Raw genomic sequence first — 72089 nt, 5'->3', positions numbered from 1 at the left:
TTGCTTTTGTTTGGTTTGATGTCAATCAATGTTAGATTATTAACATGACTGAATGACTGGCTGCCTGCCTGTGTTTAATATGGCTAGATGGCCTGGCTGTATGCCTATTTTGCTTAGCCTAAGTCAGGGTCGGATTTTATGTTTATTCGTTTGTTTGATTGTTTGCACCGATTTGAGAAAGACACTGTGTGTGTGAGTGATGTGCGTGTTTTCCTATTGGCGCTTAAATGTCGCTACATTGTTAGCATAACAAGGACTTAAATAATGTGCAACATACAAGACTAACGACAACATTAAACAGCAGTTTGGATTAATGTTGACTAAATAAAGAAAACAAGGAAGAGTTAAAAGCAAGACAAGAAATATAAAAACAAATAGGACAGAGAGTAGAGAAAATGTAGTAGGAAGAAGAGTTGAAAGGACAATAAACACAAGGTATTGGTTACAGTGTCTTTGGCTTCTTTTCGCATTTCTATAATTTAAGACCTTGAATTTTGGATATATTTCGTTTTCGTGTATCATTTTGTGTAAATTAAAATGAATAGAACCTAGTCATTCTTTTAGGCAGACAGACATCATGTGGAGTATTTTCTTTAAGTTGTTTTTTGTTTTTTCCAACAGCATGTGCCAAACAAGGAGTTACATTGGAGAATATATTTACTTCTTTGCAATCCGCCATTCAGGACATTGTGAAAAAAAGTAGAAAATAAATAAATATTTTAACATGGGTCTTGTAATTTCCTTTCATTTAAAATGTTTCTTTTTTTCCTGGTTCATTGATATTTTTGCTGTTGTTAGGTTTTTTTGTTGTTGTGTTGGCTCCTTGGTTTATTATTTATGTTTATTTGCCAGACAAAATATAAATATAGAGTCCCAAACACGCGCTCAACAATCCGACAGACATATTTTCATACATATTATAACACTCTCAACATGTTTAGTACATGTTAAGGTGAATACCCTACATGATGAGGATTAGGTGAAGGGAGGAATATTGATTTTATCGTGACGTGGATATAATTCTCGTAGAACTCCAGAATAGCACATTTTACTATAGATAGAAAAGATCCATTGTTTGTTTTTCTATCAATACGAGAACGCGCGAAATCGGTTACACATCCTTAAAGTTGCAAGAAATAGCAAAAGTTCCTTGTATTGACGATCTTAAGTATCATTTGATTGTTAAGAGTTCCTAAGGACTTAACGTTTGCAATCAGCAAAAAAAGTCTAATCCTATGTCTCTTCTCAGTTCTTAGCTTCTTTAACATAAGCTTTGAAACATCTAAACTTCGATATTCATAATGTCTTAAAACCATCCTAAAGTTTTACTTATCCACATTTGGATTGAACCCAATATCCTCATTGTTTAAATGTAGTTAGTTTTATGTTGGATTTAAATGTTATTTAGAGGTGAACAAAGTTAACGGTTTCATGGGAATTTCTACAACAAGATATAGTAAAGGTTTGAAACATCAACTTCCAAAACTTTTCTTATTCTCCGGAACATATTTATCTTTGTATCGCTAACCCCTAGCTTTTCGCTTTCTCGAGATCAACACAAATAGAATCGGACATGACGAGAGCTTTCGAGATTCTATGTTGGCGAACAACATTCTTGCGTGTGAACTCATGGGAGTTTCCTTGACAGGAATCTTATGCATTTGAAATAATTATATTTGAATCGCTATCCCCTAAAGCCGACTAAATTTTGCTTTCTCAAGATCAACATTTTTGCATATAAACTCGACAGGAGTTTCCTCGACAGAAAGTTAATACATTTGATATTGAAGATCATTTTTATCACATTAGTTGGGTAGTTGAACCTCAACTTTATCACCTTCTCCTATGAACCTAAAGGCCGGATCGCTTTCCCCTTCCCCGCCGTCTCGAAGTCGACAGATTTTAATATAAGAATAAGGAGAGAATGCTCATTGAGTTGTTGATGTTTTGCAAAGTGAACAAAGTTAGCGGTTTTAATTGGAATTTCTACAACAGGAAATAGTAAAGGTTTGAAACATCAACTTCTGAAACTTCTCCGATTCTCCGGAACATCTTTATCTTTGAATCGCTTACCCCTAAAGACGGCTTAATATCGCTTCCTCAAGATCAACTAAAAAAACCGGACATGACGAGAGCTTTCTATTAAAAATTTAATGTTGGCGAACAACATTTTTGCATTTAATATTCCTCGACAGGAATCTTATGCATTTGTTATTAAAGCTCATTTCAAACTTTTCGGGAGTTGGGGACCTCATCTTCAACCGCTACTCCTATGAACTTGCGAGATCAGAGCGCCTTTATATTAATATCTCCCCAACGTCTCGAATTTGCTCGTCGATGTTTTCCAAGCTTCAAGTAATCAATCGTCTTGGAAAATTTTAAGAACAAGCCAACTTTTTGATGTGGACTATCCCTGGTCGTTGTTCATAGAACTCCGAGTCGTTCTGGTCAAAGGTTCCCCATTTCCATATTCAACTTGATTGCAACCTCTCGATTAGAAGTTTTGCCTTCGATATGAAAAACCTTTAGAAATTAGGCGCACGATTAGTTGAGTAGTTCACAGAGCTGGTAAACTTTATCTTCATCCGCTTTTCCTATAAAGCAGGAGGCTGAAACGTTTTTACATATATATTCCGAACAAACTTATCTCGAAGTCGGCGATGTTCGAGATATGAAAAACATTTGGAAATAAGTCGCAGGTTTTGTTGGGTAGTTCTCATAGAGTTAGTAAACCCCATCTTCATCCGATTTTCTCATGAAACTGGACGCGAAAACACTTTTACTTATATGTATATCCCGTACAGACCCATCGCAAAGTCGGCAATATCCGAGATTTTGCGCGATTAGGTTATTTAATCTTATATATTTGATGTGAAAGACCTTTGGAAACTCGTCATAGTTAGAGTTAGATACTTCACAGAGCTGATAAGTAGACATTAGAGGTGGTCAAAGTAGACGTTGGAGTTGTTCAAAGTTCTTCAGTTTATTGAGTTTTGCAGTCTTAAATGCTAAAGGTTCTCTAATCTTATGTATTTGATATGCAAGAGCTTTGAAAACTGACCATAGAGAGAGGGAGTTGAGTAGTTTACAGAGCTAAGCTTGAGATGTTGGTGTTATGCAACCTTCAATATCCAATCGTCAACAAATTATTTCTTGCCATTTCTCAGTAGATATCAGTTCACGACTTGCACCTATCCTTCTTCTGATAATCTGAGCGATGAACCTTTGGTTCTCGAACAATAAGTGGAGAGAAACTTTGTATCGCCAAGAACGTCCTACAGTCCAGTTTCTTGCTTCTTTCATTAGATGTTTATGTTCTGGTATAATTTAAACATCTAATCTTAACGATGAACTTGCTAAAGAAGCATTTCAGGAGCCTCGATGTATCTTGACACAATCTAAAATGTTCCTGTTAACACTACATGAGGAGACAATCAGATCTTTTCATAAACAATATAAATTCCAATAAAAGTGGAGACATATTGGGTTGAAGATTTGAGAAGATTTCACAAAACTCCGATATTGATTGGAAAGAGAAGCCTTCTTAGCAAAGAAGGCAAACTTGAGGGGTCTTTGGAGATATCAGTTCACGACTTGTACTAATAATCTGAGCGATGAACCTTTGGTTCTCGAGCAATATGTGGAGAGAAACTTTGTATCGCCAAGAACGTCCTCCATTAGAGGTTTGTGTTTTGGTACAATTTAAACAACTAATCTTAACGATGAACTTGCTAAGAAAGCATTTCAGGAGCCTCGATGTATCTTGACATAGTCTAAACTGTTCCTGTTAATACTACATGAGGAGAGAATCAGATCTTTTCATAAACAATATAAATTCCTATAAAAGTGGAGACACATTGGCTGATTTCATAAGATTTCACAAAACTCCGATATTGACCGGAAAGAGAAGCAAAGAAGACAAACTTGAGGGGTCTAAATAAAACTCAAAAGTTGTAAAACATTTGTCGCTCGATAATGTGGATTTATTAGGTCCTTTAAACTTTTTTTGAAACTACCGAGAAAGGGTAGATCCTTAGAGTACCCAGCAGTCATTAACTGCCTTAAACCGGAAGGAAAAATGTAAAATAACCTCTGCAAAACTTTCTTATAATTTACAATACTTTTAAAAGTGATTAAATTTGTTTACTCAGAGCCTTGTTTGCCTCGTCCTATGTGGAAAATGTTTTGTTTTAACTTATTTTTAAATATAAATACAATATTTTTATTTTGCATGTGCAACTTAACATGTTTATGCATGAGCAAACATGCATATTACATGTGCCATGTGTCTGGGAGTTTCTTTTTTTTCATTTTATATGTGTGTGCAATGTCTGAGCTGAGCATTGATGCCAGGTTAGAGAGGATGATGAGTGTTGGTGGTATTGGAATAACTCCTTAACGAAATAGAAACATAAACACAAAAAAAAATAAAAACAAAAAGTGTTTGCAAGTAAATACAAAATATACTTTTGGCTCAAGAGCCTGCTGAACTTGATAAATGTTTAAAGTGTAAAAGAATGTATTCCTATGTAAAGGAGTGTGCATATCGGTGTGTTGTAAAAAGTATTTTACAATATATTGCAAAACGGTAGCTGTGGTAAATGTTAAAACACATTGTAGAAAACACCTCAAGAAGTTTAGGAAAATGAACGGCCGACCTTATACTTCCTTTTAGACTTCTCCACTTTGCCACACCTTTTAGCCTTTAGATGTTTTCGCTTGTCTGTCCTTTCGTCGTCCGTCCGTCCGCCTGTCTGCCTGTTTGCTTGCTTACGAGTTCAGAACTTTGACATGCAATTATGTTTACTTCGTCTTAAATATGTTGTTTTCTACTTTGTTGTGTTGATTGTTTTTTCTTCTTCTTCACATTCGATTATTGTTGCATGCCACATGTAACGGTTCTTTTTTATTCACACAACAAATAGAATAAGTCAAAATAAAAACGTATCATATCAGACATGTTTATAACGACTTGGTTTGTTGCTGATATCTTTGTTTAAATGTCATTACTGCTGCCTTGCCACTTGCTGCTATCTTTAAGACGTATCTACGTCATTGACTGCTACTAACTTTAGTAATGCTTCATTTTAATGTTTTATCCTAGACTTGTTTTGTGCAACATTACTATCTGTTTCCCTTAAGTTTTGTCTTGGGAGGATTTTTTTATATGTTTGGCCATAACTGTTAAGCTTCTTGTTCAGTTTTAGGGTTTGTTAAGTTGGTAAAAGTAAGGAATCCGTATTAGGACTAAGGATCATAAGGCTTTGAAGTTCTTAATTGATCTTATTTTAAACCGTCCTTAAGTTATTGATTTCAAAGAAGTCTGACTTTGAAGATCTTAGTCCGTTTTCGATCATTTAACAGACATCGATAGAATGTTGTGACTTTTACAGCTATTAAACTTGTACTTTCCGCAACAGGAATGAGTTAAGGTTAACAACTTCCAATCCATCCTATTATCCCACTACTGGTGTGGGACTATTCTTGTAAGTGATCAAATGGTGTCATAACGTTGACAAACTATGAGGTCTTGTGATCACAAACAAGGCCCTCCTGAGTTGTCATCACAAATACAAATTTCACAGATCAAAGTCCGACACTTATTAGAATAGTCTGATTAAAGCCTTTTATGATCATTTTATCTAGAAAGAATGAGGTCATACTCATACTTCTGGGTATTATCAACAGCAGATGATCACCATGATCTTTATGCTGATGTTGTTTTTTCAAGTATAATTTTGTTATAGTAACCGCTGAGTCGAATATCTTCGATCGTGTAATATTCTGATAGGTACTCTGAAGATCGATTAGCCGATTCTTTACGAAGTTTATTCTTTTTTGCTATTTAGGGCGGGTTTTTCTGAAAGTCCGCCAAAATTTTTTCCGAGTTTAATCTAACGGCCTAGTTAAGCCTAGTTTAACTGAGTACTAAGAAACACGGCCCTAAATCTTTCAAATTTCTTCTTTGTGGAAAAAACTTCACTATTGTAAAAAGCTCGAGAAAAACATCCCAAAGTTGTTGATCTTTTATCGAGTGTGAACAAGATCATTTGAAGATCAAAATCGCGATTTGAACATCCACATTTCGTTTTTATTGATAAACACTCCTATCTGTTTTAAGTTTCGGTGGTAACTTTGATAAAGCTTACACAAAGCTTCCGATCTTTGATTGAGTGTTATGCTGATCGTTTAAAGATTACAGTGACAGGGGAATGCTTTAATTTCCTAGAGGATTTGTTATGGAAAGCAAAAGGGTTGTATTGTTGTGTTGTCGATCTTTGATCGAGTGTTGCACAGATCGTTTAAATATTAAAGTGAGAGGGAAATGCTTTAAGTTTTTAGAAGATTTGTTATAGAAAGTTCTGTTTTTTTTTCTCAATCGCTAAGGCACTACAAGTATTACTTTTACCACTGATCTGCTTTAAGCAACATGATCATTTGAAACTAAATAGAAGTTTATCTTTCACCATGATGCTTTATCTAACCCATTCTTTTTGGAGTGACAAACTTTAAGTACGAAATTGTAAAAATTTCACTTTAATAGAAGTGTATATTTAAAACCCATTAGTAGGGAAGTGCAGGAGCTAGACTCCCTAGAAATGTTACCATGTTTTCTGTTCACTTCATTAGCTTTTGTTGTCTGTGTTTTTTTTTTTTTTTTGTCAGAAGAAAGCACAGTTTTTTGTTGTTGTTAAAATATATTTTCTTCAATATTTTTTATCTGACTTTTTTTATTTAGACATTTTTATGCACTAATTAAAAATGTCTGAAGTGGGTTTTTGTGTGTGTGTTTGTGTGGAGGTAGTAGTAAAAGTTTTTAAAATAAACAAGTAAGAGTTCTATATTCGACTGTGCCGAATCTTATATACCCTTCACCATGATGTGTTAAAAAACAGTCAGTATGAATTTCAAAAAATTTAATTACAAAGTGGTAAGGTACCAAAAAAAATCCCCTTTTATGGGTTCTCACTTAATCCAGACTCTACATACTTAATTTCACGTTTCTAGTTTCAATGTTATAGAAATTTCAAAAAATACCTTATTAAGAACTTAATCCAGGCTCTACATAATTAATTTCATGTTTCTAGTTTCAATATTATAGAAATTTCAAAAAGTACTTTTTGTAGAACGAAAAAGTACTAAAAGTCCCCTTTTATGTGTTCTCACCTAATCCAGACTATACAAACTTAATTTCTTTTTTCTAGGTTCAATATTGTAGAAAATTCAAAAAATACCTTTTGTAGAACGAAAAAGTACCAAAAAGTCCCCTTTTATAGGTTCTGACCTAGTCAAGGCCCTAGATGCTAAATTTCATGTTTCTATGTTTAATATTATAGAAAATTCAAAAAATTCTCACCTAATTCAGACTCTACATACTTAATTTCATATTTCTAGGTTCAGTATTAGAAAAAACTCCAAAAGTACCTTTTGAAAGCAAAAAAGTACCAAAAAGTTCACTTTTATGGTTTCTAACTTAAGCCAGGCTCCACATACATACTTAATTTCATATTTCTAGCCAATAACAACACATTAGCGCTGCTCTCGCTCTGCTACTCTTGCTCTGCTGCTCACGCTCTGCCTTGTTTTTATAAACAAGAGTACAATAACAAAATTTACCGTATGATTGTGTATTTTGTTGTTGTTTTTTGCAATTTCTAAAAAAATAAACTTTTGATGAAATTTTCAGAGGTTGTCTAGGATTTTTGCTCATATCTCCGTTAATTATGAACCGATTTTGCTGAATTTAAATAGCAATCTTCCCGAAAGCATGTCTAACAGAATTATTGAAGATTCGGATCTCGCCGATATCTAGGGTCCTCTAAAAACTGATTTCAACAAACATACAGACAGACGGACATGGCTTAATCGACTCCGCTATCTATAAGGATCCAGAATATATAAATTATATTGTAGATAATTACAAACGGAATGACAAACTTCTATATACCCTTCTCACGAAGGTGAAGGGTATAAAACATATTGACAAACTCTATTCAAAACATGCTCGTTCGTGCTTAGAGGGTGGTGGTAATGATGATGTTGATGATAGAAAGGTGTCTCTTAGATTTTGCCGGTTTTTTTTGCGGCTGTTGTTTTTTGTTGGTTTGTTGTTATATTATGCGAAATGTTATTTATATAATTTAATGCTATTTAGCTTATTTAAAGACCTAAACAAAACATAACAACTAATTTAATGAGAATATGACCTCCAGCTGTTGGTGATAAACAAAGGAAGAAAGATGATATAGAAGGAAGCTTAAGAGATTTTAAACAATTTTATTTATGAGTTTAAATTGGATAAAACTTAAGAGGATAGTAATTTTTGATAAAAATGAGATTTAAATTTTTAGTTAATTAAGTGCCTTATTATGATTGAAAATTGTATTATGATAATGAAATTCATAAAAAAGTTTTTTTTAATATTTTTTACATTTCAAACAAAAGAAGTGTACATGTGCAAAAAAAAAAACAACAAAAAAAGACAAAAAATAAATGACAAACAATAAAATCTGTCATGCATTACTCAGTCAACCAAGTCAGTCAGACATTTGTACTCAACTCAATCGTAAACATTGTATGCAAAACCAACCACTCAGTCACTCATTTATTCGACATTTGTTAAGGAGAATAAATTGCAGAATAAAATGCATAAAATGCGGGCATATTGTTGTTATTTTTGCAGTGATATTCAGTATAAACTGCAGACAAGTCAAAGAATAATAACAACCATAAACTGAAAAGCTACACTGCAAGAAATTTTAACTGAAAAAAAAAACTCGAAATTTACAGAAAAATCTTTAAAAAACATGAGATTTTTTTCACTAAAAGTTAAATTATTTGATTAAATTTTTTTGAAATTATTCGAATATATCGAATAATATAGACTGATTTATAAGAAAAAACTTTGGAAAATATCTTTAAATATCCATAAGGATTTAGTCGATTAATCGCATAATTTTATTCGAATAATTTTAATCAATTTTTGAGGAAAAATTTAAAATTTTATGATTTGTTATAAAATTTAATAAAATTAAAATTTATTTTTACTAAATTATTCGAATACTGTTAATCGTTTGATTAATCGATTAATTTTAAGCGATTAATCGCAAAAATAACTTTACAAAATATAGCGTTAGATAATTAAAATGTATAAAAAAGTTAGTTTTATGATTTTTTTCTAAAGTTTTGTTCAATTATTCGTAAGAATTTTAATTTTGAAAATTTTCCTGAAATTATTCGAATATATCGAATAAATTAAACTCATTTATAAGAATGATCTTTTTAAAATATCTTTAATTATTCGTTAGGATTTAGACGATTAGTCGAATAATTTTATTCGATTATTCGAATAATTTTATTCGATTATTTGTTGAAAAATTTAAATTCTTGTAACATTTTCTTATAAAATCTTGTAAATGAAAAAAAATTTTGTACCAAATCATTCGAATACTATCAGATTAATCGAATAATTTTAAACGATTAATCGCAAAAAAATATACAGCAAGATCTTTAAAATGTATGATGAATCTAATTTTAAGATTTTTTTTTAAAGTTTCGTTTAAATTATTCGATTATTCGGATAATTTTTACCAATTACTCGTAAGAAATTTAATTTTGAAAATTTTTTCTCAAATTATTCGAATATATCGAATAAATTAAACTGATTTATCTAAATAATCTTGGTAAAATATCTTTAATTATTCGTTAGGATTTAGACGATTAATCGAATAATTTTATTCGATTATTCGAATAATTTTATTCCATTATTTGTTGAAAAATTTAAATTCTTGTAAAATTTTCTTATAAAATCTTGTGAAATAAAAAAATCGGCACCAAATTATTCGAATACTATCCAATTAATCGAATAATTTTAAGCGATTAATCGCAAAAAATATACAAAATATATAGCGAGATCTTTAAAATGTGTGATGAATCTAATTTTAGGGATTTTTCTTAAAGTTTCGTTTTAATTATTCGATTATATTTAATCGATTATTCGGATAATTTTTATCAATTATTGGTAAGAAATTTAATTTAAAAAATTTTTCTGTAATTATTCGAATATATCGAATAAATTAAACTGATTTATAAGAATGATCTTTGTAAAATATCTTTAATTATTCGTTAGGATTTAGTCGATTAATCGCACAACTTTATTCGATTATTCGGATAATTTTACTCGATTATTTGTTGAAAAATTTAAATTCTTGTAAAATTTTCTTATAAAATCTTGTGAAATAAAATAATCGGCACCAAATTATTCGAATACTATCCGATTAATCGAATAATTTTAAGCGATTAATCGCAAAAAATATACAAAATATATATCGAGATCTTTAAAATGTGTGATGAATCTAATTTTAGGGATTTTTTTTTAAAGTTTCGTTTAAATTATTCGATTATATTTAATCGTTTATTCCGATAATTTTTATCAATTATTCGTAAGAAATTTAATTTTAAAAATTTTTCTGTAATTATTCGAATATATCGAATAAATTAAACTGATTTATCTAAATAATCTTGATAAAATATCTTTAATTATTCGTTAGGATTTAGTCGATTAATCGCATAATTTTATTCGATTATTCGAATAATTTTAATCGATTATTCGATGAAGAATTTAAAGTAATATAATATTTTCTTATAAAATCTTGTGAAATAAAACAATTTGGCACCAAATTATTCGATTAATCGAATAATTTTAAACGATTAATCGCAAAAAGAATTTTACAAAAAATATTGCTAGATCTTTAAAATGTATGATGAATCTAATTTTAAAGATTTTTTAAAGTTTCGTTTAAATTATTCGATTATATTTAATCGATTAATCGGATCATTTTTTTATCAATTATTCGTAAGAAATTTAATTTTGAAAAAATTTCTGAAATTATTCGAATATATCGAATAATATAAACTAATTTATAAAAAAAGATCTTTATCTTTAATTATTCGTTAGGATTTAGTCGATTAATCGAATAATTTTATTCGATATTTATACAAAATATACTACAACCAGTTAAAAATCCCCCACTAACACTACACTCTCCCACATAAATACGAAGGTTTTTTTATAAAACGTATCATTACAACAACTTTGTTTTTATAAAGTTTTTGTTGTTGTTTTTGTTGTTGTTTGCAACACAATGATGCTGGTCAGTATTTTGTTATTTTTATATTTTTTTATGGTTTGTTTTTATTTAAAATTTTATATTTTTATACTAAATAAAAAAAGAGGAAAAAATAGAATCACAATAAAAGAAAAATGTCATGCATAGTTTAAGTATGTTTTTTTGTTGTTGTTATTTTTTTCTTTATTGTTGATATACACACATGTTGATTTGTGTATAGAAGGTGTGTACGTGTGTGTATGTGCAAATTTAATTGTAGTTTTTGTATTGTAATTATTTTCAAATGAATTTTTAATTGAATTTGTTGTTTATATAATTGCGAAAAATAAAAATTAGCATGAACTTCCTTTTTGGCGAGTAAAAATACAAAAAAAAAGTATTTAGTTCATTTTGTGCTGTTGTTGTTTTTTTTTTCATTTAAACAATTAAATTAATCGATTAATAGCAAACGATTAATCGTAATCAGGTACACACAAGAAATATTAAAAATAACGTGTTTTCGAATGTTTTACATTTTAAAGGAAAATTTAAAAAAAAGTATTCGTATAATTTTAATCGATTAATCGGTTATTTTTAAACGATTATTCGTTTAACAATATATGTTTATAACTTTCATTACACTTTTATTTTAATCATATTAAAAAATTATTTTAATAATGAGAAATTTTTTACAAAATTATTCGAATATTTTTAACGATTAATTTAGTAATTTTTAACGATTATTCGCAAAAAATATATAAAAAATTTTCTATTTTTAGTTAAAATAAAAAACTCTATTTAAAATGAAAATTTAAAAAAAAAATTATTCGTATAATTTTAATCTATTAATCGGTTACTTTTTAAACGATTATTCGTAAAACAATATATAAACAAAACTTTATTTAAATTTTGTTGCTAAAAATATTGTTAAAATTTTTTTTTAATATTAAGAAAACTTTTACTAAATTATTCGTATACATTAATCGATTAATCACGAAATATTTACGAAATTATTCGAATAAATTTAATTGATTATTTTCTAAAATCACGAAAAAAAGTTAGTTTTTTCTAAAAATCTAAAAAATATTTTTTTAACTAAGCAAAAAATTAACTAAATTATTCGTATACATTAATCGATTAATTATGTAATATGTACGAAATTATTCGAATAAATTTATTGGATTATTCGATAAAAAAAACTATTTTATTTCTTAAAATATTTAATAAATAATATAAAATTAAGTAAAAAATTTTACTAAATTATTCGAATATTTTAATCGATTACTTAAACAATTTTTAACGATTATTTGTTTAAAAAATAGAAAATTTTATATTTTTAGATAAAATCAAAAAACTCTATTTAATTATGAAAAAAATTAAATAAATATATATTCGAATAAATTTATTCGATTAATCGGTTATTTTAAAACGATTATTCGTTAAGCAATATTCATAAATTATAAGATTAAAAATATTTAATTTATGAAAAAAATCGTTACTAAATTATTCGTATACATTAATCGATTAATCGTGAAATATTTATTAAATTATTCGAATAAATTTAATCGATTATTCGCAAAAATCACAAAAAGAATATTTTTCATCAAAAACTTAACAATAGTATTTAATTAAGCAACAATTTTACTAAAATATTCGCATATTTTAATCGATTAATTAAGTAAAATTTATGAAATTATTCGAATAAATTTAATCGATTATTCGTTAAAAAAGAAACAAAAAAACTATTTTACTTCTTAAAATTTAAAGAATAATATTAATTTAAGCAAAAATTTTACACAAACAACCGTTTGATAAATTAGAACATTTTTACTAAATTAATCGAATAATTTAATCGATTAATTAAGTAATTTTCCTAATTATTGGTAAAAAGTTATAAAAAACATAAATTTTTCACTTAACATCCTAAAAATCTATTGAATTTGAAAATTTTAAAAAATTATTCGATTTTTTTAATCGGTTATTTTTAATCGATTAATTTCAATTGATTAATTTTTTAAACAAATATTGTTAAAAAAATCTGAAAAATAAAAAACATCAACAATTTAATATAGTAAAAAATTTTATAAAATTATTCGAATATTTTTAATCGATTAATCGTGTATTTTTAACAATTATTCGAAAAAAAAGAAGAAGAAATGTTTTTTTTTTCAAAATTCATAGAAAATTTTGTAAATCTTATAAAAATTTTTACAAAATTAATCGTGTTAATTTAGTCGATTAATCGATTAATATTTTTTCGATTAATCGAATAAATTTTAATAAAAAAACATTTTAATCGATTAATCGTGTATTTTTAACGATTATTCGAAAAAGAAAGAATTTGTTTTTCTTTTCAAAATTATGAAATTGTTTACAAAATTATTCGTGTTTTTTGGTCAATTAATCGGCTAAATTTATTCGATTAATCGGATAAATTTATTCGATTAATCGAATAAATTTTTATAAAAAATAATAACTTTTTTATGCATTAAATCAAATTGATTTCGTAATAACATTTTAAAGAACGTAATCGAATAATTTTAATCGATTAATCGGATAATTTCAAGCGATTGATTGCAAAAAAATTTAAAAAAATAACAAAAAATATAAAAAATTAAAATAAAACAAACATCAGCAATTTAGTGAAAATTTTACAAAATTATTCGAATAATTTTAATCGATTAATTGTGTATTTTTAACGATTATTCGAAAAAGAGAAGAATAAATATTTTCTTTTTCAAGTTTATTCAGAATTATTTTTAATATTATGAAATTTTTTCCAACTTATTCGTGTTTATTTTGCCAATTAATCGGCTAAATTTATTCGATTTATCGGTTAAATTTATTCGATTAGTCGAATAAATTTTGATAAAAATAACATAATAACTTTCTTATGCATTAAATCAAATTGATTTTGTAATAACATTTTAAAGAACGTAATCGAATAATTTTAATCGATTAATTGGATAATTTTAAACGGTTAATCGCAAAAAATTAAAAAAAAATAAATAAAAAATTAACAAAAATAACAAAAAATATAAATTAAAAAAACATATAATAAACCTTAAAAAAAACAACCGTACAAAAATTTTTAATCGATTAATCGTATAATTTTAACGATTATTCGCATATTATATCTAATTAACTTTTTTCAAAATTAAAAAAATATAAATTAACAAACTACTTATTTTGTTTAATTTATTCGAATATTTTTATTCGATTAATCGAATAAATTTTAAGCAATTACTCGCCAAAAACATAAAGTTCTAATTATACAAACACAAATAATAAATTCTATAGATGGAAATTGTAATGATACTATTCGTATAATTTAAATCGATTAATTAGAATTTTATTCGTTTATTGTATAATTTGCTTTTGTTGTAATTTGATAAATATTTAATTTGTTTAAAAATGTTTTATAATTAGTTTAATTAATGGCATTTAAAATAAATTCATTTGAAAACTTACAAAAATTTTAATTTCTTCTAAAATTCAAAACTTTTTAAATCAAATTTCTTTGTTGTAATTAATTTATTTTTAAAATTTCCCAAAAAAAAAAAAAACAAATGGAATTTATTGTAAAAGAAATTTAATTTAAATGCAAAAATCCCTAAATTAAATCATTAATTACAAAAGACAATAAATTGAATATATTAAATAATTTAAAAAGAGCACAACAAAATGCATTAAAAAATAGAAAAAATCATATTAAAAAACAAAGTAAACAACTCAAAAACAAAAATAAAAAACAATTTTACAACAAAAACAATTAACAATAAAATGATTATAATTTTATTATGTATTTTTATATATTTTTTTTTTTATAAAAGTTCAATGGCTAGAAAATGTATTGTTTGTCTATATTAACATAAATTTTCATAAAAAAAAATAAAATCATAATAAAAACAGAAAAATACAAACAACAACACTTTGCAAAAAAAAAACAACAACAAACGCCTGTGGAGGAGGTATAGAAAAAACACAGGAGAAAACAAAAATTGCAGTTTAAAAAGAAGAAATCCCAATAATTTAATTCTAAAAACAAATACATACACATTTTTATTTGTTTTCATTTAAAATAACAAATTATATTGTTCATTACATATTATAACAATTTTTATTTGTTAATTAAAAAAAAATGTATTTTAAAATTAAAATTTTAAATTGAAGCTTGAAAAAGAATAAAAAAATATAATCTGCAGTCTAGTATATAGTAAATTCTATAGTCTAATCTATAGTCTAATCTACAGTATAGTCTATAGTCTAGACTATAGTCTAGTCTATAGTCTAGTCTATAGTCTAGTCTACAGTCTAGTCTATAGTCTAGTCTATAGTATAGTCTATAGTCTAGTCTATAGTCTAGTCTATAGTCTAGTCTATAGTCTAGTCTATAGTCTAGTCTATAGTCTAGTCTATAGTCTAGTCTATAGTCTAGTCTATAGTCTAGTCTATAGTCTAGTCTATAGTCTAGTCTATAGTCTAGTCTATAGTCTAGTCTATAGTCTAGTCTATAGTCTAGTCTATAGTCTAGTCTATAGTCTAGGCTATAGTCTAGTCTATAGTCTAGTCTATAGTCTATAGTCTAGTCTATAGTCTAGTCTATAGTCTAGTCTATAGTCTAGTCTATAGTCTAGTCTATAGTCTAGTCTATAGTCTAGTCTATAGTCTAGTCTATAGTCTAGTCTATAGTCTAGTCTATAGTCTAGTCTATAGTCTAGTCTATAGTCTAGTCTATAGTCTAGTCTATAGTCTAGTCTATAGTCTAGTCTATAGTCTAGTCTATAGTCTAGTCTATAGTCTAGTCTATAGTCTAGTCTATAGTCTAGTCTATAATCTAGTCTAGTCTATACTCTAGTCTATAGTCTAGTCTATAGTCTAGTCTATAGTCTAGTCTAAAGTCTAGTCTATAGTCTAGTCTAAAGTCTAGTCTATAGTCTAGTCTATAGTCTAGTCTATAGTCTAGTCTATAGTCTAGTCTATAGTCTAGTCTATAGTCTAGACACTAGTCTAGTCTATAGTGTAGTTTATAGTCTAGTATATAGTCTAGTCTATAGTCTTGACTATAGTCTAGTTTATAGTTTAGCCTATAGTCTAATCTATAGTCTAGTTTATAGTTTAGCCTATAGTCTAATCTATAGTCTAGTCTATAGTATAATATTTAGTCTAGTCTGTAGTAAAGTTTATAGTCTAGTCTATAGTCTAGTCTTTAGTCTAGTCTATAGTGTAGTCTTTGGTCTACAGTCTATTCTTTAGTCTAGTCTATAGTCTAGTCTAAAGTATAGTCTATAGTCGAAAATTACTTTAGTACTTTCAAATCTTAAATGTACTATTTTTAGTACAATTTCACGTATCAATTTTCCATGATTGTTTTGTTCTCATTTTGTATTTAGTGTTGTTGTGTTTTCATTGCTTTTGTTGATTTTTTTGCACATTTTTTTCTCATTTCCAAAACAAAAACAAAACAATCACACAATTATAAGGTAGTGTTGACAAGCAACACCTTTTCGAAAATAATAAGCGATTTTAAAGCTTTTATATACGAGTTTAGTTGAAAAACTGTTTTTTTGTTTTGTAAAAAACGTGTTTGATTGTAATTTTTAATGTTTTAAACTATGAATAATATTGGGCTGAGTACGAACTTTTCATCATAATAGATATTTGTGCTTAAATAGAAACTTTAAGTTAGTGGCATTTCGACATGAAATTAAACAAAAAAGGATTGCTTATGCATCCAAGGATATGCATTAAATGATATCGTACAAACTACTAGTGTTAACTTATGTTTTTCTTTTCTTATCGATTATTCTTAGGAATTATAGAATAAGTAATCAAATAGCATTTCGTATATTAAAAACACACACATAAAGATAAATATTTACTTGTCCACGTCCTATACTATACACTAGCACTTAAATAAGCGTTTTTTTGCATATCTTAAATAGTTAGCAACATTGTGGTCAAAAAACATTCGATATACGAAAACAAGTCACCAAAACAAAATAAATCAAATGTACATATTTGATGACGCACTTGCAAAAAAAAGTGCAAAATTAAGCACGTATTGCAAATGTTGTTATTTTTTTAATAAAAATATTTCATATTTTAATTAAAATTTATAATTTTAAAAATATTTTGCAAAATTTTAGAGAAATTTAAATATTAAGGCAAAAATAAAATATATCTACTAACTGTTAAATAAATTAATATTTTTGCACATGACATAAATCATAAATGAAGAAACTTTAAAAACAACAACAACAAACTTACCCAAATTACTTCTCTCACTCTGCTGCTTGTTGTTTTGCCACAATGTATTTATTTTTATTTTCACACTTTGCAAAATACATTCAGTCAGCAACAAACAATTGAAAAGTCAAAATAAAATGAAGAAAAAAAAACGGCACGTAGACCTCACTTGCAGTCACAGCAACAACATGGAAAGAAACACAGCAACAACAACACACACTTAAACACATTCACTAGTAAATATGTAGTTTTTTTTTACGTGCGCGCATGAATAATTCACAATTTGTTTTTGTTTTTCTTGTTTTTTTTTTGTTTTTTTTTGCAAACAATTTATATTTGTTTTACACAATTTTTGAAATTGAGGTTTTTAAAAGATTTAAAAAAAGTTTCTTTTTTATATGAATTTTGTTTATAACAATTATTTTTGTTTTTCAAAAGAAACCTTGAATAAGCATAGAAAATTTTAAACAATTCAATTTAATTTCATTATTTTTTTGCCACAAAATCATTGAACACTTTAGTATAGAAGGGTTTTCAAAAACATCTGTTTGACCAAAAAGCACTTTTCTTTTAAATCACTTTAATTTTATAACTTTTTTTTAATGTCACACCAATAACTAAACAAATTTTCTTTTAATTAACATAGGGAGACGAACAGCAGGCCGTTTGATTTTCTTTTTATTAACAAACAAAACTTAAAAAACGCATTAAAACACTGACACTCATTCTTTCATTCACACGTCACTACTTAATCTGCACTGTTTCCATTCAACAACAACGACGACTACTAAAGCAAGTTACTGCCTGCCTGGCTGGTTGAAAAGCAAAAACAAATACACAACACCAACAACAATTATTTAGCTTTCAGTTATGTATGTATATATGCAATTGTGTGATTTTGTTATTATTTTCCTATGAACAAAAACAACATCATCGTCATCATCCTCATTATGATGTTGCTTGTTTTCAATATACAGTTTTATTTTGCTTTTGTAATTTTTTTTTGTTGAAGCTCCACGTCTTAATGTTGTTGTTATATTTTTAACACATGATTGTAATAAAAACAACAATAACATAAAAACCAGTATACCAAAACAATACAACGTGCAAGAGAGTTCTTTTTTTACTCAATAATAAGAAAAAGAGAGAATTTTGCAGAAATATTGTCAATTTTGATAAGGGGAATGCGAGCAGACCTGGGAAACTGATTTGAAATCAGTAATATGTGTAATTGTAAATGAAACTAAAGTCTAGATTGAATATAGGTATATTAGCAGACAGATTATCAGCTAGATCATAGAACAGATTATAGACTAGACTACAAACAATACCATTGAGTAGACTATAGACTATACTATAAAATACACTATAGACCACACTTTAGACTAAAGTTTATAAACTAGACTAGACTATAGACTAGGCTATAGACTAGGCTATAGACTAGACTATAGACTAGACTATAGACTATAGACTAGACTATAGACAAGACTATAGACTAGACTATAGACTAGACTATAGGCTAGACCATAGACTAGACTATAGACTAGACTATAGAGCAGACTATAGACTAGACTATAGACTAGACTATAGACTAGACTATAGACTAGAATATAGACTAGACTATAGACTAAACAAGAGACTAGACTATAGACTAGACTATAGACTAGACTATAGACTATAGACTAGACTATAGACAAGACTATAGACTAGACTATAGACTAGACTATAGACTAGACTATAGACTAGACTATAGACTAGACTATAGACTAGACTATAGACTAGACTATAGACTAGACTATAGACTAGACTATAGACTAGACTGTAGACTAGACTATAGACTAGACTATAGACTAGACTATAGACTAGACTATAGACTAGACTATAGACTAGACTATAGACTATAGACTAGACTATAGACTAGACTGAAGACTAGACTGTGGACTAGACTATAGACTAGACTATAGACTAGACTATAGACTAGACTGTAGACTAGACTATAGACTAGACTATAGACTAGACTATAGACTAGACTGTAGACTAGACTATAGACTAGACTATAGACTAGACTAGACTATAGACTAGACTGTAGACTAGACTATAGACTAGACTATAGACTATACTATAGACTAGACTATAGACTATACTATAGACTAGACTATAGACTAGACTATAGACTAGACTATAGACTAGACTATAGACTAGACTATAGACTAGACTATAGACTAGACTATAGACTAGACTATAGACTAGACTATAGACTAGACTATAGACTAGACTATAGACTAGACTATAGACTAGACTATAGACTAGACTATAGACTAGACTATAGACTAGACTATAGACTAGACTATAGACTAGACTATAGACTAGACTATAGACTAGACTATAGACTAGACTATAGACTAGACTATAGACTAGACTATAGACTAGACTATAGACTAGACTATAGACTAGACTATAGACTAGACTATAGACTAGACTATAGACTAGACTACAGACTAGACTATAGACTAGACTATAGACTAGACTACAGACTAGACTATAGACTAGACTATAAACTAGACTATAGACTAGACTATAGACTAGACTATAGACTAGACTATAGACTAGACTATAGACTAGACTATAGACTAGACTATAGACTAGACTATAGACTAGACTATAGACTAGACTATAGACTAGACTATAGACTAGACTATAGACTAGACTATAGACTAGACTATAGACTAGACTATAGACTAGACTATAGACTAGACTATATTCTAGACTATAAACTAGAATATAGACTAGACTATAGACTAAACTATTGACAAGACTATAGACTAGACTATTGACAAGACTATAGACTAGACTATTGACTAGGCTATAAATTATACTATAGGCTAGACTATAGACTAGACTATAGACTAGACTATAGGCTAGACTATGGACTAGACTATAGACTAGACTATAGACTAGACTATAGACTAGACTATAGACTAGACTATAGACTAGACTATAGACTAGACTATAGACTAGACTATAGACTAGACTATAGACTAGACTATAGACTAGACTATAGACTAGACTATAGACTAGATTATAGACTAGACTATAGACTCGACTATAGACTAGACTATAGACTAGACTATAGACTAGAATATAGACTAGACTATAGACTAGACTATAGACTAGAATATAGACTAGACTATAGACTAGACTATAGATTAGACTATAGACTAGACTATAGACAAGACTATAGACAAGACTATAGACAAGACTATAGACAAGACTATAGACTAGACTATTGACAAGACTATAGACTAGACTATTGACAAGACTATAGACTAGACTATTGACTAGGCTATAAATTGTACTATAGATTAGACTATAGATTGGACTATAGACTAGACTATAGACTAGACTACAGACTAGACTATAGACTAGGCTATAGACTAGACTATAGACTAGCCTATAGACTATAGACTAGACTATAATATAGACTAGATTAGACTAGACTGGACTAGACTATTCTAAAGCCTAGATTATAGACTATACTATATACTAGACTATATACTAGACTATAAACAAGACAATAGACTTTACAATAGACTAAACTATAGACTTGACTATACTATAGACTATACTAGACTAAACTAGACTTGACTTGACTAGACTATAGATCATAAACTATACTAGATTTGTAAAAGTACTTAAATACTAAATATTCCAAGCCTGAAAGAGAGCATAACTAAAATGCTCTTAATAAAATGCAATTTGTTTCGGAATTGTAGAAGGAATTGCACTTTAAAGAAGCATAAAGAAGGAAGACAAAATAGTAAGAACATAGAAAATATATTGAGGTACAATAATAACATTTTCTGCTTAGAGGTGAGGACGGGGTCTAAAAATACCAACTAAAACTAAATTTTGTGGTCAATAAGTCTATGGTTTTTATTTTTTTATAGTTATTGCTCACCAAGTTTTAAATGTTTTTTTTTTTAGTTTTTAACTTAGTGTCTGACTAATATATAGTAAAAAAAAGTGTTGCCAAATAAACAAAAATACTTTTCCAATTGGGGTAAAGTGAGAAATTTATTCAAATTTATTTTTATGATGTGTTTTCCTTGCTTGAAATTTAAAAAATATATATATTTCAAAGAAAAACTTTAATAAATTTAAAAGCTTATAATTTTTTTGAAATTCTCTACCTTTATAAAAAATAACATTTCCTTATATTGCTGTGTTGTATAAAATTTAAAATATTAATATATGTTTTCATTTTTTAATTTCTCGTGAATTTTTTATATTTATTATTTTTATTATAAAATTCTAATGTATATAAATTTTTCAAAAAAATAATATTCTTAGAAGAATTTTATAAAAAATATTTCAAATATTATATTTTTTGTTTATTTTTACTTTGCAAATAAAATTAAAATGCATTTTTACTATAAAATAAATATGAAGTGCTATTTTGTACCCAAATACATATCTTTTCAAGTACGTTTGCATAAAAAACAATTTTTTTAGCAGAGATAAGAATCGTGTTATCTTAAAGTTATTGCACGATAATTATTGATAACTAATTATTCAACGAAAAACAATTGCTGTTGTATATTATATACAAAAATAAAATTACTATTTTGAAAAAAAAACATTGTACCTTTTTATTTAGAAAAAAAAAATTATATATATACAAAAAATTACTCATACGTACATGGTATGTATATACTTAATGTACTCCATCAAACACAGGCTCTCCAAAAATGTAAATTCTAATCTATGGTCGAGTCTATAGAGTAATCTATAATTCACTAGTCTATCGTTTAGTAGATCGTCTAGTCTATAGTCTAGTATATAATCTAGTATATTGTCTAGTATTAAGTCTATTATATAGTCTAATTTAAAATCTAGTCTACAGTCTATTAAAAAGTTTATTATATAGCCTGGCATACAGTCTAATATGCAGTCTAATCTATAGTCTAGCCTATATTATAGTATATAGTTTACTCTATGGTATAGAATTAAGTCTAGTTTATGGTCTACTCTATAGTCTAGATAACTATATAATCTAGTCTGTAGTCTAGTTAGCTCCACAGTCTAGTCTATAGTATTATCTATAGTCTAATCTATAGTCTTCTCTATAGTATAGTCTACAGTATAGTTTATAGTCTTGTCTATAGTCTAGTCTATAGTCTAGTCTATAGTCTAGTCTATAGTCTAGTCTATTGTCTAGTCTATAGTCTAGTCTATAGTCTAGTCTATAGTCTAGTCTATAGTTTAGTCTATAGTCTAGTCTATAGTCTAGTCTATAGTCTAGTCTATAGTCTAGTCTATAGTCTAGTCTATAGTCTAGTCTATATTCTAGTCTATATTCTAGTCTATAGTCTAGTCTATAGTCTAGTCTATAGTCTAGTCTATAGTCTGGTCTATAGTCTAGTCTATAGTCTAGTCTATAGTCTAGTCTATAGTCTAGTCTGTAGTCTAGTCTGTAGTCTAGTCTGTAGTCTAGTCTATAGTCTAGTCTATAGTCTAGTCTATAGTCTAGTCTAGTCTATAGTCTAGTCTAGTCTATAGTCTAGTCTATAGTCTAGTCTATAGTCTAGTCTACAGTCTAGTCTATAGTCTAGTCTATAGTCTAGTCTAGTCTAGTCTAGTCTAGTCTAGTCTATAGTCTAGTCTAGTCTAGTCTATAGTCTAGTCTATAGTCTAGTCTATAGTCTAGTCTTTAGTCTAGTCTATAGTCTAGTCTATAGTCTAGTCTATAGTCTAGTCTATAGTCTAGTCTATAGTCTAGTCTATAGTCTAGTCTATAGTCTAGTCTATAGTCTAGTCTATAGTCTAGTCTATAGTCTAGTCTATAGTCTAGTCTATAGTCTAGTCTATAGTCTAGTCTATAGTCTAGTCTATAGTCTAGTCTATAGTCTAGTCTATAGTCTATAGTCTAGTCTATAGTCTAGTCTATAGTCTAGTATATAGTCTAGTCTATAGTCTAGTCTATAGTCTAGTCTATAGTCTAGTATATAGTCTAGTCTATAGTCTAGTCTATAGTCTAGTCTATAGTCTAGTCTATAGTCTAGTCTATAGTCTAGTTTATAGTCTAGTCTATAGTCTAGTCTATAGTCTAGTCTATAGTCTAGTCTATAGTCTAGCCTATAGTCTAGTCTATAGTCCAGTCTATAGTCTAGTCTATAGTCTAGTCTATAGTCTAGTCTATAGTCTAGTCTATAGTCCTGTCTATAGTCTAGTCTATAGTCTAGTCTATAGTCTAGTCTATAGTCTAGTCTATAGTCTAGTCTATAGTCTAGTCTATAGTCTAGTCTATAGTCTAGCCTATAGTCTAGTATATAGTCTAGTTTATAGTCTAGTCTATAGTCTAGTCTATAGTCTAGTCTATAGTCTAGTCTATAGTCTAGTATATAGTCTAGTCTATAGTCCAGTCTATAGTCTAGTCTATAGTCTAGTATATAGTCTAGTCTATAGTCTAGTCTATAGTCTAGTCTATAGTCTAGTCTATAGTCTAGTCTATAGTTTTGTCTATAGTCTAGTCTATAGTCTAGTCTATAGTTTAGTCTATAGTCTAGTCTATAGTCTAGTCTAGTCTATATTCTATGGCATAGTCTACTGTCGAGTCTATTGTGTATTCTATATTGGAGTCTATGGTCTAGTCTATAGTTGAGTCTATAGTCTAGTCTATAGTCTAGACTATAGTCTAGTCCATAGTCTAGTCCATAGTCTAGTCCATAGTCTAGTCCGTAGTCTATAGTCTCGTCATAGTCTAGTGTAGTCAAGTCTAGTCTATAGTGCAGTTAAGTCTATAATCTACCTTTGCCTAGTCTTGTCTATTCTGGTCTAATCTGGTTTTGTCTGGTCTAGTCTTGTCTAGACTACAATTATTCGTAAGAGCTTTGTTTTGGACGATAGGGGATAGACAAATGAATTATTTAAAATAAATATTAAAATATTAAATATGGATCACACAATTGTTTTTACGTTTTGCAATTTATTTTTAAAAATACGAATAATTTTAAAATTTTAAAATAGAATTTAAAACAATAAACCTGTTTAAAAATATGTAAATATAAATAAATTGCAGTAACTGAATAAAGTAATCACACATAAACGAAAATAATAAAAATAAGGAAAAATTTTTAATAAAAAATAAATGTTAAAAATAATTATTTATTTATTACTTCTCAATACGAAATAGAGTAAAAATACAAATTTAAATACAAATCAAAAGAAGTTGGGATTATTTCATTATTATTACTCTCGGCGACATGTAAACGTCATTTAATTAGATATTTTAATTTTAACAGTTATTGATAAATTGTTCATTATTGTACTCTTAGCTTACAGTTTGTATTTCTTTTTCTCTTTCTATTAGTTTATGTTCTCTCTTTGTGTTTTTTTTGTATAATAAAAGTTTGTTAATTTTGTATTTGCAGCCGTGTTTTTATTACAAACTCACGTGTCACTTTTTGTATAAATAGAGTGAAACAATCTAAAAACCACCAATCAGCATATGAAACCTGGATCACGTGCACTTTGGAGACAAACAAATTAACAATCACTCACTCACTACAAGTGAAAACAACGAAAAAAAATGCTAACAAACAGAGTCAAATGTTCTCGTCTAATAACAATAGAAAATCAAATAAATGTCTAGTGGAAGAGTAAAGTTTTCTAACGTTCTTTTGTCTCTCCTTAATTGTTATCATTTTCCAAGTGATAAATACACATATAAACTCTTACGCTCTCTTAATCACTTATATACTTTTATGAGTGTTTATGAGTAAAATTTTATTTCAATTAAATCACCGCCTAGGTCTCCCGTTTTCCAAAAATTTGTAATATCTTTAATCATAGAATTATGACCCATTAATAGAAATCAATTCACAAAGGAAATCTTTCTTTCCTTTCATGTCATTGCTTGAAATTGAAAAGCCTTAACTCTACCAACTTTAAAACGAAAAAGTTGGACCTATCAGAAAAACGATCTACCACAGAAAAGTATGATCATTGATCATTATAGCAATTAACGAAATTTTATTTCTCTCAGTTAAGTAATCAAATAGACTATGATCTTTGATATGAAATTAATGAACTCTCTCTCTCCCTCTCTTGGTATGCCAAAAAACTACCTGGTCCAGACACCGCAAATGTCTGTCTGTTGTAAATCCTTATGAAAAATCCGCTAGTGTAATGGTTACTTCTCTTTAGAGGCTCGATAAAAGTTAGAGAAATGAAGTTGAGCCAGCCATATCGTTAGTGCAACATCTTAGAAGTGCAACATTTTGATTGAGCTATTCTGAAAACAACCAAAGTTTCAGATCGTTCCCTTAGATGGAACCAGTCATATCAGAATAAATAACCCTGTATTCAACTATAAGTCAGGATGGAGTCTCTTTCATTCATTATCTTTTAATTTTCTTGCCTTTTCCGTATAGGTCATGATTAGGTTTATAAAAAGTTCAGACATTTCCACCTTTTTTATTGAAGTTATCAAAAGCTGAAATGTTCTTTATTTTTCTGTGTTGCACGAAGATTTAAACTAGAACCTGAGCTATTGAAGTAGTTTATGATCGTTTTTGCAACATCATAGGAGTGCAACATTTTGATTGAGCTATTCTGAAAACAACCAAAGTTTCAGATCATTCCCTTAGATCAAACCAATCATATTAAAATAAAGGTTCTTCCAAAAGCAATCAACAATGACTTTGGTTACCCCTGTATTCAACTATAAGTCAGGATGGAGTCTCTTTCTTTCATTATCTTTTCATTTTCTTGCCTTTTCCGTATAGGTCATGATTGGGTTTATAAAAAGTTCTGACATTCCCACCTATTTTACTGAAGTTATCAAAAGCTTCATATCTATCGATGTGGATGGTGCTGAACCGTGTTTCACGAAGATTTAAACAATAACCTGAGCTATTGATTTGTAAGATCCAACAGACCCAAAGAAGAAATGCATTTTAATCTCAAAAAGCTGCGCTCAAAACCAACATTTTATAATCCAAACGATTGGATATAAAGCAACATTAAAGCATCCAGAGAGCTCAAAATCTGACAAAAATAACGAAGTGGCTCTTGAAATTCCAAACAATCAGAATTTAAATCAAACGATTAAGAAGATCATCTGAATGAAAGTGTATTGGTGCAATAAGCTTACATACCGAAGAACTCAGATTCATATAGATTTACATACTTCAGTTGTGCTTGTTTCGAGTTTACTCTTAAGATTTGATTAAACTAATCTGGAATCAAATCTTTGCATGGCTAATGGATGATTAACCAACCATGATCTATTTATTAGTTAAAGAACTTCTTTGGGATCAATAAGAATTCAAACATTCATTGAGATCAATCAATTGAGACCGATTTTAAGTTAAGAAAGTCAACTGTATCTCCAATGTATAGGAGAACCTACAAGAATATTTTTTTTGTCAAGATCAATTACGATCGTTTTCGTATTTAAACTTTATCCATCGAAAGGCAACTAACTCTTCGAATTCCGAAAGACTGGCTACGTGAACGACAAGTCAACAGTAGCACTTAAACATAACTTTAAATCGATTGATAATGTCTTAATCAGATAGTTCATTTAACAATTACTCTACTCTTCATTATTTTCTGTAAGTTATTTTGAATGGATCGAGACTTAAGACATGATCGAGATAAAACTCAACAAATTCGAAAGCTTAAGTTTAATATCTATTAAGTATAATAATGTTTTTCTAAACGCTTAGTCCGATTTGAATGATATAGCATATGTGTAAAGAGAAAGATTTACCGAGTCCACGTTTTAAATTTAAAACTCTTGGGTCAATAAGAGATTTGGGCTTTGAATTGAATTTAGATCGAGACTTAAGACACCATGCAGATAAAATTATCAAATTCCAAAGCTCAAGGTTAATGTCTATTAAGTATAAGGATGTTTTCCTAAACGCTTAGTCAGAATGATACAGCACATGCGTAAAGAGAAAGTTTTACAGAGTTTACGTTTTAAATTTAAAACTCTTGGATCAATCGGAGAAACCGTTAGATATCCTATTTCTTTATAAGTTGGCGATGTCATAAGACCTTTATGTAAGCAGCGTAACACTTGTTAACTGAGTAGGCTCTGACTGAGTTTAAGGTAGCATCCAAATAAAACTCAACTAATGCCATAGCTCTAGGTTAGGAAGCTCTAGAATAAGGAAGTTTAACCGAGTTCACGTTTAAAATTTAAAACTTTTGGGACAGTCAGAGACGTCGTTGGAGATCTTTTGTCTTTGTTAGTGGGCGATGCCATAAAACCTTTATGCAGCCTAACACTTGTTAAATGAGTGGACCTTTGAAGGTTATAGAACAACACCTTTATTTTTGAAGCTTTATAGGTCTTGATTCCATAATGAAGTACTATTCAAAATTGTAAACATTAGAAATACTTTCTCCCAAGCACTCTTCTTCTCGGAAATTGTTTCTTTATTAAATAATCATTATTTATTTACTCTATCTTTTTCTCTCTCTCTCTCTCTTTCTTGTCATGAAACACATCTCTATACTCTATATATTTCTTATTAGGGTTCTATAAATCGACTTTCGAATAATCGAACAATCGACTTTTTATCAAAAAAAAGTCGAAGACGACTATTTTGTTCCAAAAAAGTCGATAACTCGACTATCGTCTATAAAAAAAAGTCGACTTTTTAAATAAAAGTCGAAAAGTTGAAAAAAGTCGGAAAAAGTCGAAAAGTCGACTTTTCGTTTCAACTATAGAACCCTATTTCTTATATCTCTGACATAAATAAAAATGTAATTCTTATTTTTGTTTTTAGTCCTTACTTTTGACATTTTGCTAAATTGTTTTTTTTTTTTCTATATTTTGTTTTTATTTATTAATATAAACAAACTAAATTGTTGTTGTTTTATTATGTTCTAACTTAAGCAAACATTTTTTATTTATATTCTTGAGCTCTTTTAATATCTATATCATAACAATTTAATAAAAGCAACAACAACAACTACATTAATATAAATATATTTGAAAACATTAAAATGTTTCTGACAACATTTTGGCTAGCAAGCAGCAGCAGCAACAGCAGCGGCAGCAGCAACAACAAACATCATCAAATTATTGTTTGCAAATCTTGACATTGAAAAAGTGTATATTTGACATTGAAATTTTTTATTTTTCTACTTTTAGTTAATTTTTGTTGTTGTTGTTATTATTATTATTGTATTTTTTGGTATATTTCTCAGTCTATTAATTAATTAAATGTTTGTAGTTGTTGTTGCTAGCTATGTAGCTGCCTTCTACTTACTGGTTGTGCTATTTCTTTGTTTATACTTTTTGCGTGAATTTTTTATTTTTTTTTTTTTTTCAATACTAAAAAAGTGATAAGAATTGAACAAAATTTATATGTGTATTTTATTAAACAACAACAATTAATGTATAATAAACAATAAAGTCTATTATTAATAAAAAATATATACAATATTATTGTTGAAATGCATCATGCAGCAGCAGCATTAAAGCAAAGTGCATGTGGAGAATGGAATATATATTTATGTGTGTGTGTGTTTACGGTGGTGAAAATTGACAACATGGCCGATTAACCACTAAAGTGGGTAAGAGTAGAGAGGAAAATGATAAATGCTGTGATATTTTTCTATGGTTGGTTGTATGTCAAAGTAATCCGACGTTCAACTCTTCAAAAGAGAGAATTGAATTTTTACGAGAATAATGTAAAGGACATCCTCCACTACTCTGTGGACTCGGAATACAATACGGAATATTGTAATCTTTGGGAGCAAAATCAATAGACAACAACCAATTTGTCTGATAAGTTATACAGTTGGTCTTCAAATCAACTAAGAAGATCAGCATTCTTTGTGAAAATATAGGGAAAATCCGACTTTCCAACAATATTGAAGACGACGTTTCAAATTCCTTATAATCTCCTACATAAAAAGATCATCATACTAAGCAGACAAAGAATACATTCAATGCTCTACACTTTCCAACATTAAAAGCATACCGAATAAAGTGAAATCCCAATGTGCTTAATTGAATATCGAATTATCTCCTCAAGAGAAAACCTACATTCCCAAAGTGGTTCCCCCCGGGGGCATGTTTCCATGGTGAAACCTTCACCTTGGTGTTATTGCAATCCCGGGGAACAGATATGTTACCAACACTTCCAGTCAGCCGGGACTATAAATTTGTGTTTACAGTCTACTTCCTGGCTTAGTCCTTGCATAGATTGAAAAGAGGTTAAACCAGAGCACAGCATAATCTGGTACTGCGGGTGGCCAGTTGCCCTCAGGACTATGTACTGGCTTGTCAGTTGGTTGAGGTTCCTTCGGGATCCACGTAGTGGCTGTGGTCAAAACCCAAATTCGCGGGAAGAGTGAGTTGCGGTCAAAAGACTGATGTAAGTGCTGTTGCCGAAACAACAGATACCCAACAGACGAGTGTCTGTGAGACTAAGCGTTGGAAATGAGTTAGTAGTAATTATATAAGGTACGGGATGAATGTGGGGTACGACGGGCCTCATCCACTCGTTTAAGTGTCGTATATACATAGGCCATCCCATCCGCGTGGTTGTAAAAGGAAGTGACATCTCGGAAGTTAAGCAAGTACTCGAGCAAAGTGCTTGTACATGGACCGGCTTTATCCATGTACAAAAATTGCAACCTGGATGTAAGATACACAAAGGGGCAGTGGTGAGTTGTTTACTTTTATCTCACCCAGTTTACTTTATTAGACAGTCAGCAGAACTGCAGGGAAATAAATATCATTTATATCTTTAGATTTCCTCAGACCACTGTGGTAATTATCATCATCACCAACACTAGCTACTACCAATGTAGTAGTACACTTTGTTGTTGTTGTTTTTATTTAGCAATTTTGTTTTTATTCTTCTTACTTTGTTTTCTTTAATAACATTTTGTTTTAACATTAAGTAGAAGTCCTCTTCATATTATTTCGTTTAAAAACGCGAAAACTACAAGTACGCTTAAAGTACTAATTTTCATTCACTTGTACTTGTTCGTTGCCACAGTTTGGAATTTTATATTCGTTTAGTAAAACGTATGTAAGTATGTATGTGGTTCTGTTTATATAATAATAATTGACCATAGACGACTGATTTTGTAAGTGCAATTATAGATTCTTCGATTTGATTGCTTTTTTAGTTTTATCGATTATATTGGAATAACGATATAAGTGGATTTAATATTTCTAGGTAAGTGACTAACTATTAAATCACAACTCAAAGCAATTTATTAAATAACCGATTGTGATAATATGAACAGGGACTAACTTATTTTGTTTTCAGTGGATAAAAGAGACATAATAGGATTTATTTGTCTATCTAAGCGGTATATTCTATTAAAAAAGGCCTTAGTTGGGTCTATTGAATATACTATAGCGTAGTTTATAGTGTAGACTATAGTCTAGTCGCTTGTTTAGACTATAGTCTAGTCGCTTGTTTAGTCTATAGTCTAGTCGCTTGTTTAGTCTATAGTCTAGTCTATAGTCTAGTCTATAGTCTAGTCTATAGTCTAGTCTATAGTCTAGTCTATAGTCTAGTCTATAGTCTAGTCTATAGTTTAGTCTATAGTCTAGTCTATAGTCTAGTCTATAGTCTAGTCTATAGTCTAGTCTATAGTCTAGTCTATAGTCTAGTCTATAGTCTATTCTATAGTCTAGTCTATAGTCTAGTCTATAGTCTAGTCTATAGTCTAGTCTATAGTCTAGTCTATAGTCTAGTCTATAGTCTAGTCTATAGTCTAGTCTATAGTCTAGTCTATAGTCTAGTCTATAGTCTAGTCTATAGTCTAGTCTATAGTCTAGTCTATAGTCTGATCTATAGTCTGATCTATAGTCTAGTCTATAGTCTGGTCTATAGTCTAGTCTACAGTCTGGTCTATAGTCTAGTCTATAGTCTAGTCTATAGTCTGATCTATAGTCTAGTCTATAATCTAGTCTATAGTCTAGTCTATAGTCTAGTCTATAGTCTAGTCTATAGTCTAGTCTATAGTCTAGTCTATAGTCTAGTCTATAGTCTAGTCTATAGTCTAGTCTATAGTCTAGTCTATAGTCTAGTCTATAGTCTAGTCTATAGTCTAGTCTATAGTCTAGTCTATAGTCTAGTCTATAGTCTAGTCTATAGTCTAGTCTATAGTCTAGTCTATAGTCTAGTCTATAGTCTAGTCTATAGTCTAGTCTATAGTCTAGTCTATAGTCTAGTCTATAGTCTAGTCTATAGTCTAGTCTATAGTCTAGTCTATAGTCTAGTCTATAGTCTAGTCTATAGTCTAGTCTATAGTCTAGTCTATAGTCTAGTCTATAGTCTAGTCTATAGTCTAGTCTATAGTCTAGTCTATAGTCTAGTCTATAGTCTAGTCTATAGTCTAGTCTATAGTCTAGTCTATAGTCTAGTCTATAGTCTAGTCTATAGTCTAGTCTATAGTCTAGTCTATAGTCTAGTCTATAGTCTAGTCTATAGTCTAGTCTATATCTAGTCTATAGTCTAGTCTATAGTCTAGTCTATAGTCTAGTCTATAGTCTAGTCTATAGTCTAGTCTATAGTCTAGTCTATAGTCTAGTCTATAGTCTAGTCCTATAGTCTAGTCTATAGTCTAGTCTATAGTCTAGTCTATAGTCTAGTCTATAGTCTAGTCTATAGTCTAGTCTATAGTCTAGTCTATAGTCTAGTCTATAGTCTAGTCTATAGTCTAGTCTATAGTCTAGTCTATAGTCTAGTCTATAGTCTAGTCTATAGTCTAGTCTATAGTCTAGTCTATAGTCTAGTCTATAGTCTAGTCTTTAGTCTAGTCTATAGTCTAGTCTTTAGTCTAGTCTATAGTCTAGTCTATAGTCTAGTCTATAGTCTAGTCTATAGTCTAGTCTATAGTCTAGTCTATAGTCTAGTCTATAGTCTAGTCTATAGTCTAGTCTATAGTCTATTCTATAGTCTAGTCTATAGTCTAGTCTATAGTCTAGTCTATAGTCTAGTCTATAGTCTAGTCTATAGTCTATAGTCTAGTCTATAGTCTATAGTCTAGTCTATAGTCTAGTCTATAATCTAGTCTATAGTCTAGTCTATAGTCTAGTCTATAGTCTAGTATATAGTCTATTCTATAGTCTAGTCTAGTCTATAGTTTACTTTATAGTCTATTCTATAGTCTATTAATCAGTTTTAGGTGGACTAGTTCTACTTGGACTAGGCTTGAGATAGAGTAAAATATAAACCTGCATAATAGTTAACTTTTGAATGATTAAGAACAGTTTAGTTAGATATAAATCCCAGTTGGAAAACTTCATCTTAATTTATTGTTTTAGGCCAAAAAAATAAACAATAACTAATCATGTGATCAATAATTTCAAAAACAAACAAATACAAAAAAAGTCAATGTACGACCTTTAAAAAAAAGAACAAATATAGAAAAAAAGAAAACAGAAAAATACGAACAGCAATAACAGAAACATAAAATTGTTAATTCAATGTTAAATTGGTAACAATAAAACGGAAAAACAACTGTTAATTTCAATATATTTCTTAATATTTCTCTCAGTGTAAACACTTTTTATAAAATGTAATTGTTTGAAAAAATAGCTGTTCATGTCCAAAAAACAAAACCTGATTTTTAATGATGATTATGTCCGGAAAAAAGTCTTATGATTTTTATATAAAAAATTATTTTGCTAAAAAAATTGCCAAAAAAAAAACCTAGTCTTTATTGTTGTTTCAAATTTATAAAAAAATCATTAAATGATTATTATTTGTATTTTTTTTTAAACTGGTGAGTAACTAACCAAAAGTTTTAAAGTTTTTTGGTATTGTTTCTGAACAACCGTTATAACCTGTAGCAGTACCTAGACAATACTTTAAAAGCACTCTATGCTACAATCTGGTGGTTGATATTGACTGGACTGGTTGGTTTATTATTGAAAAAATAATTTTTTAACACCTTGATATTTTTAAATTTTTATTCGAGCAGTTTTTTATATAATTGTGATTAGTCAAACAACACTTTGTACCCAAACAGATGTTTTAAATCATAATTTTTGACAAGAAAAAAATCTAAAATCTATTAGAAATAATAATTAATGAAAATTGTTTTTATTCATTATTATTTATTATTATTCATTTTCCTATTGACTAGACTTTAGTCCAATTCCACTATAAAATAGAAATAGACTAGAATGTAAACTAAACTATAGACTAGATTAAAGACTTGACTATAGATTATACTATAAACTGGTTAGACAATAAACTACAATATAAACTAGACTATAGACTACACAATAGATAAGACTATAGATTAGACTATATATTACAACATAGACTACACTATATTCTAGACTATAAACTAGACTTTAGACTAGATTAGACTAGATTATACTAGACTAGACTATAGACTAGACTACAGATTAGACTATAGACTAGACTATAGACTAGACTATAGACTAGACTATAGGCTAGACTATAGACTAGACTATAGGCTAGACTATAGACTAGACCATAGACTAGACTATAGGCTAGACTATAGGCTAGACTATAGACTAGACTATAGACTAGACTATAGACTAGACTATAGACTAGACTATAGACTAGACTATAGGCTAGACTATAGACTAGACTATAGACTAGACTATAGGCTAGACTATAGGCTAGACTATAGACTAGACTATAGACTAGACAATAGACTAGACTATAGACTAGACTATAGACTAGACTATAGACTAGACTATAGACTAGACTATAGACTAGACTATAGACTAGACTATAGACTAGACTATAGACTAGACTATAGACTAGACTATAGACTAGACTATATAGACTAGACTATAGACTAGACTATAGACTAGACTATAGACTAGACTATAGACTAGACTATAGACTAGACTATAGACTAGACTATAGACTAGACTATAGACTAGACTATAGACTAGACGATAGACTAGACTATAGACTAGACTATAGACTAGACTATAGACTAGACTATAGACTAGACTATAGACTAGACTATAGACTAGACTATAGACTAGACTATAGACTAGACTATAGACTAGACTATAGACTAGACTATAGACTAGACTATAGACTAGACTATAGACTAGACTATAGACTAGACTATAGACTAGACTATAGACTAGACTATAGACTAGACTATAGACTAGACTATAGACTAGACTATAGACTAGACTATAGACTAGACTATAGACTAGACTATAGACTAGACTATAGACTAGACTATAGACTAGACTATAGACTAGACTATAGACTAGACTATAGACTAGACTATAGACTAGACTATAGACTAGACTATAGACTAGACTATAGACTAGACTATAGACTAGACTATATCTATAGTCTAGTCTATAGTCTAGTCTATAGTCTATAGTCTAGTCTATAGTCTATAGTCTAGTCTATAGTCTAGTCTATAATCTAGTCTATAGTCTAGTCTATAGTCTAGTCTATAGTCTAGTATATAGTCTATTCTATAGTCTAGTCTAGTCTATAGTTTACTTTATAGTCTATTCTATAGTCTATTAATCAGTTTTAGGTGGACTAGTTCTACTTGGACTAGGCTTGAGATAGAGTAAAATATAAACCTGCATAATAGTTAACTTTTGAATGATTAAGAACAGTTTAGTTAGATATAAATCCCAGTTGGAAAACTTCATCTTAATTTATTGTTTTAGGCCAAAAAAATAAACAATAACTAATCATGTGATCAATAATTTCAAAAACAAACAAATACAAAAAAAGTCAATGTACGACCTTTAAAAAAAAGAACAAATATAGAAAAAAAGAAAACAGAAAAATACGAACAGCAATAACAGAAACATAAAATTGTTAATTCAATGTTAAATTGGTAACAATAAAACGGAAAAACAACTGTTAATTTCAATATATTTCTTAATATTTCTCTCAGTGTAAACACTTTTTATAAAATGTAATTGTTTGAAAAAATAGCTGTTCATGTCCAAAAAACAAAACCTGATTTTTAATGATGATTATGTCCGGAAAAAAGTCTTATGATTTTTATATAAAAAATTATTTTGCTAAAAAAATTGCCAAAAAAAAACCTAGTCTTTATTGTTGTTTCAAATTTATAAAAAAATCATTAAATGATTATTATTTGTATTTTTTTTTAAACTGGTGAGTAACTAACCAAAAGTTTTAAAGTTTTTTGGTATTGTTTCTGAACAACCGTTATAACCTGTAGCAGTACCTAGACAATACTTTAAAAGCACTCTATGCTACAATCTGGTGGTTGATATTGACTGGACTGGTTGGTTTATTATTGAAAAAATAATTTTTTAACACCTTGATATTTTTAAATTTTTATTCGAGCAGTTTTTTATATAATTGTGATTAGTCAAACAACACTTTGTACCCAAACAGATGTTTTAAATCATAATTTTTGACAAGAAAAAAATCTAAAATCTATTAGAAATAATAATTAATGAAAATTGTTTTATTCATTATTATTTATTATTATTCATTTTCCTATTGACTAGACTTTAGTCCAATTCCACTATAAAATAGAAATAGACTAGAATGTAAACTAAACTATAGACTAGATTAAAGACTTGACTATAGATTATACTATAAACTGGTTAGACAATAAACTACAATATAAACTAGACTATAGACTACACAATAGATAAGACTATAGATTAGACTATATATTACAACATAGACTACACTATATTCTAGACTATAAACTAGACTTTAGACTAGATTAGACTAGATTATACTAGACTAGACTATAGACTAGACTACAGATTAGACTATAGACTAGACTATAGACTAGACTATAGACTAGACTATAGGCTAGACTATAGACTAGACTATAGGCTAGACTATAGACTAGACCATAGACTAGACTATAGGCTAGACTATAGGCTAGACTATAGACTAGACTATAGACTAGACTATAGACTAGACTATAGACTAGACTATAGACTAGACTATAGACTAGACTATAGGCTAGACTATAGACTAGACTATAGACTAGACTATAGACTAGACTATAGACTAGACTATAGACTAGACTATAGACTAGACTATAGACTAGACTGTAGACTAGACTATAGACTATTCTATAGTCTTTTGATATTTAAAAGTACTAACAATAGTACTAAAATACTAAATTTTCTATGCCTGCTATCAATTGAAATAAACGCACAAATCTGCCCAAAATCCCCTTGAGGTTGTGTAAATTAGATTATAAAAATAAATATAAAATTATATAAAAACTACAACAACAATATAATAATAAAATGGTAAAAACTAAAAAAATCATAAAAAATAACATCATAAATTTCGCGCCAAAAATTTACGCTTCAGGCATTTAACAGCACGCACGCTATTTACTCAAAAAAAAATTGTTATTGTTGCAAGCAGCCATAGCTTAATAAGACTTTATAATAAAATATTTATTATAACTTTATTGTTTTTTTTTTGTTTTGTTTTTGCAAATAAACAAATTGTTAGTTTTGCTTTAAGTACCCTACAGAAAGTAAATAAAATTTTATAAAAAATATGACTGACTAGTTGTGAATATTAAGGAAATTTTAAGCGAAATTTTCAAAGATTTTCAAGGATTTTCATTCATTGAAACACACTATAGTACATACATTGTGCACCTTTGGTAATGTAAGATAGAACCAATTGGACTTTTAAATAATGGAAACGTTTTCTTTGACGGAATATTTAATACCAATTTTGTGATCTAATATGGATGTCACTAGAGCTGTCACTTCGGTTTTCTATTGAAAAACAAAGTTTGGGGTAGTAGGAGTTTTTGCTTTCTACGATGTTTACTAAATAATATTTTGTTTCATTTAATACATACAAAATAATTTTTAATTGTTTTTTTATGTGTTTGTTTTTACTTTTTCTTAAAATTTTATAATTGTTTTGTTTTGATTGCGTTTCATCGTATGTGAACATTAAAATTTAGGTGAAGGCTTTAAAGTAAATATTATTTTAATATTTTATTTTTTTTTTAATTCTCAAAATATAAAAATCGTAAAATCATCATTCATTCTGTCTGTTTACGAATGACATGTTAAATTAAATTTTGTTAAATTTTGTTTAAATATTTTTTTTCTTTTCACTTTGAAAATAAAAATCGCAAAAACACACTTTCTACGCCACTGTGAGTGGGCGTTTTTACATCAAAACAATTTTAGTTTTTTTTATCATAGTGGCGCTATTTTGTGCATTTTGATTTAATTGTTACTATTTTTGTGAAAGCGCACAAATACATGTCATTGAAATAATTTAATATTTTAAGTGTTTTTACTAAAATAAACAAAAAAACCCTGAAAAAAAAAATATATATAATTTATGTGTCCAAGATCAGAGAATTAAAATTTTTACTAAAATATACTATACATTCGATAATACAACAACACCATAGACTAGGCAGCATAAAGTCTAGACTATGGAAACGACTATAGTCCAAACGATAAATAATACTATAGATAAGACTAGTGCAGACTGTAGACTTGTTTAAAGATTGTACAAGAGACTATAGTTCAGAATAAAAACCTAACTATTGTAACGATTATAGATTAAACTATAGTACAGACTATAGGCCAAACAATTGTCCAGACTATAGACCAGATTAAACTATATTACAGACTATAGACCAAACAACTGTCCAGACTATAGACCAGACTATAATACAGACTATAAACTAAACTATAGACCAGGCTATAGTCGAGCCAATAGACCAGAAAATAATCGAGACTGAATACCAAACTATTGTCCAGATATAACTATTGTCGAGGCTACAGACCGGAAAATAGACGAGATTATAGACCAGACTATACTTGAGACCATAGACCAGATAAGAGTCCAGACTATAGACTATATATAATCCATGCTATAGACCAGACTATTGTAACGATTATAGATTAAACTAAACAGACTATGAACCAAACAATTCTTCAGACTATAGACCAGACTATAATCAAGACTTTAGACGAGGCTACAGTCGAGACTATAGTTCAGACTATAGTGGAGACAATAGACCAGAAAATAATCGAGACTGAAGACCAAACTATTGTCCAGATATAACTATTGTCGAGGCTACAGACCGGAAAATAGACGAGATTATAGACCAGACTATACTTGAGACCATAGACCAGATAAGAGTCCAGACTATAGACTATATATAATCCATGCTATAGACCAGACTATTGTAACGATTATATATTAAACTAAACAGACTATGAACCAAACAATTGTTCAGACTATAGACCAGACTATAATCAAGACTTTAGACGAGGCTACAGTCGAGACTATAGTTCAGACTATGGTCGAGACAATAGACCAAACTATAATCGCGACTAAAGACCAAACTATTGTCCAGATCAAACTATAGTCGAGACTATAGACCAGATAATAGTCGAGATTATAAACCAGACTATACGCGAGATCATAGACCAGACAATAGTCCAAACAATAGACAAGATAATATTGTCACGATTATAGATTAAACTATATAAACTATAGATTAAACTATACCGACTATATATCAAACAATTGTCTAGACTATAGACCAGACTATAATCGAGACTATAGACCAGGCTATAATCGAGACTATAGTTCAGATTATGGTCGAGACAATAGACTAGACTATAATCGAGACTAAGGACCAAACTATTGTTCAGATCAAACTATAGTCGAGACTTTAGACCAGACTATAGTCAAGACCATAGACCAAACAATAGTCTAGACTAAAGACCAGACTGTAGACCAGATAATAGTCCAGACTATATATAGTTCACGCTATAGACCAGACTATATACTATAGTCCAGAATAAATAAAGACTATTAAAACTATAATATAGTTGAGACCGTATACTAGAACATAACACATACAATAGACTAGAATATAGAGAAGACTGTAGTCCAGGCTATGCTATAGTCCAAACAAAAGAAAATATACTATAGTCGATAGTAGACAATACTCTACTAAGTATAGAACATACTATAGACTAGACTACCACCATACAGTAGTATTAAGTACGGACTATAGATAAGGCTATTGCACAGACTATAGACATGACTATAGTCCAGATTATGGACCAATCTAAAGTAAAAAATACAGATAAAATTATAGTCCAAACTATAGAATACAGACTTACATATAAATATAATAAATTTTCTTGGCTATAGTCTATACTTAGTCTATACAGTCTAAGCAAAAATTTAGACTATAGTCTGATCTAAAATTGTCTAGTCTATTGTTTGGACAACGATCTTGCCTATTTTCTTGAAGTACTAGCAATCTGCATTGGATGCTCTAACACTAGATACTTAATTTTGACAGTTAATTTTTAAAAAAAGAAGAAAAAAAACTATTTACATTGTTTTCGTTTAAACAATAACTAATAATATTATTTATTAAACATTCACAGTAGTTATTCCCTTCTCTACACTGCTGCCCCTTTCCAAGGTGTTTTATTTAATTTCAATTGTATAAATTTCATCAGTTGAAATATTGTCTGGTAAGGAAAAGTGCAGTAGGCGGAGGAGATCGATTTATATTTTTTAACTGTTGCTATGCTTTTCAAAGTAAGATTTTTTAACTCTCATTGTCAGTTGTGAATGTTTGTATGTCTACTGCACTCTCGCAAAAAAATATGTAGTATTTTGTGGTTTTGTTTGTGGTTGTTTTTATGGACTTTTAAATTTTGCAAAAAAATAAACTACAAATTGTTTATACATTGTTTTGCTATTTATTTTATACACTCTCATGCCCATGGTGAGATTTTTTTGTATATCTATATAAAAGTATATTTATTAAAAGTATTATTTATTTGCAATTTCTGTTTTTCACTATTTTTATTTGAAAAATTAATTTTATTTGTAAAATGTACATCTTTATTATGGATTTGAACTTTTATGCAATATTACGTATACGTAATAACGTATACGTAATAACATAGTCTAGTCTATAGTCTAGTCTATAGTCTAGTTTATAGTCCAGTCTATAGTCTAGTCTATAGTCCAGTCTATAGTCTAGTCTATAGTCTAGTCTATAGTCTAGTCTATATTCTAGTCTATAGTCTAGTCTATATTCTAGTCTATATTCTAGTCTATATTCTAGTCTATATTCTAGTCTATATTCTAGTCTATAGTCTACAGTCTAGTCTATAGTCTAGTCTATAGTCTAGTCTATAGTCTAGTCTATAGTCTAGTCTATAGTCTAGTCTATAGTCTAGTCTAAAGTCTAGTCTATAGTCTAGTCTATAGTCTGTAGTCTGCTATTGAATTGGAGGAAGGGTAAATTCTGGGAATTAATGGAACATTCTAACAAAAAATTAATGATGGAAAAAATATTTCCAAGAAAAATTTTCTCAACTTAAGAATAAAAGGTTAAGGGGTAAATTGTTTAATGGCGTACGTGCCAAGCCACATGCACGAAATTTCACAATTGAGGAAAAGTACATAAATATTTAATATATTTTTTAATTAAGTGTGCAGAATTTTACTTTTGCACTAGTTTTTACACTTGTTTGTTTAAATTAGAAGAAGTATTTTATTATTTAATAAAAAAAAACTTACCTGCTTATTGTTTGTTCATTTGCCTAAAATAAACTTTTACTCAATCAAGAAAGTGAGTGAATGATGATGATATGATGTGTGCAATCTGAGCGAAAACTTCAAATCAATCAAGTTATTTGGATCAGTCTGTTTTTTCTTTCTTCTCCATGCCTTCTTCGCCTTTCTATTTGCATTTTTTTGTTTTGCATATATTTTTGTTGTTTATTTAGAAGATGTTTGTTTAATTTTTGCATTATTTTTGCTGTCCCACTCTATTTTATAGAATTTGTTGTTTTTCTTTCTTTCTTTGTTTGTTTGTTTTTTTATTGTAGTAGTGTGCACATGCTTTTAATTATTGTTTTTGTTGTATGATTTCATACACATTTTAACCCACTGTATGTGTTGCTACATTGCGCATGTTGGGTGGTGATTCAATTGTACTTCTTACTCTCCCCGCTTATACTCAAAGTGTACTTGTTGTACTAATCAATCTTAGTATGTTTGTTGTAATTATTGTTGCTGTTTGTGGGTATAGGTAAGTTATTTTTCTACACTTTGTCACATTGCTGTTTGATAATATTTTTGCACATGTAAAAAGCTACAAATGTTATTGTGCTCTCAATTATCTGTAAGAAGAAGATTTTACTGTTCTCTTTCTTTTGTTGTTTACACTTTAAAGTGTTGTTTGTTTACTTACAATTAAATTTGGTTTTAGCCATTGTTGAACATTTGCACTCATATGATCATTGATTAAAGCGGTTTTAGCAATTCAGCTGGATTTTGTAAATCACATCCTACTTACACGCATATCTTTCCTGTATTCCAGCGTTAACACTTACATTACATTGAGTTTCGTGGCACTGAACCAGGTACCTTGGTTCTCATTGAAGATAACGTCGTTCTATTCAGAATTGTTTCGGCTCTCCTTCCCTATTAATACGAGAAGCGTTAAGACATAATGTACACCTTCTTTGACGTCAAAATGTTCATTCTTCCTAAGTCCTACTAGATATTCTAATTCATCTTTGGCAATTTTAAGCACACACTAGAAAAACTATGTTTATCAACAAAATCAAAATTTTACAATATAAAATACATACCAAAGAATAAATGCAATTTTTATCAAAACAAAATTGTAATAGACATTCTTATCAAACTACACTAGAAAACACAAAAGGGAAGAATAGAAAAAAGGAAACGTCAAACTACAAGGTCATTAGAAATGCAGTTCAACACACTTTTATCTTGTTCGTGCATTCTCTTTGCCAAAAACACCCTATCACAAGTGTTGCTGACTGACGTAACAAAAAAAAACGCAAACAAAAAATTTATAAACAAAATAAATAAATAAAAAAAACAAATAGTAATTTAAAATAAAAGAACTCTTTTTTTAAACAAAAAATTAGAAAAAATAAGGTTTTATGTTATCAGCAAGTGAAAAAAATTAACGAAAAGCAACAATTTCTTTTGTGTAGAGGCAGGAGATAGTTTCCTTGACCATAACCTAGAATACACACACATACACAAATTATAAATATAAAAAAATAATGATACAAAAAAATAATCTAAATGTTTTTGTTGTTATTTGTTAAAAGTGCGATGATGATTGTACAATAAATAGTTTGTTTTTTATTTGCGGTTTTACAGCAACAATTCTTTCTTTAAGAGGGGGTTTTTTGAGGTTGTACCTTCACAATTTGTTTAGTTGTTGTTGTAGAGGTTCGCCCTCACTATTTATTTATCTGCTAAAGCCAATGAACGCAAAAGAAAATAAAAATATTATTTAACATTTATTTTCTTCTTTAAAAATAGTGTTATTTATTCAATTAAACAACAAACTAATAAATATAAAAAACAAACTTTAATCATTTATTTCAATATTATTTTTATTCTTGTTCAGGTGAGCTGATAATTTAATATACATATGTATATACATACGTCTGTATATACACATTATAGCAAAACAACATTAGATAGAAAGAAGAAAGAAACCTACTAGTTCAGTTGTAGTTTAGTTCTATTTCAGTTCTGGTTTAGTTCTAGTTGAGTTCTAGTTCAGTTTTAGTTCAGTTCTAGTTCAGTTCTAGTTCAGTTCTAGTTCAGTTCTAGTTCAGTTCTAGTTCAGTTCTAGTTCAGTTCTAGTTCAGTTCTAGTTCAGTTCTAGTTCAGTTCTAGTTCAGTTCTAGTTCAGTTCTAGTTCAGTTCTAGTTCAGTTCTAGTTCAGTTCTAGTTCAGTTCTAGTTCAGTTCTAGTTCAGTTCTAGTTCAGTTCTAGTTCAGTTCTAGTTCAGTTCTAGTTCAGTTCTAGTTCAGTTCTAGTTCAGTTGTAGTTCAGTTGTAGTTCAGTTCTAGTTCAGTTCCAGTTCAGTTTTAGTTCTGTTCTAGTTCAGTTCTAGTTCAGTTCTAGTTCAGTTCTAGTTCAGTTCTAGTTCAGTTTTAGTTCAGTTCCAGTTCAGTTCTAGTTCAGTTCTAGTTCAGTTCTAGTTCAGTTCTAGTTCAGTTCTAGTTCAGTTCTAGTTCAGTTCTAGTTCAGTTCTAGTTCAGTTCTAGTTCAGTTCTAGTTCAGTTCTAGTTCAGTTCTAGTTCAGTTCTAGTTCAGTTCTAGTTCAGTTCTAGTTCAGTTCTAGTTCAGTTCTAGTTCAGTTCTAGTTCAGTTCAAGTTCAGTACTAAATAATCACATTCTATTTTTGTGAGATTCTTGTGAAGCCGAATATATTACAACCGAAATTCATTATTTTTTTTACTTTTCGATTCGAACCTACAATTTAAGTGTTGTTTATTTATTATACAAATTATTATTTTTATTTATTGTTATTATTATTATTTGCAATTGAAAAAATTCTCTAAACAAACAAATAAAAAAATGTGAAAAAATAACAAATAAAATCTTTAAAAGTGTTTTTTAGGAGCGGGAGTGAGTGAGTGTGAGGTAAAACATTAAAAATTGTGTTAATGTGTGACCGATTGACGAAGTATATAAGTATGTATGTATGTAGGTCCGACTTCTATTTCTAGATCAATTTTGTTTTGTGAGGTGCATGCACAAATGTGAGCAAACTTTTTCAAGGTCATCTCGAAGCAACAACAACACAGCATGTGCGCGCTCATAAAAGAATTTATATAAAAGAAAAAAGAAATTTTTATATTGTATATTTCTACGAAAAATAATAAATAAATTTTATACTATTAACCACAAAAAAAACATGCATCTTCTTCCTTTCTTTCTCATGCTAGAAAATAAATAAAAAGAGCGGGCTAAATTTTTTGATTTTGAAATAAATATATTAGAACGATCTCTCTGTATTGAAAGTGCAAAGTAATCTTTTTATTAGAGAGTGTGGAAAAGGTGTGGAGTGTGATAAATTAAATTGGTGATCATGCATTTTAATTTGAAAATACAAATGTTTTTTTATGTTATTTATTTTATTAATTTTTCTCAGCTGTAGGTAGGTTCTGTGTGCTTTCGAAAAATAAATAAGAAATGTACAAATAATTTAGAAATTTCTTACATACTAAGTTTGTTTGGTGCACAATTCATCACTCCACCAATACGTCCGATATCTATCTATCTATCTATCTATCTATCTATCTATCTATCTATCTATCTATCTATCTATCTATCCATCTATCTATCTATCTATCTATCTATCTATCTATCTATCTATCTATCTATCTATCTATCTATCTATCTATCTATCTATCTATCTATCTATCTATCTATCTATCTATCTATCTATCTATCTATCTATCTATCTATCTATCTATCTATCTATCTATCTATCTATCTATCTATCTATCTATCTATCTATCTATCTATCTATCTATCTATCTATCTATCTATCTATCTATCTATCTATCTATCTATCTACCTAATAATGCTGTATTGTCTCTTGTTATTGTTGTTTTCCTACCATACCGCAGTCAAAAGTGGTGATTATAGAAGTGGTTATGTACCACACAGCCACTAGATGGTGAACCGCTTTGCCGATATAACGTTTTATCATATTGTTAACTGTTTTACCGGTTAAACCGTTTTATCACATCGTTTTGTAATATAGAGTGTAGTGTTTAGAATCGGCCATAATTATACTATGACTTATTTGATTTTTTCATAGAGAATAAGGAATATCAAAATTTCCATCTTCTACAAATTTAAATTTTGCTAAGTTTGAACAGATTCTAGCTAAAATTTTTTTTAAAAACTACAACTTGTATTTAAATATAACGCTTTAGAAACATGGCCGTCGAAGAGAATGAGAGCCGTCGTCGTTGTTGTTTGTCGGCGCAGTACTCTGTGAATTTAGCGCTCGATTTGTTTATGTATTTTGTGTAAATGCGAAAAAAACTTAACTTTTATTAAAAATTTTAATAAAATTATTTACCATGGACAATAATATTCCAATATTAACGGATACTGAAGCCGAAACTAGCATGGAACAGGATTTTGAGGAAAAAATTCCGGCCAGAGTTAGTAATGCTACCGTGCACAATGCCACCAAGAGTCTATTCAATATAACTTTTGAGAATTGTAAGTAAAAGTAGGAAGAATTAAAAACAAAATAATAATTATTTCTTTCATAAACAACAGTGGAAGAGCAGAAGCATGAAAGTGTCGAATTTAAGGAGTGAGTGTTTTTGTAGTTTTTTTTTACTAAAATTTGATTTATTTATTTCCTTAACATTTCAAGCCATGAACGACGTCTGCAGCAGGAAATGAAAGACTGGAAATCTTTTTTATTTCAAGCCTATAAGGACTTAAAGGAATCCAAACAAAAACATCCAGTAGTGGATAAAACAATATTGTCTCACGAAAAACGTGAATATTTGGAAAGAGCTGACTGTTTGCAAAATTTCATTAGAGAATCGATAGAGTTTCGACAACAGGCTTCCTTGTTTTTGGACTATGACTATGCAGAATACATGGAAATGGTGGATAATTTAGAAACACTTTGTGATCATAGACTGCAGGTGATAAAAGCCAATAAAATTGCTGAAAATTTGGCCAATGTGAAAAGAAAAACAAATTAGATGATTAAGGACATTAGTTTTTATGTAAAAATCTTGGAAGCAACAATGAAAAAAGAACAAAAAATGTTAATAAAATGTAAATTGTTTAAAATTAAAAAGTATTACGGGTTACTCTGCTAAAAAGAGTGTCTATTTCTCTAAAAAAAATTAAGAATTTATTTTATAACTCATTCCTTGCCCCAGGCGGCTAAATATTTCATTAGATCGGTTAAACTCTCGAAATCTGTGCGGCTGGTAGGTGGCTCATTGCTGCTAAGTTTTGGCAAACTATGACCCATTTTTAAACGAAATTCTTCCATCTGCAAATAATGGAATATAAATAATTGTTATTAAAATCTCAACAAGTACTTACATTCTTTGCCCCCGATAGTTTCCACACACCAAAACAAAATGCTCCAGTACCCAGCACAGCATACAAGGTGCCCCATCCTAAGGCTCTCATGGCTAAAGCTGACCCCTCGTCTAGTAAAATTAACGATTTTGTGCCACCCTTTTCTATTAATTTTGATTCAGACTTTTTCGCTTTACCCAATGTACGGGAAAATCCAAATAACGCTGATATGCCTCCTACTAAACCTAAAAATGCGGCCGCTGCAAGTTTAAATGTAAAATGTTTTATAATCGTTGGCTTTTTGTTTAATTTATAGCAAAAGACCAATATGCTGCTTGCTGACTGCGTCTTTCTTTTTCATACCTTGTATTCTGTATTTTTTGTCTGCCTCTGCCTCTATGGTCGCATTGGGTTCACTCATCTTTCTTTATTTCTTAATTGTTTTTAGTACGTTTTTCTTTTATTTAAAAAAGTATTTATTTCCTTTATTTTTTACTGTATTTATTTACATTTGTTTTTATTTTTGTAGGAAAAATGTCATTGAATGAACCTTTAGGCGGGGTAGGTTCAGTGCAAAACATATGTTTAATGTAAACACAACAAGAGAAAGTTGAATGGGGTATGTTCAATGTATAAGTAAAAATATAACTTATGAATGAAAATTGAAATAAATTTGATTCATATTTATAAATTTATTAAGTTCTTTTTTAGCTTTACATTTTTTAATATTTTAAGGTAAACTTTTTAATTTCTATGCAAACCTTTTTGGTATTGTTGATAAGTTATCATTGATAACTAAAGAGTATGTTCAGTTTAGTATTTTATAAAAGAAAAACAAAAATAAAGAACAGCTGTTGCTGTCAGTGTTTTTTGCTAGGTTAGTTTTGTTTTAACACGAATAAAATGTCGAAAATAATATTCAACGCAATTAAAAATTCACGTAATATTAGCAATAATATTAATAAAATAGCCAGCAGGTAATAATATTTCTATATTTGCTTTTAAAAATAAAACAATAACTTTTTTACTCTCGCAGCCATGTAGTGGCTAAACGTTACTTAATGCAAACTGTATCCGCTACAGCAGCAACAGCACACAACAAATCGTCATTATTGGAAACACCAAAAAATAAGCAAATTTTACAAAATTTCCAAAGATCCATGTTTATACAAACCCAGGATACACCTAATCCCGACAGTTTGAAGTTTCTACCCGGTGTGGAGGTATTAGGTAAAGGCAGTACCTATGATTTTCCCTCAGTATCGGCCGCCTATTGTAGCCCTCTGGGTAAATATGATGAAATTCCATATAAATTTCTCTTAAAATAATTAAAACTTTATAATTACTTTAAACAGCCAAACTTTTGTTCCGTATTGAGGGTGTGCGTGCTGTATTTTTTGGAGCCGATTTTATAACCATTTCCAAGCAAGAGGAGGCCGAATGGGCTGTAATTAAACCGGAAGTTTTTGCTGTTATTATGGATTTCTTTGCCAGTGGTTTACCGATATTAAATGAAGCAAAACCAAATACTGACACCCAAATCGAAGATGACGATGATGATGTTGTTATGATGATCAAAGAATTGCTAGACAGTCGTATACGACCCACTGTGCAGGAAGATGGTGGTGATATTATTTTCATGGGCTATCAAGATGGTATTGTCAAATTAAAAATGCAAGGTTCTTGTTCCTCCTGCCCAAGTTCGATTGTTACCTTAAAGAATGGTGTGGAGAATATGTTGCAATTTTATGTACCCGAGGTACAGGGTGTCGAACAGGTTTTCGATGAGGTAGACAAGATAGTCGATAAGGAATTTGAAAAGTTTGAGAAAAATCTCAAAGTTAAAGACGGAGCAACAACAGATAACAAACAGTAGAGAATGTTTAAAGAGTTGCATATATATACATATTTGTTTATAATTTGTAGTTTGTTATTAAAAATATAAGGCAATATGATAGGAAAATAAATGCTTAAAATAAATGTTTTTTATTCGTGGCTAGCATTTTTTATGAAAAATGGTTTTTTAGCTTAAGTTATTTGGTGACTTCTTATAACAGAATTTCAAAATTAACGGTTAATTTAATAGAACATCTTGAAAAAACTCTACACAATTCGCTAGAGAATAATATTGCCATATTGTTGTATAGCATAAAATAAACAATGCTGCCAAGTTTTGCTTTTGACATGAATAGGAAAATCAACAGTAATACCAATTATATTTTATTTTCGTTTTTATTTTTGCAAAATTTTATTCTTGAAGCAATAGCTCACAATGTGGAAACTTGGCAATTGATTGTTAACTATGGCAATTGTCGTTTTTTATATATTACATTAAACTTTTCAATATTTCTTTGTTTTTTATATAAAAATTGCAACCACTAAAATAATTAGAATATCACTCAATTAGCAACACTGCAACATATGGTTACAAAAAAAATGTACTTTTAAACTACCAAATACATTTGAAATGATTATTTATGATTAAATAAATGCATTTGTAGAATTTTTGTTAGATATTTTTTATGGATTTTTAAACAAACAAGTTAAATTATTTGTTTTATTATAATGATTACCTATGTTTTCATGCTTTTTATTAGAAAAAAATTTGAATTGTTTTCGAATGACTACCGGCTAAAAAAAGAGTAGTTGCTGCACTGGCTACCAACTACCCAAGTACTCTTTGATTTTACAGCACTTTAGTGCAAATCAGCCATTTTATTTTAGTTTGGTTTGGAAAAGCCAACGTCGTTCCTCGCTTTGCTGCAAATATTTTTTGAATAAATTAGTATTAAATATTATTAATTTATTTAATATTAGTAGTTATATATCTATACATATATATATATTAGTAGCAACTTAATATATAAATTATATTAACGAAAAACGTAAAAGCAACATAAAATTACTTTTTTCGTTCAAGTAATATAAAAAAGCAAGGAAAAATACAATTTAAACAACTATACCTACGTAAGTGAAAAAATAAATCGATTTTTCATTTTTTTCACACACAAAGAAGTAACCCGAAGACTTATAAAAGAAGAAAAAATAGAAAGCGAGGCGGCGGCTTTGGTCTATAGATAAAATAAGTTGTAGAAAACATAAAACTTTTTTCAACTGGAACTTGTAATACAATTCTAATACAAAAAGTTTTTAAGCTACTTATTCTTGAAAAAAAAGAAAATCAGCAAAGTTAGGTAAGTTCATAAATATTTCATCATTTTTTAATACATGATGTAGTTTTTTTTTTTGCTTATAAAAGAAAAGGAAAAAAAACTTGTATGTATATAGAAACAAAAAAGAGTTGCCGTATAAAGTTAGACAAACAACCCAATTGTATAGAAAAAAGTAAAGGGAAAAATTACCACATGTTAAAAAAATAGGTAAAAATAAAAAAACTTAGTGGCAATACTTAAATAAAATGTGCAGTCAAAAAAAATATCTGATTGGAAAAAAATGTTTTTTTTTTGTAGTAGTTGTATTTTGTTAATAAAAATTGTAACAGATTTTAGATTAGATTTAAAAAGTCAATAAATTTGTAAATTTAAAAGCTTTATGCCGTAGTGTATATCAATACAAATGTTTGTTAACTATTCAAAAAAACACTAACCGACTGTAGCCGAAGTCTTTAATAAAATCGATAACATTTGCGCATTTAAATCGAATACAAAGAAGGTTTTGTGAAATTCATTATTGTCGTCGCACAACTTTAGTTTTTTAATCTAATTTGAATTATGTATACCTTCTATTAGAATGTGTTTGATGTTTAGTGTTTTAAGTTGCAAGGAAAAAATTAACTTTTTAATAAATTATTTTACAAAAGTGAAGAATACAATTGTAATAAAACATTTAAGAACTATTAAAATTATGATTTAGTCACTTTTAGATAAAAAAATATGCGTTTTTTTGGCATATTAAAGTAAGACCTGGTTCACACTAGCAAACATTTTTTGGGAAACTTTTGATTTTTGTGTGTGAGAGAAAAAGTTCGAAATGTCAACCATCTCTTTCTCTCACACCCAAAATTAAAAGTTTCTAAACAAAAGTTTACCAGTCTGAACCAGGCCTAAGAAATAATAGCTGTGTTGTTCGCACCCTTATACCCCACACTTGTGATTTTTCTAAGACTTAGATTTAGGTAAAGAATAGTTCACTATAGAACGAATCGATTCACTATAGAACGAGTTGTTTTTGCTAGATCGTGTACCACTTCATTACCGTGCACATTGTGCAGTGCTCCGGCACCAAACATCTCTAATAGTAAACAGTCTCATAACCCCATGTCTATATTAGACAAATATTTCTTACGATACTTGACAAAACGTCGACTGAAAAATTGTCAGTTTTTTGTTTATTGGCATGCATAGGGGTTACCCCATGTCTATATTAGACAAATATTTATTATGCTAAACGTCAAATTGTTATCATGATAAAAAATTAGCAGGTACAGACGGCACTTATTAGCGTTATAACGTCGTTATGACAGTGTTGTCTAAACAATTGTTTAGACAACGTTGTCTTGATAACAAACGTCATTTTATTGTAAAATTTGGTTAGAATTTTGTTTTTGTGCAATTAAAATTTATTTTTAACATAAGTTTTCGTGAAATTAGAATTTATTTACAAAATTTGCATTTAATTTCGATTGTTTTTATAAAATATAGCATTATTTCAATAAAATTATCTGTGAGTTGTCGTGATTTATTATCAAGACAACGTTGTCTAAACAATTGTTTAGACAACACTGTTATAACGAGGTTATAACGCTAATAAATGCCGTCTGTACTTGCTAATTTGTTATCATGATAACAATTTGACGTTTAGCATAATAAATATTTGTCTAATATAGACACGGGGTAATGTACTCTTCACAAAGGAAACTGTATTCTTAAAAAAAATTTCTTGTTTCACCGAAAACTAGTTATTTTTCTTAAAAAAAAAAAATACTTAATTTTATAAAACTCTGCCTTTGACGATTTTTAACACACAATTTAGTGTTAGAATTAAAAAAGTATGTCAACCCTCTTTCAAATAAGTGTTTTTTAGAATTCAAGGTTGCCAGAAAAGTTTACCGTTGTTCCAATTAAAAACGTCATAAATCTCTTGTAAAATAAATTAGAAAATTAAAAATCATTCAGTGATTTTACAAATTGATTAATAAAATCAAAACCTTAAATTTAACAACATGTTATTATTTTTAAATGCCCTTCAATTATGTGTGTCATGGTATTTACTTAAAAAAATACAAACTACAAGTATTTCATTAGTTTTTCAATAATTTCCTATAAAATATAAAAAAATTAACAATAACACTCACTAGAAGAGGGTTTAACTTTATTTGCTACAAATATTAAAACCAAATATCTTTTTCTTAAAATTTTCATAAATTTCCCTCACAGAAATATAAAAAAAAAATACAAACAACTATCATTTAAATCGAAAAAATAAGAAAAATATTTGTTTGTAAAAGAATATATTATCAAAGACAAACCAAACATGTATCCCAATGGTTATACTGCTACAACACAGGGTGTTACAGCCCCAAATGCCAATTATGCCAATGGTAATATGAATAATGGACCACGTCCCGAACGTCCACAATATCAACGCAACAACAGCGGTGGTGGTGGTAATGGTGGAGCATCGTATGGTGCACCCAATAATATGGGTGGTGGTTATGGTGGTAATCCACAAGCTACTGCCTATGGTGGTGGTTATCGTAATAACTTCAATCCCATGATGGCTAATGGTGGACAAAATTTCTATAATAATTCCGCTGGTGGCTATAAGCCACGTGGCAATAATCCCAATTTTACACCACGTTATCAGAAACCACAAAATGGCAATGGTGGCTATCAACCCAATAATTCTTATAAACCAGCCATTAACTTGGGTTCTCTATCGAAGGAAGAACGTGCTGAGCTACAACGTGAAAAGGCCAAAAATCCTGGCCGCACTTTATCCACACCACAATGGGAAGATTTGCAACCTTTTAAGAAGAATTTCTACATTCCCCATCCAAATACCTTGAACAAGAGCGAACAAGAAGTATCGGATATACGCGCTGATTTGCAAATTACCGTGTCAGGCAATGATATTCCTCATCCTATTGGTTCATTTGAAGAATGTACTTTGCCCGAATACACTATTGAAGAAATGAAACGTCAAGGTTTTACCAAACCTACAGCTATACAAGCTCAAGGTTGGCCTATTGCTTTGTCGGGTCGTGATTTAGTCGGTATAGCTCAAACTGGCTCGGGTAAAACTTTAGCTTATATGTTGCCAGCTATGGTACATATTGCCAATCAACCACCACTACAACGCGGTGAAGGACCCATTGCTTTAGTCTTGGCTCCAACACGTGAATTGGCTCAACAGATCCAGTCTGTCGTACGTGATTATGGTCATTTATGCAAACCTGAAATACGTCATACCTGCATCTTTGGTGGTTCATCTAAGGTGCCACAAGCTCGTGATTTAGATCGTGGTGTTGAGGTCATCATTGCCACTCCCGGACGTTTAATTGATTTCCTCGAAAATCGTACCACAAATTTACAACGTTGTACTTATTTGGTCTTAGATGAAGCTGATCGTATGTTGGATATGGGTTTTGAACCTCAAATACGCAAGATTATCGAACAAATTCGTCCTGATCGTCAAGTTGTCATGTGGTCTGCTACTTGGCCCAAAGAAGTACAAGCTTTAGCTGGTGATTTTCTCAATGATTATATACAAATTAATATTGGCTCCATGAATCTATCAGCCAATCATAATATTCGTCAAATTGTCGAAATCTGTCAGGACAATGAGAAACCACAATTGGTGGTGAAATTATTAAAGGATATTTTGCCAAATCAAAATAATGCCGCCAACAATAATAATAAGATTATTATATTTGTGGAGACTAAAATCAAAGTAAGTGGAATGATTTGTTTTCTTTTTTTATAAATAAATATCTTATCGATAGAAAATTTGGACAAATTTATGTCTAGATATTATTTTCTAAAGAAATTATCTTTTGACATAAATATCTGTAGAAAATTTCTTTAATACTTTATATCTTGACATAAATTTCTATAGCAATTTTAGTCCACAACAGAAAATTACAAACTTATACATAAAATTATAAAAAAATTTCTTTCTTTTCCTTATTTTTGTTTACCCTTTTCATTAGGTTGAAGAAATATTGCAAATTATCCGCAGCGAAGGCTACACAGCCACCTCAATACACGGTGATAAAACCCAAGCTGAGCGTGATTCAGTATTGAAAGATTTCCGCAATGGTAAATCCAATATATTGATCGCTACCGATGTGGCTTCGCGTGGTCTCGACGTGGAAGACTTGCAATATGTCATCAACTATGATTATCCCAATTCCTCGGAAAATTATGTTCATCGTATTGGACGTACTGGACGTTGTCAACAATTGGGCACTGCTTATACATTCTTTACACCCGACAATGCCAAACAGGCTAGAGAATTGATATCCGTATTAGAAGAAGCCGGTCAGCAGCCTTCGCAGGCACTTATAGATTTGGCACGTTCAATGGGTGGTGGCGGTAATAATCGCAATAATAACAAACGTTGGCAAACACCCAATCAAGGTAATCAACAGCAACAGCAGCGTAATAATCCTTTAAATTATCAAGCTAATGGAGGCCAAGGTGGTGGTAGTTATACACCTAAACCACAATATCAACAATATAATAACAATGCTGGCGGCAGTGGTGGCTATCAGCAGCAACAACAAAATGGTGGTGGCAAACCAGGTGGTATGGGTAATTGGAATAATCGTAATAATGGTCAATATAACAATGGTACCACTGGCCAAGAGGGTGGTAGACCTTATCGTCCTCGTGCTCCTTTCAATGCTGCCGGTGGTAATGGTCCACGTCCCATGATGGGTGGCTATGTAGCTCATCCTCATATGCCTCCACATATGCAACAACAAGCTGGAGGCTATATGGCTCCCCAACAATATCGCCCACGTGGCCAGTATATGCAACCCAATGGTAGTACACCACGTTTCCAACAGTATCAAAAACGTGACTATCAACAACAAAACGGACAAAATGCTAATGGTCAATATAATAAACAAATGATGGATCAAAATAATCAACAAGATGCTACTTCTCTAGCAGCTCAACAGCAACAAATCAGTGTGGCTGCTAATATAGCAGCTGCAGTTGCTGCTGCTGGTGGCCAAGTGGGTGGTCCAGCAGAATATCCTAATGTTTCTACACCACCAGCTGGTGCATTATATGCAGCACCTGCACAATCACCACCAGCTGCCGGAGCACCTGCTTATATGTATGATGCCAGTGGCATGTTGGCTGCTGCTGCAGCTGCTGCTGGTAATCCTTATGCTGCTGCTGGTCAATATGGACCACCACATACGGCTTACTATGCTGCTCATCCTCATCAATTTGCTGCTGCACCTAATGGTGGAGTGGCTACCAACGCCAATGGAGCCAATCAGGGCGCCGAGTTAATTGCCCAACCTCAACAGCAGTAAATGAAGAAAAATAAGGTACATTTTTTTCCAATTCCCTCATATATTCAAAATATATATATAATTTTTTTTTGCAAAACAAAAAACAAATATTATTAATATTAATAATTAATCAATTAAATTAACTATGAAGATACAAAAACAAAAAAAAAACATAATTTTAAAAAAATATCAATTAATCACTATAACACTACTAAAGGAAAAAAACGAAAAAAAAAAACTGATTTCTTTTTCTCCAAAAAACAAACAATTGATGTAAAACGAAAATATTTTTAAACCTTTTTTTTCGTTCATTAAAAACAAATGAAATATTAATGAATTATAAAAATAAGAAACAAACAACAAAAAAAGGGTTTGAAATTTTTAAAAAAAGGAGTTTTTTTTAAACACAGCATTTATTTAAAAAAAGACATCACTTTAAACAGATGCTGGTCATCTAAGAACTAGAACAAAAAAAAACTCCCTTTAAAAATTAACATAAAATGAAAAATACAAAACAAATCAACATTTCTCCCAAATTTTTTTTTTATTTTCTTTTTGTTTTTTATAAACTTTCTACTTAACAAAAAGAAAACATTATTAAAAAAATGGAAAAAAACAATTATTATTAATTTGTTTTATAAAACACTATAAGGTTTAAACAAAAAAAAAGAAAACGTTTTTCTTTTTATATATTTAACACAGCAGAGCTTGTGATTAAAATTGAAAAAAAAAAAATTGATAGAAATTTCTTGAAAACGTTTTGGTTTTTAAAAACCTTTGAGTGTTAAAAAAAAGTAAACAAAATAAACAACATAAATTAATGATAATAATTATAACAATAGTAATAATAACAACAAATGTTTAATGAAAAAAAAAAAACAAAAAATATGAAAAAAATTTATTATTTTGTAAACCATAAAATGAACTCTTTAAACTTTAAATTTTTTTTATTTTAATTTTTAATTTTATATTTTTAAAATTATAATTTTTTTTGTTTTATTTAAAATAAATTAAAATTTTAATTTTACAATGAGTAACAACAAAGAAGAAAATAACACAAACAAAAACAAAAAAAAATTTAAAAATCAATACAATTTTATAAAATTAATTTGATTTAAAAATTAATTAATGAGCAACAAAAAAACTTTTTTTTTATTTGCATTTAAAGTATTAAATAACTTTTTGTTGTTGTATTTTTTTTATAATACAAAAAGCTAAAACAATTTTTTATATACTTTTTGTTTGTTTTAAACAAAATTTTATAAAATTTAATTAATGCATTAAATTGAAAAAGAAATTCCCTTAAAAAAAACAACAAAAAAATGCATTAATTAAAATTAGAAAAAAACACTTGCCAAAGCCGCCGCCGCAGCCGCCTTTTTGTCATTATATTTAAATATTATTATATACATATATGTGTGTGTGTGAGTTAAAATATACTAATACTTATATAATTTTTGTGTTTTGAAAAGAAATTAAAATTTGTTTTTCTTTTTTTTTATAAAATCATCAAACCAATTTATAAAAAAAGAAACATTATGCAAAACGAACAAAAAAATATATAAAAAAATAAACAAAAAATGTTTAAAACATAAAAACTAATAATAATAATATCAAACTATTTTGAAAGCTAAATGAAAATTATTAATTTAAAAGAAAGTAAATGGAAATCAAATAACAACATAAAATGCGCCACATTCATCCATACAAATATTAAAATATAAAAAGGAAAAGAGAATCTGTAATAGTTTTCTCTAATTTTCTTTTTCTTTTGAATTTTTTCTCTAAGCATATTTTCTTTGTAAGTTTCTGATAACAACAACAACAAAGAGAGAAAAGAGATTTAAAAGTTTACCAAAAAAAGGTAAAAAGAGTAGAGGAGTTGTAAGAAATTTTAAGTTTGAAATAATAATTTTTAAAGAATTTTAAATCTTAAAGAAAAAAATTTGTGTCTTGACATAATTATCAAGATAAATTTAATGTCTTGAGATATATTTCTAGTGAAATTTTTGTCTTGAGATAAATGTCAAGAGATATAAAACTTTATATAAATGTCTCAAGAAATTTATGGCTTGAAATTGATTTCTATTAGAAATTAAAAGCTTGTAAAAAACTTATGTCTTAAGAAAAATTTCAAGAAAGATTCATGTCTTGAGATAAATGTCAAGAAAGATTCATATCTTGAGATTTTGTTAAAACTTCTATCTTAAGAAAAACAAGAAATCTTAATTTTGAAACACATGCGTCTTACGAAATTTTTGTTTTGTGTAAAATTTTTTCTTAACAAATGTTTTTTTAAAAATTTTATATCTTGAAATTTATGTCTTAACATTAGTTGTAGAATTTTTAAGTCAACATAAAATTTCCTGCGAAATTTCTTTCTTGGCATAAATTTTCTTAAGAAATTTCTGTCTTAACACAAATTTCTTTAAAAAAAATTTTTTTTTCTTAACACAAACTTTCTTAAGAAATTTCTGACTTCACACAGATTCTCTAAAGAAATTCATGTCTTGACAAAAAATTTCTTTAAAAACTTTATATCTAACAAAAAAGTCTTTATACAAATTCTCTAAGAAATTCATGTCTTGACAAAAAATTTCTTTAGAAATTTTATGTCTAGCAGAAAATTTCTGTAGAATGTATGTCTTAACACAGATTCCTTTAGAAATATCTGTCTTGACAAGATTTCTAAAGAAATTCATGTCTTAGCACAAATTTTTTAGAAATTTTTTGTTGTAACATACAATTTTTTCAAAAATGCCTGTTATGACAGATCTTTTTGGAAATTCATGTCTTGATATAAACATCCTTCAGAAATATCTGTCTTGACAAGAGATTTCTTTAACAAATTCATGTCTTGACTCAATTTTTTTAAATTTCTTTCTAGACAAAATATCTTAACAAGTTTTATGTCAGAAATTTTTTCCATGGCACATATTTCTTCAGAAACTCATATCTCGACATATATATATTCTTCAGAAATTTTGTTTTGACAAGATTTCTTTAGAAATGCATGTCTTAACACAAAATTTCTTTGGAAATTTTATTTTTCTTGATAAAAACTTCTTTCTTTACCAAAAAATCGTAAGAGTTTATGTCTTGACATAATTTTTCTTTTCAGAAATTTCGGTCATGGCACAGATTCCTTTTGAAAATCATGTCTTGATAGAAATTTTCTTTAGAAATTTCTGCCTTGACACAAGATTTCTTTAGAAATTCATGTCTTGATAAAATATTTCTTTAGAAATTTATGTCTTGATACAAAATTTCTTTAGAAATTCATGTCTTGATACAAGATTTCTTTAGAAATTTCATTTCTTGATATAAACTTGAAACAATTTCTAACTTGATTTAGGCTTTTTAAAAGTTTTTGTGTTGACACAAATGTCATCATATAAATTTCTTTAGACATTTATGTCTTCATATAAATATATTTACAAATTTATGCCTAGACACTAATTTATGTTGATATAAATTTATGGTTTGACATACAGTTTTGTCTTATCACAAATTAATGTCTTGACATAACTGTATGTCATAACATAAATTTAATTTATGTCTTGATTCAATTTTTTGTCTTTATATAAATCTGTCTTTATATAATTTCAAGTCATGATGTAAATTTATGTATTGACATAAATTTATGTCTTGACATAAATTTTTATCTTGACATAAATTTATGTCATGACATAAATTTTCACTAAAAAATTCTATAAAAAATAACATTCCTTAAAAAAACTGAAAAAATTATCTTACATTGCCCAAACTTTTTAAACCTTTTGAAAAACTTTTAAAAACCTCTTACTTTTTTTTAAACTATACACACGTGTATTTCAAACGAAAAATTTTAATAAAACATTTTTTTTTTCTTTAATTTAAATCAACAACAAAACAAACCAAACAAAAATAAGAAGAATCCTTTTATATGTGTGTTGTGTTTTTACGAAAAAAAATAAATAAAATTAGGCGCGCATCAAAATTTTTTTTAGAAAAATTTTTTATACAATTCAAACAAAATTATTTGAAAAACTAAACAAAAAATCAAAAACTGTAAAACAAGTTTTTAAAATTATTAAAATTTTTTTTTTAAAAACCTGTTTAAGAAACAAAAAACAAGTCTCAAACATTTTTAAAAAAAGCCTTAAAAGAAAAAACGTAAAATTTTTTCCAAAACGTTTGCTTTTAGGCTTAAAGAAAAAAATGTTTGTTTTTTCCAAACTTAAACTTAAAACAAAAGACTACTAATTGATTTTTTTGTATTTTACAAATATTTAAGTTAAATTATTTACTTTAAAACTTAAAAGCTGTTTTAAACAACAACAACAACTATAAAGTAAAATATATAATTTTTACACATTTTTTTTAAGTAAACTTAAAAAGAAAACAAGATTCGAATTTAATATTTAAATCTTAGATTTATTAAAAATGCAAACAAACAAACTAACTCCAATAATAAAAAAGAAAGAAATAAATTTAATTTTTAAAATTTTTCTTTTTTTTTTTGAAATTTTTTTTCTTTGGCATAAAAAAAAAATATAATTTGGTTTTTGTAAAACCTTTAAGAAGAGCAAAAAAAAAACAGAAAAAAAAGAAAGAAATACAAAAAAATTAAATAATTAAACAAAAATTAACCACAACAAACAAATAATGAAGGATCTCGTATTTTTAATTATATATTTATATATTTTTTTAATATTTACTCTACTATAACGAATGCTGTGAGTGTTGTTTTTGTTTTGTTTTGTTTAAAAAATAAATAAAACTTCAAACAAAAGTATAAAACAATATTTTGCATTTATTATACAAGAAAACCAAACAAAATAAATAAAAAAATAAATTTTTAAATACAAACAAAAAAAATTTGAAACAAAAACAAACAAGCAACTATTTAAATACAACAATGTGATGTGATATAGACTTAAAAAACAAACAAACAAACAAAAAATGATTTAAACTAAAAAAATACATAAAAAACAAAACATTTTTATGGATGATATGAGGCACATTATTTTTATTATAATTTTTTAGTTTTATTTTATTTTTTATTTTTTTTGTTTTACTAACTATTTTTTTTTTTATTAAAACAAATAAATAATAATTTATTTATAATTATTATTTATTAACAAGAAAATAATTCCCCTTTAAACTAAAAAAGAGAAAAAAGAAGCTAATTTTTTTTGTTTTAAAAACATTTTTAAAAGAAATTAAAAATACAACAAAAGTTTAAAAAAAAACTTTTTAAATTTTAAACAAATATCGTATGTAAAACCATAGTAAATTTATTTATAAAAAAACACACAAGCTAGCAACAACAACAAAAAAACTAAATATGTGATATTATTACATAAATTCCAAAAACAAAGAAATTTTTGAAAAAAACTATTAAAAAGAAATTAATTTAGAAAAAAATACAACAAAAATTGGTAAATTTTTAAAATTTATTTAGTTTCTTTAAAGAAATTTTTTCCCAAAAAAAAGGTGCTAAACTTAATTTTTTTTAAACAAAAACTAAAGAAAAAAACTAATTTTTAAAAAAAAAAATCTACATTTTTGTTTAATTTTTTTTCAAGACACTGCATTTTTCAAAAACTACATACGATATTATATACATCTAATATATATGGCAACTGATTAAACTTATTAAACTAAATATAAAAAAATTTATATATTTTTTTGTATTAATTGTTGTTCTCATTGATTATAATATAAATTGAATTAAAGAAAAAAAAACCCCTCAAAAAAAAAGACATTTTTCATTAAATCTTAAAAATCTCCCTAAAAAAAAAAAATACTAAGTATTCCAAACAAAAAAGAAACAAAAAAACTTAAAATATCTTTCAATAACTTTTTGTTTTTGTTTAATTATTTATTATTAAAAACAAAACTTTTTGTTAATTTTTCTTTTTTTTTAAATTAAAATTCAAATATATTTAAAAGAAAATTTTATGTTAAAAAGAAACAAACCTTTTACTTATGGAAATGTTTATTTAAATTATCAAAAAAACATTTCCTCTTATCTAACTCTCTCTCTCTATCTCTCTCACTCTCTTTATTATTAATTACTCTGTATTCTTTATATTACTCATTGTATACGCAATAATTTTTTTTTTTTATAATTTTCTTTTACATATTATTATTATTATTACTGCAACAACTACAAACACAATTAAAAATATCTTTAACAACCAGCTAAAAAGAAACTAAAACAAACATTTCAATTTTTTAAATTCAATTCAAATATTTAATAAAAACTGAATTTTTTGTTATTTTTTTAAAATATATATATAAAAAACATTTTTTGTTTTCTTTTAATTTTTAAGTTCTTTTAATACATTATTATTTCTTTATTACAAAAAAACAAACATTAGACTACATACAGCATCTGAAATTATACGTTTTTAAAGCAGTCCATAAGATCTTTTATAACAACAACTTAAAAGTTATAAAATATTCTTAACAATTTGCCTAAACGTCTTTAAGATATGGAATTTTTATAGAAAACTTACTGCAGTCAAGTAAAGTCGAAAGGGACACTAACAGAACCATTGACATGTCAGATGTAGTATTCACTTCTAAAATTTTATGGCAAAATCAGAAGATTTTCTTTAAAAACAACTTAAAAGTTAAATGAAAGTTACAAATTGTTGTTGAAAATTTGCTTAAACATCAATAAGATTGGATTTGAGTTTGATTCAGCTTTAGACTACATACAGCATCTAAAATTGTTTGATTTTATGACAGTTCGGAAGATCTTTTATAACAACAACTTAAAAGTTAAACGAAACTTATAAAATATTCATAACAATTTGCTTAAACGTCTATTGGACATGTCATTTTTCATAGTAAACTTACTGCACGAGCAGTCAAGTTGTAGAGAAGGGACACTAACAGAACTCCACTTCACATGTCAGATATAGTATTCACACCCTATTCAAAGTCACGTTTGCGTTAAAGCATTCAGTTACGCAACGATCGTTTCGATATTTCAACAAAAAACTGAATCGTTGCCAAACGGAGAATAATTCGATTCGAATTGAAATACAGAATAGGAGCGATTGTGTAGTATTCGATCCAGCTTATAGAAATCTCATAAGATCATTGGGTTAGCTTAAAATAACATGTGCTGTTTTCACTGGGGACAAATTTGTTTCCATTTCGTTGAGTGTATTAGTACAGTACGACTCAATTACTCTGGATTCCTTTCAAAAGCAGTTTCTTGCACGAATCACAATTAAGTGATACTCTTTTCGTCATAACAGCTCCTGCAGAAGTCATTACAGCGTTAGTTCGTCCCCAATTGAATCTCCGCTCCGAAACGACATGATTCTCAATCGGCCAAAGATTGTCAACTCAGCAATAGCTGAGTATCAACCGGAAGTTTTTTCCCCAGGGAATAACATCCAGTTAAAGCCAACCTGTTAAAACAACAACAACATCGTAAGTTAAGTATTCTAGTGTTAAACCCGTCAGTCACCACTGCGGTTAAGTTTCAGTCACCACTGCAGTGAAGTTTCGATAATTGGTGTTGAGCAAGCTTAGGGAGTTTATGACGAATCGAGCGTTTGCAGCTTGAAAGTGGTAGATAGACAAGGAAGTCAGTGTTCTGTTGATTGTGAAGTGGTATGGACAGGTATCTTTTAATGGAATGTTTCGGTATCACATTCAGGATTGTCTGACATTCTAAGACAAAGTGCGATGTTACATATACATCATTGCCCTTAAGGCTGCATAAATATTCGATAAAACCCGAGCCAGTTTGCAGTCCATTTTATAGGCTACATTGGTCACAAAGTTTGAATGAAACTCCCGTCTCCAGTATGTGCTATACAGAAAGTACAGTCTACGCCATCTTCAGGTGCGAATTCATCACAGAGGATTGATTACATCACATTTAGTTCGTATTGAATCTGTTTTCAGAAAGATGTGCCACAGATATCCAGCCAATCTTGGATATGAAGAAATTCTGTTTCTTTTAGCGGCGAGAGCGTCTCTTCCTTATCCCTGCCCCGCAAATGCTACAATATTCCTTGAAGTGAAGGAGCTCTAGCTAGCAATGTCCAGTTATTATTACTGTCTATCCCGCCTACATCGGGTTGTTGTCTTGAGCGTTTTTATTGCGACCTTTCTCAATTACTTGTTAGAGCTTTCGCATAGCAGATGGAAGATCGTCTTCACCATTTCCTTTCTTTGCAACTGCGACAGTATTCATTGAAAGGGGATTCAATCTGACTTATATCTTTATCTAGCGATAATATTGTTATTGCTTTCCGATAGACTCTCAGTTAAAGTGGGCTCAGTTGAATCATCAGCAGTACCTAGAGACATAATCGACAGACCGAAATACGAATCCATTATATAAACCAAAGACATGTTCTTACAGAGAACACACTATATATAAATTTCCATGATTTTAACCTAATAAGATACTGTAAAACCCTCTCCCCATTCAATCAAGAGATGGATCTCTCTACATCTATACATCTGACTCATATATCTGACATCAACTCATTGCCAATAGTTAGCGACCTTTTAGGGTTGGGTATCTGTAGGCTTCTTTGCACCGAACTTTTACCGAAATATAGATTTCACGATGTGCCAGTCTTTAAACCAGTTTGCAATTAAGTTTTTCTAAAGAAAACTGATGTGCGTCAAAATGCAGTGAAGTTTTCCTAATAAAGACTGATAAACAGTCAAGTTTTCTAGTGATAACATAACTTTAATAGTGTTTTCTATAGGGAAATGATCTGCAATGAAGTTTTAGTAATGAAGAATGATCTGCAGTCATGTTTTCTATATGCAATAAGGTTTTCAATAGAAAGCTGATGTACAGTGAGCTTTCCCTTATGAAAAATGATCAGCAATCAAGTTTTCTATTGAAAAACAGATTTTTAATAGTGTTTCCTTTAGGGAACTGATCTATAGTGAAGTTTTCACTAGAAAACTGATGTAAAGTAAAGTTTTTCTACAAAAAACTAATCTGCAAAGATGTTGTCTTAAGAAATCAGATCTGCAGTAAAATTTTTCCTATAAAGAGTGATCCGCAAAGAAGTTTTTTTAAGAAATCAGATCTGCACTAAATTTTTTCTATTAAGAAGTGATTCGCAGTCAAGTTTTCTATATGCAATGAAAGTTTTCAATAAAAACTTGATTTGTAGTCGAGTTTTTCTAATCAAGACTTGTGTGCAGTTAATAGAGAACTGATCTACAATGAAGTTTTCACGGACAGATGTTTTCTAAACTGTTCTGATAATGTTTTCTATAAAGAACTGATCTACAATGAAGTATTGCGTTAGAAAACTGAACAAAGAAGTTTTCAAACTGAAATGTTTCTCATGAAGAGTGATCTGCAGTCGTTCCACATTTAAAGATCTTAAAACGCTGCTATAAATGTCACCTTTCAGATGTTCAAATACTATTTATTTAAAACTGTAACAAACAAATGTTACACAAATAAAAATAAAGAAAAATTCCAATACAAACAAAAAAATTGCATTTGAAAATTGTAGAAAAACTCTTTTAATTAATTACAAACTACATAAAATGAAGTATTTTTTTATTTACAAAAAGTTTTATTTTAAAAATAAAATAAAACTGAAAATCCCAAAAGAAACAAACAAATTTGTGTGATAAACTTTAGACTAAACTTGCATAAAATGTTATTTAAAATTAAACAAATTAAAAAAGAAAATAACAAAACAAACAAAAAACTAAGTAAGAAAAAGAAAATCTTATAAAGAAAACCTAAAAACCAAAAGAATAAAATTGGTTTAAAAAAGAAAAAAACTATTTTTTACTTATGAAAACAAAGTTTTCTCTATTGGAAAACTCTAAAAAAATAGAAAATTAATTTGAAAAAAATAGCATTTTAAGAACAAATGAAAAATTTTAGCCTAAAACTTAAAAAGTTTTCACACAAATTGCTAAAAACAAAATAAAGGTTATAAGTTTGGTCATATGAAAAAAAAAAAAATAATTAACGTTTAAGTTAAAATATGTTTAAAAGGTAGAATTTAATTTCAAGTTTTGAACAAAAAAAAAACACCTCAAATGCAATTTAAATATTATAATTTAACAGTTTTTTTTTAATTTTACTTTAACAAAAAGAAAACTATTAATTTTTTTATTACTATAAATTATAATTATTACATTATTAAATGAAAAGAAATTACAAACTTAATTTAAACAAAAAGAGCAAATAACAAAATTATTTAATTTGTTGTTAAAACAAATTAAACTTTTTTTCTTTAAATATTAAGTATTTTTATTATTATTTTTAACGATACAAAACTATTTTCTCCAATAATTAGCAAATGTTGAAATTTACAAAATGTTTGTCCATTAACGGTTTTATAACAAGAAAGAAAGAAACAAAAAACCATTTGCAAAATCTGCAAAATCTATGACTAAGGACAACGAGAATTTATGTTTGTGTGGGTGTGTTTCAAACATTGACATAAGTTCCCATTAAAAAAAATCCAAATAAAAATATTAAGAAATATTTGAAACAATTTTATATGTATTAACAAAAACCAAACATATAAAACAAATACGATTGATATAAAGATAACAAAAACAATTACAAAATATGAATGAAATGATGAAAACAATTGTAACTTTTTTTTGGATAAAAAGTTATTTTACATAAATAAAACCTGAAGAAAAAGAAACCAAAAAAAAGAAAGTTTGTTTTAATTTGTTTTACGTCGTTGTCATTTTGGGCGGAGAGGAAGGAGTCTTATCTCGTATATGGATTCTGATGCCACCTAGCGGGAATACTTAAATTATATTTGCTACGAAAAGACCGGAGTTGTTGTTATTGTTGTAACAGGTTGGCTGTAACTGGATGTTCTTCCCTGGAGAAAAAACTTCCGGTTGTTACAACTGTTGCTGGGTTGACAATCTTAAGCCGCTTTAGAATCGGGTCGTTCCGGAGCGGAGATCCAATTGTCGTGGGAACTCTCGCGTCATCGCCTACCTAATTAAAACAAAAAAATAGTAAACTGATTGGTAAAAATTTCAATAAAAAACAAAGAAAACTGATCGACAATGAAATTTAAGAAAACTAAATCAAGTTGTAATTCAGGTCTGAGTTGGGGAACAACTTTCGCGACATGTTGTTGTTGTAACAGGTTGGCTGTAACTAGATGTTCTTTCCTGGGGAAAAAACTTCCGGTTGATACAGTTGTTGCCGATTGAATATCGGGTCGTTCCCGAGTGGAGATCCAAATGCCGTGGGAAAAACTTGTCAACAATTAAGTTTTTCTAAAGTAAACTGATGAGTAATCATTTTTTTCTATAGAAAACTGATAAGCAGTGAAGTTTTTCTAATGAAAACTGATCTGTAGTAAAGTATTCTATTGAAAACTTAAATTTAATTGTGATTGCTAAAACTGATCTCCAAAGATGTTTTCTAAAACGATCTGTAGTGAAATTTTTCTAATTAAAAGTGATCTAGAAGTCAAGGTTTTTTATAGCAATAAAAGTTTTTAAAACAAAACTGATCTGCTATTAAATTTGTCTAAAGAAATTTGATCAGTAATGGCATTTTTCTAAAGAAAACAGATCAACAAAGTTTACTCTACAGAAATCTGATCTACAAGTAAAATTATTCCATAGAAAACTGATCTACAATTAAATTTAAAATAAAAACTGATCTGCGGTCGAGTTTTCTGATCTGCAATGTTTTCATTACAGAAGGCTAATCTACAAGTAAAATTTTTCAAAAAGAAAACTGCAATTAAGTTTTTTTATTGGAAATTGATCTGTAGTGGAGTTTTTTTTATTGAAAATAGTATTTTCTGAAATTTAATAGTATTTTCTATAGAGAAGTGATGTACAAAGAAGTTTTTAATAGAAAATTAAAAGTTTGCTAATTAAGATTGGAGTCAAATTCTGGCATTCAAAGCGATCGAAAAATAGAAAAGTGATCTGTAATAAATTTTTTTATTGAAAACAGATCCGTAAAGTTTTCTGCAGAAAGCTGATATTACAAAGTTAAAGTTTTTTATAAAAAACTAATCTATAGTAAAATTTTTGTAATGAAGTTTGATGTGCAGTAAAATTTTTCAGTGGAAAACTGATCTTTAGTAAAGTTTTTCTAATCAAAAGTGATCTGCAGTCAAGTTCTCTATTGAAATCATATTGGTTATAATGTTTTCTTCTATAAGAAAACTGACCATACAATAAATTTTTCTATAGAAAACTTATGTGCAGCAAAGTTTTTGCATAAAAACTAATTTGCAAAGAAGTTTTCCAAAGAAAACAGATCTGTAAAGTTTTTCTAACTTTAATAATAAATTCTCTAAAATAAACAAATTTTCTTTCATAAAGATTATCTGGAATGAAATATATTATGGGACTCGGCATACTAAAATACCCCAGAGGAAAATTCCCAAATACAAATCAATAATTCTATTCGAATTTCAAAAATAATATAATTTTTGTCACATAAATTTCTTCAAATTACTGTTAAGCATGCACTAAGAATTGATAACATTAGTATGTACATATAATACCTTTACTAAAACGATAACTTCACACTGACAGTTCAATACATAGAGGTCACATCACTAGCAAATATCTGTGTCACTGACTACAGAAGAAAAAAACTAGCAGGGAAAACTGAAAGAAAAAAGAAAAAAAAAACATATTTTTAGTTAAAAATTTATTAAAATACGGAATTTTTTAATAATAAATATAGAAAATAAGTGATAAACAATAGCCCACCAGTGTTTAAAAGTAAAGAAAAATAAAAACCACAAAAAAACTAAAAAGAAAACAAAATGGTCAAATTATTTGCGTTGAGTGTTTTTTACAAGGGTTCAGCAGAAGCTCGCCTATTAAAGTCGACCTATGATTTGCAATCATTCTCCTTTTTCCAAAGAGGCACCGTACAAGAATTCATGACGTAAGTTAAGCAATAAAAAATAGCAAACCACAAAACTATTTCTATAAATATAAGTATACAAAATACAAATTCTCTAAACTCTAATTAGATTTGCCTCAAAGACCATAGTCGAACGTACACAACCAGCAATGCGTCAATCGGTTAAAATGGAAGCCTATATGTGTCATGTATATGTTAGGACCGATAATCTAGCTGGTGTTTTAATAGCTGATCATGAATATCCTCAAAGAGTGGGTCACACTTTAATAACAAAAATTTTAGATGAATTTGCCGCTAGAATACCCACAGATCAATGGGAAACGGGGACTGAGAGTACCATAGACTTTCCGGTATTACCAACATTTCTGGCTAAATATCAAGATCCCAAAGAAGCGGATGCTTTAACAAAAATGCAAAATGATTTAGATGAAACAAAGATTATATTGAAGAACACCATCGAAGCGGTGCTAGAGAGAGGAGAAAAAATTGATGATATGGTTATAAAATCGGAAAATCTATCAATACAAAGTAAAGCATTCTATAAGACGGCCAAGAAGACAAATTCTTGTTGTAATTTCAGTTAAGCGTGCAAAACCATTTTACAAACGATGAAAAATGATAAGATAATAATTATTTGAAAGATGCTGCAGAGAAGATGATAATGAAATTGATGTTTGTGGTTAAACAAAATAAGGTCTTAAAGGTTAAAATTGCTTTTTGTTTATTTGTTAATGTTAAGATTTCAAAACGGGAAATGCTTAGAAAGAATATTAGCTATTAAATGGATAAAAGAATTTATATATACTTTGTTTACAAAGAAAATTGAAAGCAAAAATTTTAATTAATTTAAAATTATTTGAATTTTAAGAATTTTTTATTTTAGAAAAGATATTTTTTTTATTAATTTGTAACAAAACTGATGTGCAGTGAAGTTTTTTATAAATAACTAATCTGCACTAAATTAAAATTACATTTTAAAACTAAAATATAAAATTCTTTTAAAACATTTCAAATTATCTTTAAAAAGTTTTTAGTTTTCTTCCCTTTCTTAGTGATTTTTTAATATCTTCTTAAACTATTAATTTATTTAACTGTTAAAGACACTTATTAACAAATACAGCAAAAAGAAATGTTTTATTTTTAAAACCCCTGCTTACAATATGTGTTTTTTTATTTAATAATACGCTAAGTTTATGTAATTTTATATGTATTTATATATGTAGAGTTTATTTTGGTTCCAATAAACAAAATATATATCATTCCACTTCCCAAACCATATGAAAACACAAAATACTCAAATTATTAGAAATATTAATCCCCTTAATATACAAATAAATGTTTCATTGTATATATACAACTATTACATGGACAAAACATAAGTGGTATAACTATATAACAAATATCTGACTGCCTATTTAAAGGAAGTTTTAATAATATTTATAATAAAATAAAATTACACACAATTAACCTATTAAAAGGAAAACAAAAACGCATGCTAAAACATTAAACACTATTTTAAACTTCATATTTGTGTCTTTATATTTAAATATATACATTTTACTATGAAAAAAAAAAACAAACAAGAATTTTCTTTTGGATATAAATCTTAACAAAATAAACAATAATTAAATAATCAATCTCATACAATATAAAGTTTGCAAACGAAATTATTAATTAAAATAAATAAAATTATACATCAAACATAATTATAATAAAATTAATTAATTGATTGGATCTTTTATTCGGAAATAAACATAAATAGTAATCTAAGGAAGTTTTAATTACTAAAAAAACTAGATTTTACATTTATAAAGAAAAACCTCTGAATAGGCATTATTTATGAATTAGAAATGACAAATTATCGATAACAATAAGTTAGTGATGAAGTTTTTTTGTACCCACTGTTGGAGGATTTGTCGCTGGTGTTGTTATATTCTTTGTTATTGTGAAACAGATTAAAGAGAAAAGCGTTTAGTTTAGATTTATTTAGTAGCGCCTAAAAGCCTGCTATAAATTATACCATTAAATAGTCGCCGTAATAAAAGGTTGTTGTCTTAGCTAATAAAAAGGTGGTTGGTCAAAATGGATGAAATCTTTCCAAGATCTGAAATTTGAGGGCATTTTTGAATTCTCCATAAAAAATCACCAGAAAGGTGACTTTCCAGCCAAATTCCTCCAGTAATTTAGGAGATAAAAGCAAACAAATATTTAATAGGAAAAAATTTAAAAATACAACAACAATAAAAAGTTTTGCTAAAGCAACAACAATGTCTCGTTAAAGTTTTTGTTGTTGTTATTGACATTAGCTTGGACAACAACAACACCACCAAGAAACACTTTCATTAAGTTGTTGTTGGTCATTAACTAGGACAACAACAATCATCATATTGTTGTTGTTGTATTTTTTTATTTTTCAAAAATGAATATTTATTTGCTTTAAACTCCCTAAATACTGGACGAATATGGCTGGAAAGTCACCTTTCTGGTGATTTTTCATGGAGAATTCAAAAATGCCCTCAAATTTCAGATCCTGGAAAGATTTCATCCATTTTGGGCAAACATTTTTTTATCAGCGAAACATCTCTGGCTTAGTGTGGTTTTTTATGACAACTCTGTATTTATTGTACATTTAAACCAGTGTTGCCACTTGAATTTTGTTAGTGTACAGTAAGAAATAGTGTAGCCAGATGTATTTTTATTACACAAGAACGCTAAACTAGCGATTTTTATAAGATATAATGTGAACTACTTCGAAGTATTATTTACTTATTTAAAAATAAATAAAAACTATTGTAATTTGTGGAAATTCATAAAATTAAACACGAAATCATTGTTATTATTATTAATTTTATATTTATTTTATATAAACCAATTAATTTATTATTGTACTTCCGAATGCCTGAAGGTTGTTTGGCGTTTCACATTCACGACAAGACGATTGTTAGCTCATGGATATGTTGAAAAATTCTATAAAAAGGAAACGATAAAAAATATATTAATAATAACATAAAACAAAATATAAATACATATAAATTATGTTTATTACAGTTTTTTATGAAAATATTTGCAATTGCTTTTAAAGTTTTCACTTATTTACAACACTGTTTGCGCTTTATAAAAATCAAAACAAAAACCAAGAAAACAACAAAATATTCAACAAACTAAAAAAGTGAAAACATTGACGTTGAAATCTTCAAAACAACTGGTTGAGTTGTTTTTAACTAAACTTTTAAGAAAACTGCATTTGATTTATAACTTTAAAGATTTAAATAAATACATAATGTTCAAATAAGTGTTAATAAGTCTTAAAATAATCATTTTATACTGGTAAAGTTTAATTAGCAATTAAAATATTATAACAAGTGGTTGATATTGAATGATAATAAAAAAAAAACAAATTAATTTTTAAATTACAAGAGTTTTTAGCCATCGAACTGAAATACATACTAATAAATAGTGATGATGTGATACAAAATATATTGCCATTATGTGAAAATTGGCAAATATAATTTAACATCTAATGTAGGGAAATAAAATCCCCTAAATAAAAGTTTTTTTGTCTATCATTGTCAAAATTTTAGGAAACTACACTATTATGACGCCGAGACGTTACAAACTTAGTACTCTCTGCTACACATTATGTACTTGTAGGATGCGTACGTTTTGACTAAGAAACTATTTTTGCGAATTGTTTGGAAAATAGCATGAAGTTCACACACAACTATAGAAACCAATATACTAACTGTATTTATTTGTGCACTTTAATACATTATAGACTTTAAAAGAATAGAACAGACAGTCACTGTGGTCGGACAAATATAATATGGCCGAAATATGTGCTAATACGCTTTCTATCTATCTATCTATCTATCTATCTATCTATCTATCTATCTATCTATCTATCTATCTATCTATCTATCTATCTATCTATCTATCTATCTATCTATCTATCTATCTATCTATCTATCTATCTATCTCTCTATCTATCTATCTATCTATCTATCTATCTATCTATCTATCTATCTATCTATCTATCTATCTATCTATCTATCTATCTATCTATCTATCAGACAGATATATAGATAGATATCTGTCGAGAAATCGAAAACAAGTTCATGTCCTTCACTAATTTGTTATGACTTTTAATTTATATACTCTTCAAAATGCGACTTTGAACTAAGAGAATATGATGCAACATAACAAGATACTGAAATCTCTTTTTGCGCGAGTATAGGTTTCTTAAATATATGAATAATTCTACGTATTCCAGATTTTTAACTCGACCAAAAAATGGCTGCCTTAACCGAATACATTGAGCCAATATGGCGTGGACTTAATATGCGTAATTTAAAAGTGGACGAAGCTTACTTAGTGTCAAAGACCTTTTATCATAAAGCAACTTATTTGTATAGTCTCTCCGATGAATGTTATACGGTATGTATGA

General features: G+C 28.4%; 6 protein-coding genes and 3 long non-coding RNA genes across 9 annotated transcripts in view; 6 read left to right on the top strand and 3 right to left on the bottom strand.

Annotated features, from left to right (window-relative positions):
- The first annotated feature begins 30367 nt into the window (after positions 1–30367).
- LOC124418947 lies at positions 30368–44157 on the top strand. Its single transcript, XR_006940325.1, has 3 exons — positions 30368–30421; positions 30485–30571; positions 43806–44157. It is a non-coding gene; the product is annotated as an uncharacterized LOC124418947 (long non-coding RNA).
- LOC124418948 lies at positions 41401–42141 on the bottom strand. Its single transcript, XR_006940326.1, has 3 exons — positions 42010–42141; positions 41607–41954; positions 41401–41535 (listed from the first exon to the last, which is right to left on the bottom strand). It is a non-coding gene; the product is annotated as an uncharacterized LOC124418948 (long non-coding RNA).
- Positions 44158–45054: 897 nt separating the features above from the next.
- On the top strand, positions 45055–46237 carry LOC111684202. Its single transcript, XM_023446331.2, has 3 exons — positions 45055–45437; positions 45498–45534; positions 45598–46237. The coding sequence occupies exons 1-3, from the start codon at positions 45293–45295 to the stop codon at positions 45935–45937; spliced, it is 522 nt and encodes a 173-aa protein (XP_023302099.2). The 5' UTR covers positions 45055–45292; the 3' UTR covers positions 45938–46237.
- Positions 45939–46777, bottom strand: LOC111684203 (transmembrane protein 242). Its single transcript, XM_023446333.2, has 3 exons — positions 46632–46777; positions 46290–46528; positions 45939–46236 (listed from the first exon to the last, which is right to left on the bottom strand). Exons 1-3 carry the CDS (start codon positions 46687–46689, stop codon positions 46105–46107), a joined length of 429 nt encoding a protein of 142 aa, XP_023302101.1. The 5' UTR covers positions 46690–46777; the 3' UTR covers positions 45939–46104.
- Positions 46778–47086: 309 nt separating this feature from the next.
- LOC111684204 (NFU1 iron-sulfur cluster scaffold homolog, mitochondrial-like) lies at positions 47087–48252 on the top strand. The gene is made up of 3 exons (XM_023446334.2): positions 47087–47245; positions 47305–47555; positions 47624–48252. Exons 1-3 carry the CDS (start codon positions 47172–47174, stop codon positions 48142–48144), a joined length of 846 nt encoding a protein of 281 aa, XP_023302102.2. The 5' UTR covers positions 47087–47171; the 3' UTR covers positions 48145–48252.
- Positions 48253–48978: 726 nt separating this feature from the next.
- Positions 48979–55284, top strand: LOC111684193 (ATP-dependent RNA helicase dbp2). Its single transcript, XM_046945504.1, has 3 exons — positions 48979–49462; positions 51665–53180; positions 53440–55284. The coding sequence occupies exons 2-3, from the start codon at positions 51762–51764 to the stop codon at positions 54778–54780; spliced, it is 2760 nt and encodes a 919-aa protein (XP_046801460.1). The 5' UTR covers positions 48979–49462; positions 51665–51761; the 3' UTR covers positions 54781–55284.
- Positions 55285–67301: 12017 nt separating this feature from the next.
- On the top strand, positions 67302–68458 carry LOC111684205 (synaptobrevin homolog YKT6). Its single transcript, XM_023446335.2, has 2 exons — positions 67302–67666; positions 67755–68458. The coding sequence occupies exons 1-2, from the start codon at positions 67542–67544 to the stop codon at positions 68227–68229; spliced, it is 600 nt and encodes a 199-aa protein (XP_023302103.2). The 5' UTR covers positions 67302–67541; the 3' UTR covers positions 68230–68458.
- Positions 68459–70475: 2017 nt separating this feature from the next.
- On the bottom strand, positions 70476–70786 carry LOC124419069. The gene is made up of 2 exons (XR_006940374.1): positions 70692–70786; positions 70476–70612 (listed from the first exon to the last, which is right to left on the bottom strand). It is a non-coding gene; the product is annotated as an uncharacterized LOC124419069 (long non-coding RNA).
- A 47-nt stretch (positions 70787–70833) lies between these two features.
- The window catches only part of LOC111684197 (heparan-alpha-glucosaminide N-acetyltransferase), a 2477-nt gene continuing 1221 nt past the window's right edge, over positions 70834–72089 (top strand). Inside the window, exons 1-2 of the mRNA XM_023446327.2 lie at positions 70834–70972; positions 71916–72079. Of these exons, the coding sequence (XP_023302095.2) occupies positions 71936–72079 (144 nt within the window). The 5' untranslated portion in view covers positions 70834–70972; positions 71916–71935. The remainder of the gene's footprint in view (positions 70973–71915; positions 72080–72089) is intronic.

This window comes from Lucilia cuprina, chromosome 3 (genome assembly GCF_022045245.1).
Source record: "Lucilia cuprina isolate Lc7/37 chromosome 3, ASM2204524v1, whole genome shotgun sequence".
Taxonomy (NCBI): Eukaryota; Metazoa; Arthropoda; class Insecta; order Diptera; family Calliphoridae; genus Lucilia; species Lucilia cuprina.
Note: the sequence above shows the minus strand (reverse complement) of the source record. Positions and strands in the feature narration are given on the sequence as shown.

Coding starts and splice junctions, on each gene's coding strand:
- LOC111684202 (XM_023446331.2), top strand. CDS start 45,293: ATGGACAATAATATTCCAATATTAACGGATACTGAAGCCGAAACTAGC. Junction 45,438..45,497: donor CAATATAACTTTTGAGAATT/GTAAGTAAAAGT, acceptor CATAAACAACAG/TGGAAGAGCAGAAGCATGAA. Junction 45,535..45,597: donor GAAAGTGTCGAATTTAAGGA/GTGAGTGTTTTT, acceptor TAACATTTCAAG/CCATGAACGACGTCTGCAGC.
- LOC111684205 (XM_023446335.2), top strand. CDS start 67,542: ATGGTCAAATTATTTGCGTTGAGTGTTTTTTACAAGGGTTCAGCAGAA. Junction 67,667..67,754: donor ACCGTACAAGAATTCATGAC/GTAAGTTAAGCA, acceptor AACTCTAATTAG/ATTTGCCTCAAAGACCATAG.
- LOC111684193 (XM_046945504.1), top strand. CDS start 51,762: ATGTATCCCAATGGTTATACTGCTACAACACAGGGTGTTACAGCCCCA. Junction 53,181..53,439: donor TTGTGGAGACTAAAATCAAA/GTAAGTGGAATG, acceptor CCTTTTCATTAG/GTTGAAGAAATATTGCAAAT.
- LOC111684204 (XM_023446334.2), top strand. CDS start 47,172: ATGTCGAAAATAATATTCAACGCAATTAAAAATTCACGTAATATTAGC. Junction 47,246..47,304: donor ATTAATAAAATAGCCAGCAG/GTAATAATATTT, acceptor TTACTCTCGCAG/CCATGTAGTGGCTAAACGTT. Junction 47,556..47,623: donor CGCCTATTGTAGCCCTCTGG/GTAAATATGATG, acceptor TACTTTAAACAG/CCAAACTTTTGTTCCGTATT.
- LOC111684203 (XM_023446333.2), bottom strand. CDS start 46,689: ATGAGTGAACCCAATGCGACCATAGAGGCAGAGGCAGACAAAAAATAC. Junction 46,529..46,631: donor CAAAAAATACAGAATACAAG/GTATGAAAAAGA, acceptor TTAAACTTGCAG/CGGCCGCATTTTTAGGTTTA. Junction 46,237..46,289: donor AACTATCGGGGGCAAAGAAT/GTAAGTACTTGT, acceptor CATTATTTGCAG/ATGGAAGAATTTCGTTTAAA.